Source organism: Molothrus aeneus, chromosome 3, assembly GCF_037042795.1.
Source record: "Molothrus aeneus isolate 106 chromosome 3, BPBGC_Maene_1.0, whole genome shotgun sequence".
NCBI lineage: Eukaryota > Metazoa > Chordata > Aves > Passeriformes > Icteridae > Molothrus > Molothrus aeneus.
In genome coordinates, this window is record NC_089648.1 from 10,328,470 (window position 1) to 10,396,598 (window position 68,129).

Here is a 68,129-nt window from a genome sequence, read left to right on the forward strand (position 1 = left end):
CCAAATCCCGCTCGTGCCCCCCGCGCTGTCCCTCACGGCTCCCCGAGCCCCCCAGCTCTGCCCTCAGGACCATCCCCGCACCCCACCCGGCACACCTTCGAGCAGGTAACCCCGCCCACCCGGCCGAGCGCGCGCGCCATTGGCCGGCTGGCACGTCAATCAGACGTGCTCTCCCTGTGATTGGTGTACTCCTCAGGGGCGGGGCCCTGCGTGGCGACGGGGTTGCCGCCCCCCGCCCCGCCCGCGCGTGCGCACGGGGCTGGGGCGTCGCCACGCGGGGCTCCCGCCATAGCAACCGCTTCCTCCTCCTCCGGGCACGGCGGCCGTGACGTCGACAGCGCTTCCGCCCGGCTCGCGCCCTCGCAGCTTCTCTTCCTGCCGCCGGAGCCCGCGCCGCGCCCAGACAGCCGAGGGAGCCGCCGCCGCCGCACCGCGCTCCGCCGCCCGCCCGCCGCGCCCCGCCGACGCCATGGTAGGCACCGCGCGCCGCCGGACGGGCCTTGGGCTTCTCCGTCTCCCGCCTCCGCCTTCATCCCTGGGGGAAAAAGGGGGAGGGGGGCGGCGGTACCGCCCGCCGCATCCCGGCCGGCGCTCTGGCTGGCGGCGCCGCTGTGCCTGGCCGTATCGTGCCCCCTTTTTCTTCTTCCCTTTCTCCCGGTCCTTCCCGTTCGCCTTTGAACTTGACGCGGCGGATCCGTTCTCCTCCCTTCCCCCCCGCCCCCATCCCGCCATGAGGCGACGGAAGGTTACTCCCACCCCTCCTTGAAGCGATGGAACTGTCCTCCCTCCCTTTCCTCCCCCCCACCGTAAGGTAATGGTACGCTCCGCGTCGCACACAGGCGCTGGGGGCGGGCGCGTCCATTCGGCCCTGGGAGGGGGGGGTTGGTGAGGAGCGAGGGCGCGGCGGGAAAAGGCCGGGTGGGAAGGGGGGGGGCTGTGCGCGGCACCTCCCCGCGCCGCAGGGCGCGGCCGGGAGGGGACCGGGAGGCGGCGACCCCGCCGCTCCCCACGGGGGGCTGGCTGGCTGCGAGGGGGTGGCAGCCCCGCAGGAAGGCACCGGGCGGTGTCGGTGGGAGGCCGGGGGCTGCCCTGCTCGGGAGGAAGCGCGGCCGCCGCCGCCTCGGTCCCGGCGGGAGCCATCTTCGCACGGCCCCGGGGTTCGGGCCGGGCCTGGCCTAGAAACCGGCGGCGGCTCCGCAGGGCCAGCACGGGCCCGGCCAGGGCCGCCCCCCGCCGCCCGGCCCGGCCGGAGCCCGCAGCGCTGGCGGCGGACAAAAGGGGGAAGCGGAACCCGCGGAGGGGAATCGCTGAGTGTAAAAAACAGGGTGTCGCAGCGGCCGCTCGAGGAAGCTGAAATTTTGAGGCAGTTGCTGCAAGGACTTGGTTTTGTTTTTTGTTTTTTTGTTTTGTTTTGCTTCTCCGCACAGTGTTGCAAACCTTTATCCAAGGTATAACGCTGGAAGCAAAGAAACAAAAAAGTATTAAGGATCCGCAGTGATTTGCTTGTACTTCCTGGCTTCCAAAAGAAAAAAAGTGTTAGGGTCTCCTTGCATAAATGGGGCAGAATAGACCAAACGTGTGTTCAGTCTCACGTTGGCTCATTCTGTTTGCTTTGCCCGTGCTTAGAGTTTGCATCCCCGTTTGACTCAGGAGATGGAATTGATGGCAAATTTGCCTCAATTATTAGCTCATGCAGTTTTAATTGCTGCCCTGTTTTTGCTTGAGTCATGCACAAACCCTTGTCCAGCAACACACACCTGCCTGAGTTATTTACCTGTATTAGAGGTGTTAAATATTGAGGCCTTCCCTTGGTATTTACCAGTAGTTCATTGACCGTGTGATATATCCGGGAAATAAATTTTTGGTCCGTAGGGTGGCAGACGGGATGTACCACTAATGTCCCTCCCTGCTTTCTCCAACACCCAAGCTCTGGAGCATCTGTGGCTGGTCTGCAGCGTGGAGCAGAGCTGATGGGAGCTGCAGATGAAGCTGCTAAAAAGTCTGATGAGACTCGCAGCTCTTGTTTAAAAGAGGCTTGTCTCAACAAGCCAGCTACCACCTCTGCAGTATGCAAACCTAGTTAAGTGTGACTACTCAGTGTGTCAGGCTTCATCTTGCTTTGCAACCCAGGGAATTCCCAAGTCAGTCAAAACTACTATTTCTCATAGTGATCTCCTTTTTGCAACAGGGTTTAGGTTGGCTTTTTTGAGAGGCTGCAAATGAACTTGGTTTTGGGCAGAGCGGAGGCCCTCTGGCAAAGTTTGGTAGTGCCAGCAGGAGGGCATCCTTTGCTATCAAAAGAGCTTGGATTTCCAGCTTTTGTGCCTTGCCACAATGTTCAGTTTCTTTGCTACTGGATTAAATGAGTCCAAGGTCTTTGGAGTACCGTGCAAATGATTTTTCTTGGTTGTTAGTCAGTGCTATTCCCAGATCTGTGTAATTACAAGGTACATATGCCTCATATACAAGATAACAGCCTCATGACAATTGGTGCTGTTGATGTCTGGCATGTTCCTACTCGCCTTGGCAGAATCACTGTCAAGAGGCTCCTGCTGGGTGCAAGGGCTGACCTAAGCAATCCCATGTGAGAGTGCCTGACTACAACCAGGACTTGTTGTGAAGCTGTTCTCAGCCTTTTCCTCACCTGGCTGTTCAGTATTCACAGCAGTCTCCTCGTGAGAGGAGGGTCCCTCAGTAACAGGTATCAAGGATGCCCAGAGCTGGCCTTCAAAGCCTCATTTTGAGGGTGCCATTTAAGCTTTAGGTTGCTGTAGGTGCCTGGAGGGCCACAAGAAAATTCTTATAGGCATTTAGGCTCATAGCAGCTGATCTGTGTGCTGAATGTGTTTCTGAGAAGCTTTGATTTTCTGCAAGAGTCCTGTTACACACCAGCTTCCACCTGCATTACCTTAAAAACTTACATTTCAACACAGGAATGGGTGCTGCTCAAAACTTCTGCCCTGCTGCTACTGGCCACTGCAGTTCCTGTTTTTCAGTACTGTTGCTGGGATTGCCTTTTGTGGGTATTGCTTGTTCTGTCTACCTTGATAATTAAATTGGGAGTGAACTTTGTGGTGGTTCAGAGAAGGAGATAATTTCCTCTTTGGCTAAAAGCTGAAGAAATGACCTTCAGGAATTTGAAGGATAGTATTTTCTTTTTTTTTTTTTTTAAATAATTGTTTTTATACTCATCTCATCTTGTCAATAACCTTTCTTCTTGGGGGTTGGGGCAGGAAATAAAAGCTGAATAGAGTTTCAGTTCTTTCCCTCACACCTTCCCCCTGCCAAAAGAGACCAAATAATTCAAAATAAAAACTTGAGTCTAGCTGGCAAGATCTTTCTACAAGTGATATGCAGATGACTCTGTACTTCTTGCTGGTTTATGGTGTGCAAATAATGGCTTCTTATACAACAGTAGTAAAAGGTTGCTAGTTCTGTTTCCTGTCAGGCTTCAGATCAGAGTTGAAACCTTGGCCTCTCAGATGTACAGGCTGTCCCCTGTAAATGGAGGTGTCTCTCTGACCAGCTGTAGGTAAGCAGGTGATGTGGGCTTTTCCAGACTCCTGAAGTCACTGGTGTTCCCACACTGTTGCTGGTCTCTGGGATGAAGTTAAAGTAGCTGCTCCTTTATTTCCTCCTTGCATTGCTGCCTTTCCTGCTCAGTAAAGGGGGGATGTTAACACCAGATGTGTTTTCTTGAGTGCTCAGATAACAGATTGGAAGCCAAGCAGTATTTAATATCTTTATGGTTTTGACTGCCTGCGTTTTCAGTTGGCTTGTTGGCCTTAGGTGGTGACACCTTTCCAGAGGCCTGATTTGGCAAAACTTCCTTTCAGCCAGGCTGTTACTCTCCCTTTCTGCTAAGTGCTCCCACAACTACCTTGGCTTAGTTTTCCCCTCAAGTTTCTGCTGATGGCCCAGGAGACTCCACTGTGGCAGTGCAGGGGACAGCTCTGTCCCTGAAGGGTGCTCTCCCAGACCAATTGGGTGGAAATAAGTTTAATTGAAAAAGTATTTATTGCAGAGATGTACTATGACACATGAGTGAGTCAGAGGGAAATGCCACATGGCTCCATAGGCAGCTCTGGCAGTGGCAGGGAATTTCAGAGGTAGATAGGAGGGAGGGTAAGCCAGGCATGAGGGAAACAGTTTGCTGAAGAAACTAAGAACCAAATACATGCCAATAATGTGACCAGCAAACATGGGAGCACAGTGTTCTCACATCTGCCCTTGCAATTAAACAAGGCGTGCTTTAATACATTCTTGGTGTCAGATTCTGGAAAAAATTGATGATACTTTTCCAAGAAGCAAAAGTTTCCACTTGAGTAGTTGTGGATAGTTCACCCTGATGTGTACAATGTTTGTGAGTGGTTCCCAGACAAAACAAGTCAAGAGCTGTATCTTGGAATGTCTCTGGAGATAATGCATGCCCAGGCACCACTGTGGAGAGTTCTTGGGCTCTAATCACAGGAGAGAAAACCAACAATCTGAAATTCTCAAGACTTAAACTCAAATTTAGTCCTTCAAACTTGTCTTGAGGCAAACTAAATCATAAGTTTAAGGTCTTAGCTGTCTTAGAGTTGGGGAAAACAAAGACTCTTCTTAGGTAAAGTATTTTAAGTATTCAGGAAAAATACTGGTGCCCACAGTATTCACTTCCTAACAAAAGAGATGTGGAATTTCATTGTGTCAAAGTTGTGTTTTAGTGCAGGCTTGCTGTGAATCCAGTTTATCAGATGTCTGGCGTGTCTCTCACTCCTGAAATGGCTTTTCTGTATGTGGGGATTTTCTTCAGAAAGCTTTGGGTTATTCTTCAGTCTTCCCCAGTTTAGATTAAATTTCAGTTTGGTACTCAGCAATGGAGGCAAAATGCTGGGAACTCTTAGCAGAGACAGCTGGGTCTGGTTCCTGCAGTGGAAGCTGGCTGGACACAAGGCTCCTTCTTTGGGCTGCCTGGTGCAGGGAGGGCATTGTGCTGTCTCTCCCAAGACTTGTGCAGAGCTTTGCACTTGAGGCAAGAGCGAGGCTCTGAACAAGAGCTGCTGTGTTCCTGCAGTGCCTGCTGACAAGGCAGCGAATGCAGTCCCTGCCTCAGGTGACATCCAGTGGGGACACTGCCACGAGTGCCACGGGGTAATGGGTGAGGGGCTCAGCCCCCAGCATGTGCTGTGTCTGCAGCAGCTGTGTGGAGGTGCTGGGGGCAACTCAGTTGTGCTGATTGCGTCAGAGAAACTTGTTCTGCCTCTTCTTTCCTGAATGTCTCTCTGAATGTGCTGTCCTGGCATGATTTTCCCATCTGGTAATTAGGTGGCTTGCCTGCTTGCTGCTGCCTTGTTGCAATTAAGGGTCTGTCCCCTACAGTGAAATGTCACCAGCTGGCTGATGGTCGTGGATCCCACAAGTGCCTGCAGTATGTGCTGCTCACTGAACCAACCCCCTTGTGCCAGTCCAGAGCTGGATAACTGCTGCCATCCTGGAAAAGGAGCAGGACCAGGCTGGCTGCTGGAGCTCTACAGCATTCAAGCCACAATGCACAAAATAATAACCAATGTGCTGCACTGAGTCCTCAGAGAAGAACCATATCTGGCCAAAGAGGGAAAATCCAGACTAACGAGTGTTTACTCTGTCATTACTGGGAGGGTGGAGGCTTCTCACCAGCTCTTCTGCTGGACAAGGCAGCAGACACGAGGTTAAAATGTCACTTGAGGACACGTTTTTAGAGTCTGGAGTTTCTCCCTGTTCCAGTGCTCTTAGCAGTTATCCTGTTGTTGTTCTACACAGAGTGCTTGCAGCTACCTTAAAACAAAAGCTGCCTGGGGTTTGAGTTTTTTCCTTTTTAAGTATGTTTGTGAAGCCATTTGTGGCTGGTGCAGGCCCAGGGTTGCAGAGGGAGCCCTGCAGTTAGGACAGCAGATCCTGTTTTCAGAGGGAATTGGTTTGTTGCACTGTCTCATCTCAGCCCACACTGTAACACAGCTATAGGGTGTTCTCAGATGGAACAAATCTGCATTGTCCCTGGCAGCACAATGGCTGCTAATGTCAGCTTGTGATGAATCCAGGGGTTGTACAGCAGCTGTGAAAAGGAGCAACACCAGCTGCTAACAGCCTTTTGCTTTGGAAAGCTACAAAATCCAGTTGTCACTGTTGGCCCTTCAGATTCTGGTCAGTCCTAGTTATCAGCTGAAGTTTTACAGTGAATTTTGAGTTTCCAGACTAAATACTTTCTACATTTTTGGAATCTGAACTGACTTGCCAGCAGTGTTCAGTTTCTTTTTAAAGAAACAACTTGTCTCCTGACTTGGAGACATGTTTCTGGCTGTGTAGTAGCACAAGCAAATGCACATGACTGCACAGTCTGCATCAATCTGCAGCTCTATTGCTGCTGCTTCTGGCTCTAAGCTGAGCACTAACCTGTGCTTTCAAAGTTAACATGACTTGATGCAAGGGAATTATTTGTTGTAGTGTTTGAGCAAAGCTCAAGAGTTGACAAAGGTAGAGGTAGGTGACATGCACTGCATTTTCATTATAAATAGCCTCATTTCCATGGCAGTGCAGACTTTCTGTGCATTTTCTAAGAACCTTGCCGGGCTTTGTGACTAAAACCTGAGTCTTGCCACCCATTGCCAGCTATTGAGGTACCATTAGTTAGAAAATAAACCTTGGGGAGGAGAAGGCTTCTCTTGAATTCACTGTGGATTTGTCCTTAATGAATGATGAAATAGCTGCAGTTGCTGCACTGTTTCCTTTATTAGGTTAACTTTGTGTTATTTAAAGTCTTCCCAAAGAGGCTCTTGCCCACACCAAACACAGGGACAGGAGAAGACCTTTATTCCTCATTAGCTCTCAGTCACACTCAGTGCAGCGTCTCTGTATGGAGGAGGTGACACTGGAATGAGTCACTTTGAGTCCATGTTTGCACTGTAGCTTGAATTTGTCCTGAAATAGGCTTTCTCCATGTATTTCCCTCACCTTATTGGTGATATGCAGAAGGATGGCTGCCTGCCACACAGCTGAGGCACAGTGACTGAGTTGCTGTTCTCCTGTCCCAAAGTGCAAGCAATTCTGCATAGGTTACCACTTACAGACTGACCATGCATTGTAAATCTAGAGGGAGATCCCATTGTATTTAGGTAAACCCTGAGAAAGCACTGCTCTCCGCCCTAAAGAAAAGCTGTCTCAGAATGCTGGTGTATGAGATTGTCCTGGTTTTCTGTGGCCAGCACTTGGATACCAAACTCCATGGCAGTAGATTCTGCCAGCTGTGCCACCTCTCCTCACTGGGTTAGCTGGCTGTGCCTGCCACCCAGAGTTATAGGAGGAGGGATGTTGGAAGAAAGAGGAGAATCTGGGCTTATCTGAGGTCCTCTGTGGTAGGCGCTGGTCAAGGCTTTAGAAAACCCCCACACATTAAAGTAGGTGTCCATTCCATAACCATCTCTCAAGGACAGCCTGAGCACTGCACCTCGGTCCCCCTGGTTTTGCAGCTGAACTCTGCTCTTCCTTCAAAATGCAAAAGAAATCCCTTGAGCTCACATTTTGAGGCTGAAGATAAATTTTAAAAAAATGAAGAGCAGCCTTTATCCTTTTTGAGTTGTGTGTCTCACCTGCTGCTGTACCCGACTGTTGGTTCTGCTGACTGTGCTCGCAGCAGTGATGTGTCGTGGTTTGCACAGAGGGAGGAAGGCAGCTTTCCTTCTGATAGATGGATATGAGTAATGTCATTTGAATGTGGAAGACACAAAAGCAGTGAGGGAGGAAGCAGGATTCTAAAGGAATCTCATTGTTTATACTGTGTGTAGCATTTTGAACAGATAGAGTTGTTCAGTACTGGGCAGGCTTCAGTTTGGCCTTTACTGCTCTGGCCATGATGTCCTTCCAGCAGTGCCTGCTGGCTTCCCACATTTGCAATATTCAGTCTTGCACAGCTGCCTTTAAACTCTCCAGCTTGGTGCTGTCTGAGAACAAAACTCAAATGTAAATGCTTCTACTTCCCACTTTTTTTTGTCTCATTCCAGAAGAGCATCAGACTGAAAATGCAGTTCAGCCTTTTGTCATTCTTGCTAGGTCTTGTCCTCTTTATTCTGTGCAGCTGCTTTTAACATCAGATTGATAATGCTGCATGTGCACCTCTTGTTCCAGCTTACACAGGGGAACACGATACCACTCACTACAATTTCCCAGTTGACTCCAAGGTAGGGAAGAAATGTTGAGAAGGGTTGAGCTTGCTTTAAAAACTGCTGGAGTAGGTGTGAGAAGAAGAGACTTTTAAGACTTGCAAATTCTCTGTTTGAAATACTGAATTCAGAGCAACTTCCCAAAGTTGGTTTGTTCAGCTAAAAGCTACCACTGCAATCCCAGTACCCCACTACATTTCCCTTGATCTCTAAACTAAGTCCATGTGACAAGTGTGGAATTTGGCCAGTTTTACCTCTGTTCCTAAAGCTCCTAGCTAGCATGCTGGAAATGGCTGGGAAACTTTGAACAGAAGATTCTTGTGGGCTTGTCCAGCCAGCCTGAAACGGGAAAGAAAATTAAGCTGCTCTAATGCCAAAGGATCTGCCACAACTGAATCTCAGAGAAGAAGGGGTTGGCATGCCTGTAAAACTCCCCCAAAACAATGTTCCAATGGTGGAAGTGGGATTGTGCCTTCTTTGGAATAGTTTTTGGGTTGGCAGCCAGCTGTGGGCAGCAGCCAGACTCCAGATTCTTTACTTGGCTTTGGAAAAGAGGGGCTGCAGTGACTATTGCAAGAATCTGTTGTCTCCTAGGCTTGTCTTTAAGGCAGTGCCATGTTGTAGCTGGAACAGGAGGGTGGAGGGCTGAAGGTGTTTGCTGTGGTCTCTGCAGGCCTCCGGAGTACAAGTGGCCGATGAGGTGTGCCGTATCTTCTACGACATGAAAGTGCGGAAGTGCTCCACGCCGGAGGAGATCAAGAAGAGGAAGAAGGCTGTCATCTTCTGCCTCAGTCCAGACAAAAAGTGCATTATTGTGGAGGAAGGCAAAGAGATTCTGGTGGGAGATGTCGGAGTGACAGTCACCGACCCTTTCAAGCACTTTGTGCAGATGCTTCCCGAGAAGGATTGCCGCTATGCCTTGTATGATGCAAGCTTTGAGACCAAGGAATCCAAAAAAGAAGAGCTGATGTTTTTCTTGTGGTAAGCCAGCTTCCCAATTCTCTCATTCCTAGCATGCAGTCCAGGCTCTGTGGGTGAGGTCTCTGAGTGTTTGTACTGCCCAGGCTGGGAAAATGGCAGGCTTAAATTGAGCTGGGCAGCCTGATGCCTGTATTCTGGAGCCATGAGATGTTCCACTTGTCCCTGGTGGGTAGGATACTGCTTCTGTCTGGGGTGGATAATCGGTGTCACTAATTTCACTCTCTGTGGTGTCTCCCACTAGGGCACCAGAACAAGCACCTCTCAAAAGTAAGATGATCTACGCAAGCTCCAAGGATGCAATCAAAAAGAAGTTTCAAGGTATGTAATACAACTAATGTTCCTAACTCTGCTGTGTCCCTGGAGTGCACAGCAAGGCTGAATTGGGGGTTTTTTGTTGATTTTTTGAGATACTAGTGAGAAGTGAAGTGTCATGTGACAGAGCTAAAATGAGCTCTAGCACAAATTTACATTATCTGACAAAATTTCAGAGGCACTAGGACAGTGCTCAGGACCAAGAGCAGGTTTTGCAATGTGTGATGGACCTTATGGAGCAGCACATTGTACCATACAGGCTAGAAACCATAAGATTCATAACACAACACTGGGTTTTGTGCAGAGCTGCCTCAGTGGCAGAGCACTTTCATCCCTGTGTCTGTTAAAATGCAGACTCATAAACTTACTATGCTGTAGTAAGCCAGTCTGGCTGATAGCCAGGTAGCACTCTTCAGCTCCTCAGGCTGCACCGGGCCAAAATCTTGCACTGTGCAAGACTGACAGGATCTTTGTGCAGCAGTGCCAGCCTTCAGAGGATAGCTTGCCCAGGGACTGCCATGGGAAACTCCTTTGTGCTGAGAAAAAGAAATCCCAAGGAAATTCTGCTTTTCACCATGTAAAGCAGACATGGTTTAGGCTCTCCAGCCCTAAAAAGGAAAGCAAGCACTGTTGGTTGGGTAGCCCAGCTCTCAGTCTCTGCCTCTCAGGTTTGCAGGGTGATGCTTTCAGCCACCTCTGCAGAGGCAGCGGGAGCTGAGCCAGCCCTCTCCATGGGCTTGCCTGGAGCTCCCTCCCCTGCTGTATCCAGGGCAGCACAAGAAATGAATGAGGGATTTGCTCTAGGAGCCTGCTATGAAAGGCCAACAGCCTGAGCACTGAGCTAGTGACAGATTTCTGCTTCGTGTCCCTTCAGTGACATTTGGTGTGCAGCCAGATGTCTCCTGGGACCAGGCAGGGAAAAACCATCAAATTCCCTAAGCTAAGGCTTAGTCTGCTTGAGTGACTGGATTGCTTCTTCTAATATTACTACCAGGTATGTTTCTTTGATTGCTTACCAGCATGTTGAAATACTGCATTATTGAGTGTTTTGCCTCTTTTTTTAGGCATAAAGCATGAATGCCAAGCAAATGGGCCAGAGGACCTGAACCGAGCTTGCATTGCTGAGAAGCTAGGAGGCTCCCTAGTCGTAGCTTTTGAAGGAAGTCCCGTGTAGATGTCATACAGTGCCACAACTCTACAAGCATTCCATGTTTTAATAGATCAGTTATATAAAGCAAACATTCTAGGCAAGGGTTTCACTAACAGTAGGGAAGCTGTCTTGTAGAATAAAGTAGACTTTGGAGATGTAGCTCATATGTACAAATGACCCTAAATAAATCAAATTAAGGATTTATCTTGGTGTATTAATATTTGCATTGGTTGTCCAGCCCAGTACTGTCCCCAATGGATTAACACTAAAGGTCTCTAAAAATTGGAGCAGTGTATCATGAAAGGTGGAGAGGTGAGAATGATCCGGTTCCTCTTCTTGCTTTTCCAAATAGTAACAAGCAAAATTCAAAAACTTTCCCCTGTAACCATTTAAGACAAAACTTAAAACCTGTAGTTTAACTTCAGCTGAAACAACCTGTGAGCACCAAAACTGGGTTAAATTCTTAGTGCTTGCAGTTGCAGAGCTGTACTAAAAAAGCCTAATTATGAAGCTAGACATAAAACAGACACACTTTTTCTGGAGAAGTAGTCCTAATCCACTCTCTTGTAAAATCACAGTGCAGTAATAATATTTAAAGGTTCACTTGTTCTGTAGGTTCAATTTTCTCGTTATGAAGTGTCTTGAGGTCTCTTTCCTCCTGAGTGATTCTATAGAAATTGCTTTTTCTGTTGACACAGTTTAATTTCGAACTGCCTTTCTCTAATATACACTTACTAGTGGATCAGATGCTTCTGAGGCTTTTATAAATGCAGATTCTTATATCAGAGCTCTCCAGTTATGGATAGTAAAATGAAAAGGAACCACAACTTTAAAAATGGTATTTTCAACCCCAGTCTTTGGTCACTTGGTCCATTTGTCCATAATTACTATTGATTTAACTTAGTAGAACCAATCAGCCTGACTAATATGGCTTGATCTGGGCTTTTTGTCTATTAGCTTCTTTAATTCTGTAGAAATGCATGGAAATATCACCTACTAGAAAGTTTGACCTGAAATGCCTTTTGTATGGGGGGTAGAGAACATTCCTGTGCCAGCTACAGAGAATCTTAAAAGCTTCCATGTTTCATCAGTGGTTGATTAAAGCTGTTTCCTTTGTGTAATGTGTACATGGGAGTTGCATAGAGTTTTCTTGTATGTCTGTAGAGAAAAAGAAAAAAAAAACCAAAACCCTTAGCCTCCAGTGCATTACTGTGATATGTTCTGTGCGTGCCAAATTTGAACAGCCTAAATAAATGGGCTTTCCCTCCCCTGGGTCAGTGACTGATTGCTCTCCAGCCTCGGGATCAGCCCTCCTGCAGGGGGCTGGCTCTGCTGGATCTGGGTAAGCACTTAGGGACCTGCTGTGCCTTCTGCAGCGCCTGCCCTGCTCTGCTCTGGGAGCTGGAGTGGGGGAAATAGGCTGGAAGGAAGAGCTGGTGAAGCTGGAGGGATCTGGGGGGAAAGCAGGTTTGTCCCTGCAGTGTGTTCCCCTCTTTGGCTCTGCTTGCTGCAGGCTCCCAAACCTCTCTCTGCCTTTAGGCTTTGGGTGCAAATTCCTGTCGGCTGGGGCTGTCCTGGGAGCAATTCCTGTTTGCAGTCTGAGCCCAGGAGCCCAGCCATGTGTTGGGTGTTGTGCACTGCCTGCCCCGTGAGGACTGAGGGAGCTTTCTCTGGCCAGGCCCATGGAGCCAGGGCAGAGAAAGGCCCTTCCCCCTGAGCTGTTGCCAGCTGTGCAGGGACAGAGCGCTGTGGTGTCCCCTCAGCTCCTGGCAGAGCAGTGCCAGAGCGCTGTGCTGGGGGCCAAGGCAATAATGGGCCATTACCTAACGCAGCATGTGCCCTCTCTGGCCAGGCTGAGTGGGTCAAACCCTTCATTAAAGACAGGCATTGACTGACTGCTCTGACTTGGCACCCACACGGGTCACAGGGCTGGGAGCACAAGCTTCTCTGGTGCAAAGGGACCCACTGGAGTGCAGCTTCCTGATTCTGACCAAAGCAAGCTGGCCTGGATTCTGCTGGGGCTTCCAGCCTGTCTTTCAGTCAACTGGGGCCTCACCCAAGTGTGTAATGATCCTCATAAACAGCTCCTCCTTGCCCAGGTGTCTGCAGTTCTGATCCCTGTCCAAAGTCCGCCTGGAGATAAGGAAACCACTGTGACACACTGGGAGTGGTGCTGCCTGACAAACAGGCAGCTCCTAGCCAAGATCCAGCTGATAGCTGGTGCCTCCAGGCTGCAGGCATCTTTATCTAGCCCAGGTGATGCTGTGGACACTTCTGCCTGGGCTTTCCTTCCTTGGTCAGAAAATGGAGCGGGAGACACTGCAAAAGAGGAAGGATGTCAGACCTGTAAGGTAGGAGAGCATTTCCCCCATTGTGAAAGCCCTTGGGTCAGGGACTTGGGTTCAAAGTACCTTAGTCCCAGGAGTGAGTGATAAGAAGTGACACACTGGGCCTTGGCTGGGTGTGGTGCTGTAGCTTCAGCCCACTGGAGAGCTTTTAGGGCCCTCACAAGAAGTCCCAAAGTGATCCTTGTGCTGCAGAACTAACAGTAACTTAATCCTCAGAGCTGCAGTGCTGTGGGCTTGTCCACATCGTGGGGTTTGTGGCCAGACTTCCCCTCTCAGGGTTGTTCTGCTTTTTGAGGGGATGAAACTCTTGTGACTGTTTTTAAGATTTCTCCCAAGTCACCCAGACCTTCTGAAAAGGCAAGACAAGAAGGGATAGACAGCATGAATGCTTCCTATAACTTGGCTGGTTGCTGGTGGGAGTAATCCCTTCCTGGCAGGGGCACATGAAGAAAAAGGGGAAGGAGTTGAGGTGAGGGAGGCAGCTCAGTCACACTTGCTCAGGTAGTGTGAACATTTTGAAGTACACATGCAGGCAAGGGTTTCCCAAAAGCCATTTTTGGTCATTTGGCCTGTGAGAAAATGAGAACAGGAAATAGAGACTGATAATTCAAGCCTAAGTGTAAACAGCAGGCAGTGTAAATGTAATTTACAAGGAGGGTTAAATTGAGTCTCTTCAACTGTACCTTGATAAGCCCAGGTACCCAGGCTGAAAGGTAATTCCAGGCATGGCTGAATCAGCAGAAGGATCCAGTGTTCTTATTCCAAGTCACTCCAGCTGAGCAACTTGTTGATCTTTATCAATAAAGGTACCTGCCTGCAGTGCTGGGGCTGCTCTGAGTCATGGGCTGACAAGCACCAAGCCTGGGTGGCTCTCCTGGAGGAAAGGAGGTGACTCTGGGTGGGCACATGGCAAAATCCCAAATCCCACCAGCTGGGGGGAAAGAGGGGCCAGCCAGGCCTCAGCTCCGTGTGCTCTTGGGCAAGGTGTGGCTTTCTCTGGCCCCTCAGGAGGTCCTTCCCCTTCCATCAAGGTGCCAAGGGAATTAAAACATGGCAACAGTGCCATTCCAGGTGTAAAAAACTGACGAATGTCTTTCCCCAAAAAGAGTTCTTTTATTTGAGCTTTGTTTCAGAGGAACAGTGCTCCTCTCTGTGTTCCTAAAACAGGCAGCTGGGTGTTGTGTGCCAGCAGGGCGTGGTGTGCCCTGGGGCTGGGGACACTGGGACAGCCCCCACTGGAGCCAGCCTGCTCCGTGGTGGCACTTGGAGCACGACTGCCCTTCCTGCCCTGGCTGTGCTGGCTCTGTCACTGCTTCTGTGCGAGGCCTGGGCCTCTGCTCTCTGTGCACAGCAGCTCACAAGAAAGGAAAGAATTGTTGCAAAAGCCAAAAACTGCAAAAACCAAAGGAACTGCGTCACTTCCCGGCACCTGCAGCTGGCAGGGCCCTTCCTGCCCGTGGCTCTTGGGGGTGAGAGCCACCCTGCTATGCTCCACAGCTCCCTCCTGCCTGTGGCTTGGGTGGGGGTTTTGTGCAATCCAGGCATTGCCTCGCTTTTGGGGAGCTTCCATCCAGCAGGTCAGGCATGCTGGGCTGGGGCAAGTGACAGCGCTGGCAGGCTGAGGTCACCAGTGGCCCTTGATTCGTGTGTTCCTCCACATGTGCCACAAAGTCCAGGACGATAAACCACAGGCTCACCCTGGCTCTGGGGCAAAGGTCTGCTTCCTTTGTGGCTTCAGGATGGGGAGAGCAGTCCCCTGTGCCACCTATGCTGGGACAGGGAGTGGGGGGACACACACAGGGGTGGCTCTCAGCTCCCCATTTCCTTGGCCCTTGTTCTTACCTGGTCCCAGCTGAGCCACACACAGCCCTCCCCCAGCTTTCATCACGGCCCCAAAAGCTGCAGTGCTGAGGGAGGGACAGGATGTCCCAGGCCTGTGGAGTCTCAGGGGTGCAGTACAGGGGTTGGTCACACACTGGCCATCCCCAGGAACAAAATGGAAGCAGCTCTGCCCCTCATCCTCCTTCCTGGCCCTGGCTCTCTGTAGGCACTGGAGGGACTGAGGGGCCTTTTTCCTCCCTCTCTCAAAGCCTGCTGATGTCAGCACTGGGCTCAGCAGCTTTATTGTGGGGAGACAGCACCAAGCTGTCACGTGGTCTCTGCCATTTCCTAAGAAACCAGCTTGAAAATGAAAAAGAAAGGAAAAAAAAAGAATAATAAAAGAACAATTAAAAAAAAAAGGAAAAAAATTAAAAAGGAAAGCAACAAGAAGGGAGAGCAGAGGACTAGAGAGCCTGACAGTAACCCAGGGCCACCACCACCACACAGCACACAGGGACAGATTACAGGGGAGCACTAAGGTTTAAAGCAAGTAGGAGGAATGGTCCTGTCCCCACCATGCCCCTAGTGCCATGGCAAAAGTGTCAATCCCACTGCCAATGCCACACAGGGAGGCCAGCCCTGGACCAGCAGCAGGAAACAGTGGGAATGAAGTTTCTCTCATTTGCTTGTAGTGAATAAAAACCAGGGGATGGCTTCTGTGACACAGCTCCTGGCCAAAGCAAAGTCCTTCTTCAGGGACCCCCAAAGCCCTACCTGGCTTGCAAACTTAAAAAAAACCCAACACAAACAAACCTCCAAGAAAAATAAAGCAAGGACAAGCTCTCTCCACTACGTCATTTTAATTGCATCGACACCCAGAAATAAACGTGCCAAGAGCCACCCAGCCAAGAGGCATCCTTCCATGGTGGGTCTTACTTTCACACTCCTTTCACTCAAAAAAAAAAAAAGAAAAAAAGAAAATAAAAGGAAAAAAAAAGGAAAAAATATATAATTATAATTGCACTGGTTGATGTACAAGCACAGTCTCTTCCCTTTTCACACACTGGTGGGTTCTGCTGGAACAGGAGGGTGAAGCCCCAGCGTGGCCACAGCAGCTCCCCAGGAAATGAAGAGTTGTACAAAACAGTATGAAGATTTTCTTACAAACTGCAGTGTTTACTGGTTGGTTTTTTGGATTTTTTTTTTGTATGTTTTCTTGTAAGTTTCAAAACTAGGTTTTGGGTCACTAATGGCCTGTATCTTTTATCTACAGTAAATTTAGCATAAATTTTTATTTTTAGGAATGTGTAAGGCATTTTGGTAAGTTAACTGTAAGGTCCAGGGTGAAGACTCATCAAACTGAAGTCCCTTCCTTTGAACTGTCCTCTTGCCCCTGGAGAACAAAAAAAGAAGTGGGTTACTCAGCTGGCCTCACCCTTATTCTCATGGCAGCTAAAGGCCCAAAGCATTTCACAGATGGGCCAGGTCCTTGACCAGCATCTCGTGTGGTCTCAGCCTTTCCCAAAAGCCACCCAAAAATGGTTTCTGGCAGCAAGGACCACCTTGCCTCCACTCTTAAACCCCTGCCTGCTGCACACTGCCCCAGGGCCTCCACCAGCACCAAGGGGAGGGACATGGCCACCACCAGTACCATTTCATGAAGCTGTTCTTTCAACTTCTTCACCATTTCTCTCTCTTTGGCCAGTTGGTCCTGGGAAACCTTCAGTAGCTCCTGTAGCTTGGTTGCTGCCTGGCCCAGGTCCTTTGTTAATTTTTTCTCTTTTTCAAGTCTTTCCTACATGGCAGTCAAAAGAAGGCACCTGCCTGAGCCTCCCTTTGCCACCTGGTGACCTTCCCCATTTCAAAACACCTCAGGTCTGCATCAAGCTGTCTCAGTGACCATAGGCCAGAGGAACACCCAGTTCCCACCTCAGCAGGGAGAACAGGCACCTCCAGAGCTCTCTCTGGCTCCCTGGAGATGCTGTGGGCCAGGACTGGATGGTTTCCCAGTGTGTGGAAAGCCCAGCCTGTGACTGTTTGCTCAGAGCAGCTCACTGATCTCAGCCTGCAGGGATGCAGTGGCCCTGCTGTCCTTCTGCCACACTGGAGCTCTCAGCCCTCTCCTGCAGGGTGACCATGGGATGGGCCTCACTCCCCAGTCCTCAGAAATGATCAATCATGCCCATAGTCCTGCTCACACGTGACTTTTGCTGTGGTGACACAGCCAGCTCACCTTGAGATGCTGGGCCTCCTCCTTGTCTGAAGCTGCTGCATGTTCAGCCAGTCTCAGCTTTTCCAGCTCTGCTTGCAAGCTGCGTGCCAAGCTCTGGGCCTGCAAAGGGACACACTCAGTGAGCACAGAAGCCAACAGTGCCAGCATCTCCCACACACCCAGCTCCAGCCACCCCGAGTGCCTGTGCATGTGTCCTGCTGAGGAGCTGGGTGCTGCAGACACACAGAGCATTGCTTCCAGCAGGGAGATGGCATTTCTCACTTGGAGCAGCAGGAAACCCAGCTCAAGCCCGTAACCCTCCAAGGAAAAAGCTGGCACAAGACATGGGGGGGTTGGGAGAGCTGAATTTGAGGGGCCAGTGATGCCACATGGCTTTAGCACAGCTGCTGTAAGAAGTCCTTCAGATGTGGGAGGGAACGTCTCACAGGGATGTCTGAGGTGTGGACAGTGATGGGGAAAAGCCTTCAGATTAATCCTTCAAATTAATTCTTGGGCTTCATTAGCAGCCAAGAAGGCTTTGCACACCCTGGTATCCTCTCACCCACACCCACCTCCTCCAGCTCCCGTGCCAGCTTTTGCCGCAGCATTTGCTCCTTCTCTGCCAGCGTTTCGTTCTGCTCCAGCTGGGTTTTCAACTGTGTTGAGAAGAGGGGAAAACACCCAGAAATAGCATTTAAAAAAGATTCAAGAAATGAGCTAGCAGGGACAAGAGAGCTGGGCTGGACACAAGAAATAAAACCAGAAGCTTTCCCCACAGCTCCAAAGGGCAATAGGTACAAGCATCCCCCCTCTCTGCAGGAAGATTGCTGATGGCAAGCCTGGGGCCTGGCTTAGCACTGCTCAGTTTTGCTTGCTCCTCAGGCAGCACCAGCTGGGATGTGGGATGAGAGGCATCCCATAGAGAAAATGTGCCTGGCAGACCCCCATGCCTGGGAGAAGGCTCCACAGCTAACAGGATTAAAGGAGAAAGAGCCCTGCCACTGGTGAGAGGTGTCAGCCATGAAGGGAACAGCTGCTGCTGATGCCCTCAGCCCAGCTGCAGCAGGATTTATGGAGCCTCTGTAACCCTAATCCTCCCTGGCAGGGAAGGGATCCTGGCACAGCACTGTCAGGGGTGTGTCCCCTTCCTCTGAGGAGACTCTGAGCCCCACAGGGCACTGTCACCATCCCCCAAAGCTTGCCAGAGGGCTCCCAAAGGGAACAGCCTGCTGAAAACCAACTGCTATGGGAAAGGACACATGGTCAATGCATTCCCAGCATCCAGGATTCCAACAGGGGGGTGCTGGGCTGGCTGCCCCCCAGCACAGGATGGGACACAACACAGCTGAGAGAGCCCTGAGCAGAGCTGTGTGCAGCTCTCCATGCGGTGAGAGACGGTGACACAGGACATGGGACATGGGTTAGGGTCAGACCCTGCCCAGGAGTGGCCTCAGCACCCTAACCTCGAGGGGTGCAGCCTCACTTGGCTCACATGGTGACCCCACCACTCCTCCCTCCTGTACTCAGCTGCTGCCTGACCTGAGGGATGAGCAGCAAGCCTGGCTCAGTGACACATCCCTGTGCCACAGCCTTCCCACGAGCCTACAGATAAAGCCTGCCAGATTTTTGGCTTGCACACCAGCTGGAATGCTTGAGAAACCACCTCAGTTTCTGCCAGAGCAGGACAGTGGTATCTGAGCTGGGCAGCTGCAGGCTCAACAGCTCCCAGGGGTGCAGAGCAAATGATTCTACCTGGATGGATGGATGGATGGATGGATGGATGGATGGATGGATGGATGGATGGATGGATGGATGGATGGATGGATGGATACCCAAACCCCTGCCCCAGGGTGGTGTTGTGGTGACCAGTGTCCAGCGGTGGGGCAGCTGGGTTTTTCTGCTACACACCAGCTTGAGCAAACCTTGCTGCTCTCCCTTCCCACCCCATCACAGGAGGAAAGACAAGCAAATAAAAATCTCCTCCTGGGTCCCAGCAAGCCCCTCTGAACATGTGGTCCCCAGCAGCACCAGGTGTGCCCATCAGAGGCTGTGATTTCCTGCCCTCCCTCAGCCCACAGGAAGGGCGCTGGCCCCAGAGCTGCTTTGCAGGCCAGCCCCAAGGACCCAGCAGGGCATTCCCAAAGTCCCTCCTTACCAGGGCCAGCTCCTTGCTCTGCTTCTGTGTTTCAGTCTTTGCTGCCTCCAGCTGCTCCTGGGACTCTGACAAGAGCAGCCTCAACTGCCAAAGAAAGGAAAAGAACCCAAACTCCTTTTATGCACTTGGTTTAGGAACTCTTTGGCCCAAGGAAGCTTTTTTATGATGCAACATCTTCCCAAAGAGGTCATGGTGTCATCACATGCTGACGTGCCTGCTCAAGCAAATACAGCCATGGGACAGGTCTGTCTCACCTGAGCCACAGAAACCACACAGGCCACCCAGGAGCAGCAGACAGCACCTCCACAGAGATCTGTGCTGTGTTCCTGACCCATCACCGTGCCCATGATTCTTGGCTTTAGGAGTCTACAACCCAGACTGGACCAACCACCTCCATCTGTTTTCCTCTTTCTTTGCAAAGCTGCAGATCCCTGGGGCACCTCCCAGATGCCCAGGGCACTCCTCAAATCCTCAAAACGTGCATGGATGGGGAGTCAGGGTCAGAAAAAGCCAAAGAAGGCAGCAGCCTCCACACTTACAGCTTCAACTTCTTTTGTGTAGTTCTGGCGCTCGGAGCTGGCTGTCTCCAAGTGATTTTCCAGTTGTGTTTCCAGAAGAGAGGTGTATTCCTTTAGCTGGAAAGAGAGGAAAGCAGGAGGGGGTTGATTGTGTGAGGTCCAACACATCCCAAACATCCTGTGGCTAAAGGCAAGTCAGGAGATGGGGCCTGAATCAACCCGTGCAGAAACCTCCCCTCCCCAAAAATCCTCACCTGATCTGTGCTCTGCAGATCTGCTTTCAACTTCTCCACCACACCTTCCAGGGATTTCAGCTGCAGGTGTGACTGAAGCAGAAAGGATCGGAGAAGGACACTGAGCACCTTTGGCTCAATCAAAAACTGGCTGCTATGTGATTCCCACCTTTCCCACTTCATCCTGTACCCATCCAAGGGGAGCTCCATGGAAGAGCTCTCCTTCCCAGGGAGGACAAGTCTAACACACACAGGCCATAAATGGTGGAGAAAGGCAACAGCTGTTGCCTGCAGCACTTCAGGTGGCTGCAGTCAGGTTTCAACACCCGAGAAACCATCATGAGACTCAGCACAAGCTTCCTGCTGAAAGCACTTTTTGGTCTGGAAGCAGCAATTTTCCAATGAGGTGGCATGGACTTGGTTATTAAGAGAGGCCAAGCTGCCAGAAAAAGCACTTAAACCCAGGCTGGTTTTTGAAGAGGACTCTGCAGAAATGTTTGGAAAGGAGGAATTCCTTTCCTCTCCACCGGGAGGCAGGATTGCTCTGGGAGCTGCCCTAGGCACCAGACATTCTTCCCATCAGGAACAGCACCAGCAGCCACGTCACTCTGTGCAATCCCACAGCAGCCCTCAGCAGTGCTGGCACTGCAGGAGCCAGCAGTGGGCTGAGAAATCAAACATCTCTTGTACAACAGCCTCCAGTGCTGGCACTGCAGGAGCCAGCAGTGGGCTGAGAAATCAAACATCTCTTGTACAACAGCCTCCCCCAGCTCCCTGCAGTCCCAGTTCACTCCAAAACCCCACGTGATGGATGGGGAGCAGCCAGACCATGGAAAACAGTTCAGTCTCAGTTCTGCATTCAGGAGGGAAGATTCTACATGAGGTGGGCTTTTTGTCAGCTGGCTTGGTGGCAGGAGGAGTAGATTTGGGGAGAAAAGGAAGCTCCTGTGTCTCAGTGTTCACAGCTGACAGAACACTGAGGGCTACCAACCAATTTACAGCCAACAGATCCCCTTCTCCTGGAAGTCCTGCTCCAGGAGCACCAAACCCAGCTGTGTCAGCAACACACACCTTTTGGAGCTCCTCTTCAGAGGCTGTGAGCTTTGCCTTCCACACCTGCTCCTCCTCCTCCACGCTCTTCTGCAGGTTTCGCAGCATCCCCTCCTGTGGGCAGAGCCTCAGCTGAGCCCAAAGCTCCTGCAGCCCCAGCAGGCTGAGCAGCCTAAGGGCTGGAAGCCTCAAAAGCCTCTCCAAGGATTTGGGCCAAACAACAGGGGACAGAATTAGAATCAGGTGGGGCTGGGGGCTCCTAATCCCCATTCTGGCTCAAGCAGCTCATCAGAGCCCTTGCTGTGTCTCATTCCATCACAACCAGCAAGGTTTCCAACACAATCAGGCTGAAGAAGAGCTCTAGAAATTCACCTTTATCCTGTTCCTCTGTCTCACTGACAAATACTCCACCACACAGCAGCTCCCCCAACACACCATGCCCACCCTGAGCTCATGGGCAGCCTGGGCTGACAGGAGACCTCTCCAGAGGGGTTTCCAGTGGGAAGCTAACACAGTGCAAAGGGCAGGAACTTACAGTCTCTGCGAGGATCGTTCTGTACTGCTCACACTCTGCCTGTAAAGTGCTTTGCGCTTCCTCTGCTTCTTTTAATTTAAGAGCTGAATCCTAAATGGAGAGGGAAAGGAAGAAGAGAGAGATGAAAAGAAGAAACATGTGACCCTCCAGCACACCCTCACCCCTCCACTTTCCAGCCATCACTTACTGGTGGCTCTGTTGTGATCATCTGCTGCTTTAGCACACCCACGGTCTTCTCCTTAAACTCCTGTAGCCACGTGTCATAGTCCTGAGTTTGGGAAAAAAGAGAACAAGAGAGAAGGAGGATGCTTAGACCTCTCTCCTTGCCATGAGGAGAGGCTCTGGGGAGGGCTGGGGACGCTGTCCCACCTGCTGTGAGGACACAGTGACTCCTGGCAGGGCAGAGAGCAGCGTCTGCTTGGTCCGCGTCTGGAGCGCGTCCAGCTGTTGGGCCAGCTCTTCCTGAAACAGGGACAAACTGCAATGGATGGAGCTCCTGGGCACTGCTGGCCGGGCTGACAACACTGGCCCTGCTTTTCTGTGCCTACAGGGCTGGGGAAACCAGCCAACACAGAAAACTGCTGGTGCTGGGAACCACTAGAGCATCACTTCCAGTTCAACCATGTCCCTGGTTCCCCAACCATGACCAGTACCAGGGATGCACAAGAAAAATCTTGGAGAAGCTTGCTGAAGAGTTGGACCAGCACTCTTCCTAAGCAGACAGGAAACCCAGGGCAGGCCTCCCTGGTGGCTTGGGAAGCTGAATGCCTCCCTTCCAACACCAGGGCAATGCCAGGCTCACCTTTGCTTTGGTAGCAGCAAGCAGCTTTTCCTCACACGCCTTCTCCACCGTGGTCAGCGCTTCCACTGCCTTCCAGTTCTTTTCCCGAAGGTCCTGTGGAGACACCACCCACAGAGGGCAATGAGCCACACAAAGCTGCTTGCTGGCACTGCAGGGGATTTATTTCCAAGCCACTGCTTAGGGAACTGGGCTTTGGTCAGGAGTCTGTCCATAAGCATTCCTTTCTCCCCAGTCTTTCCAGTGGCTCCACACACCCCATTGCTCTGGCAGTGCCCTGGATGGGACAGGAGCTGCAGAAGCAAGCTCAGGATGCCTGCAGGGGACACAGGCCAAGTGCAGGGATGCAAGGTGGTCTCCACAAAAGTGACACCACCTTGCAGTAGAGGGATAAGGAGCAGAGGAGCAGGAAAGTGTGAAGGAGCCTCCTCAGAGATTGCCTTGGCCCTACCAGGGTAGGAGCTCTCTGGCTTAGCAGGTCCTAAACCTTGCAGGAGAGCAAGGGACTGACATGTCACCTCAGACTGCCCACCAGGGGTATTCCTGCTCTCTGGCAGATGAGGCAAGGCCTCCAGGGCTCCAAGGGGCTGGAAGAGCCTCTGGCCACACCCTGGAGCCATCAGTAGGTGACCACGATGAGCTGTCTGTCATTCACTCACGTTGTTTTTCACCTTCTGTTGCTCCACTGCCTCCCGCAGCTGTGTGGCTTCCCTTTCCAAGGCTGAGAGCTGGTCTGTCTTCTCCTGGAGTCTGGAAGGGCAGGATGCAGGAGTGAGCCTGAGCAGTCACCCCCCTCACGGGCAGCAAGCTCCCGAGATGGAGACACAGCCCTTCCTATCCTGGTCTGCTCTGGCATCTACACACAGCAGGAGGAAGAGGGAGCAGGACTAAAAACCACAGCCATGGCAATACTGGAGTGGGATCTGGTTTTCTACCCCCTTACCAGCAAGAAAATGCAATCACTTAACATGCTGGCTGTACACACACAAAAAGAGGAAGAAGCAACCTGATGCAAAGGCCAGGAATCCTGGCTTGCACCACTGGGGCTGCTCCTATCTGTGGCTCATTAGGCTGAGAGAGCCCACAGCTCTGCATTTTGAAAGTATCATCCCACTGTCTTGAGTAACCCTAAATCAGGGCTGCCAACCAGAGAGCAGACAGCTGCAGGTTCCCTCCACACCCTCAGATCCCCCATGTGCCCTGAAGGGACCCTCAGCTTGAGCAAACCAAGGTCCTTGAGAAGAACTACACACATCTCCTGGGGTCTCAGGACAACTCAACAGCTGCCTTCTTTAGAGGGATGCTGGATGCTTGCTGGCAATGGGGGCATCTGAGAAATCCTCCCCCCATGCAGAGCCTTCTTGGAGGTGCCCAGCACATGGACAAGGAATAACAGGCAGGACTCATGACATGGGAAACTCCAGTTAAACGCCAGGAAACGTTTCTGTGCTAGGGGGTGGGGGAAGAGGTTATCAAACACTGGAACGGGAACCCAGAGTGGTGATGAATCTCCATCCCTGGAGATACCTGGGAACATCTTTAAAAATCTTCCTCTGGTTGGCCCAGCCTTCAGCAGGGACTTGCACCAGAGACATCCCACACCCAGCACCAACACCAGCAGAACCTCCTGTTCTGTAGGAGTGGTCAGACTCCATGTGCCTGCCAGCAATTCAGTCCTGCTTCAGAATGGACTGGCTGTTACATGGGGCCAGCACCAGAGCTAATTAATATTTTAATTGAAAATAAAGCCCCAAGCTTCCCTGGAAGGCAGGAAGCCCTCAGCCACAGGCTCAGTGCCCAAGGAAGCCTGGGACACATGGACAGCAAGCTGGAAGTGCCACTACTAGATGTGCACCTGGACCCACCTGGACTGCAGCTGCTTCATTTCTGCTTCATTGGCTGCCTGGAAGAGAGAAAGCACTTTGATGACCTGCCCCAGGGATGTGACACAGGTCAGCCCTTTCTGTGGCATCCCAGAGAGGATGCCAGAGCAAAGACAACTCAGGGATTGTGTAAGCAGTGTCACCCACTCCCCTCCTCCCACCCCAATTAAACGAGCACACAACCTGCAGGTCTCTGTCTTTTTCTGCCTCCCGCATCTGGCCTGCCTCCAGCAGAGCTTCAATGGACTTGATCCTCTCCAGAAGCTTTGCATTCTCTGAGCTGGCATCCTGCAGCTTCCCTTTCACACTGTCCAACTCCAGCAGCTTACTTTTAACCTCTGCCTCGGAGCTCAGCAGCTTGGCCTGCAGCTCTGTTGGAGGGAAGCGTGACAAACACAGTAGGGCAGGTGCAAACAAACCTGGACACTCCCCACCCTGCTCTGCCCACGCAGGATCTTAGCCAAAGAAGCCTTTCTTGGCCAAGGATGCTTTGGGGAGGCACAGAAAGGGCAGGCAGGGATGCAGGCCAGCACAGGAGAGGGACAGAACCACGGACCAGCCCATGTCTCGCTCACACCAACACCAGGCAGCCTAACTCATCCCTGGATCTATCTCCTGCCCCAAGTGGTTCCTCCAAGCTCTCAAAGTCTCCAGTCTGCCCTACAGCCCTGCCCATGCTGATCCCAGTTCCTCACCAGCAATGCTCTGCTGCTGCCCTTTGGTCTTTTCTGCATCTGCCAAGAGGCTCTTGTAGCTGCTCTGGGTTTTGCGGAGCTCGTCGCTGACCTCATCCAGCCTCTTCTGCAGCATCACCTCTGCCTCCCGTTGGTAAGCCTGCAGGGCAGGAAGAGAAGGTTTCCTGGAGTGTGACAGACACCCCAGCCAGTTTGAAGTAAAGCTTCATGTGTCACATAATCTTATTTTTAAGCTGTGTTTTGGGGGATTTAAGTCATCTTCCCACCACGCTCCCCCTGCGCATGGAGCACCCTGCGTTGTGCTCACATTTCATCCCATGCCAGCCCTCACATTGGGAAGCAGACAATACCCAAATGTCTCAGTCCTGAGCCAATTCCATGGCCAACCTCTCCTCTGGAGAGCTCTGAAAAACCTCCCAGAGCCCCGGTTCAAACCGCCCCAGCCCAGCAGGGAGAGGTGCTGGCACAGGGCTTTGCAGAGCACAGACACCCAACCACACTTCCACAGGAGGAGGAACTGTCTGTGCCATTTGGGCCAGGGAATACTTTTTATTTTCCATCATGGAAAGCAGCAAGGAAGAGGCTGGCAAGGGCAGGAGTTTTGAGAGGGAAGGCAAAGGGAGAAGGATGAGTTGCAGCTTTACAGGTACAAGTGGCACTCTTGCAGAGGAAGAAAAATCACTTTGCATGGAGGGGACAGGAAAAGGTAAACCAGCAGGCCTGTCTCTGTCCAAGGGATGCTTTCAGCACCACCAGGAAAGCAGAGCTGCTCTGGTTTTTGAGGATTTGACTCAGCTCAGAGCTCCATGTGTTACTGTGGAACACATTCTCCCTAGCACCTTAAGCACATCCCTGACTTAAGAGTGAGCTAGTGTGATTTATTTAATCAGCATTAACGTGTGCAGTGAGCTGACATCCCTGGAGTTCTCCCAAAAGTATGCCTAGGAGCTCCTGCTTTGAGCAGAGAAGCAGCTCCTGCCTTCATACCAGCTGTGACCTCACATCACCCTCCTCAGCTGCAAAAGCAGCAGGAGCCAAATGCAGCCCACCAAAATGAGAGCCACATCTTCAGGCACACAAAAAATTAAGAGCAAGGATATGGAAGTTCCCCTTCCTCTAGGAACTCCTCTACAAAACTATTTTGGCACGTGCAGATAAAGGTCTCTTCCACCACAGCCCCTTCTTGAAGAGGCCAGAGCAATTCAGAGACATCCCTCACCCTGTCTGCTACACAGGGATTAATGCTCCCAGCAGACAGCTTAGCAACATCCCAGCAGGATCCCAGCAGGAGCACTGTCAACATCCCAAGGAGATGCTCTTCCCTGTGGGAGCACAGCCTGCCAGCAACACACCTCTGTATGCTCACAGGCTCTGCTGGGGAGGTGTCCTTTCAACACCCCTAAAAACCCCCAAACCCAGCCACTCCCTGCTGGCAACTAAAAAAGCCACAAGCTCCATCTCCTCCACCAGGGAGAGGGAGATGGTTTTAAGCCACAAGCTCAAAACATCTGAGTTTGAGAGAGAGAGCACCTGCAGAAGAATGGCCTCAACCAGGGCATGCTGCTCCCTGGGCTCTGACAGTGATGTTACACAAGGGCCACAGGGAATGTGACAAGCTAATGGGGGGCAGAGCAACTGGGAAGCCTGCCAGGCAGCTTCCTTCCCAACCATGGACATTTCTGTCCTTCCCAGCCCTTCCCATGGCCAAGTGCATGGATCCATTCAGCCACCCAGCCCTGCAAGGGGAGAGGGTTTGCCAGGGCCTGCCTGACCTGCAGCTGCTCGATTTGCTTCTCCGAGGCCGTCGCTTTGATCTCCCAGCTCTTCCTCTGCTGCTCCTCTTGCTGCAGCACCTCTGACTTCTCAGACAGCTCTTTCATCAGCTTGCTGCACTCCTGCCTCAACTTGGCCAGCTCAGCATTTTGCCTGCAGCAACAGAAGCAGGGTTATTTCAGCCCACAGGCCAGCCAAGCCTCCCTGGTGTTGGTCGGGGGAAACACATCCTCCCGTGGGCCTGATACAGGACTTGAAATGGTGAACTTTGTTTGCCTGTTTCTAGGACACTCCTGGTCCTTCAGGGAGGGGGTGGAAAGAGCCAACAAATCACTTTTAAAAAGCCCTGTTTCAGTCACAGGAGACATTCCTTTCTTATGAAGTAGAGGACACATGGATCTGTGTTCCCAGACACAAGAGGAAGCACTACAGCTGGAGTCCACTCTGTAATTATCTGCCTGCTGTTAATCACCAGTCATTTCAGACTGTCTATAAAAAGGAGTGTGAAATTCTTCTACCTAGCTCCTATTTGTCCTGTTCTCTGTAGCATCACTCCCATCAATGAGCTGGCAGCATTTCTTCTCAAGTTTGAGAGTATCAGCTCCCCTATGGGGGAAAAACACCACAGTGCCTTCTGATGCCTTCTCCCCCCTCCACTGCCTGTTGGATCTGGCATCAGCACAGGTGACCCCAAAGGAGAGAGGGATTCCCTGCCCTTTCACTTGGGAAGAACACCCTTGTTTCTCCTAGTGCACCCTCAAGAGCCATGTGGCAAAGCTCTTCCTCCCTCATTCCCTCCTCCACCTCCAGCTAGTTGGGGTGTCTGCAGGAGTACCTTTGGGAAAGGGGGTGGCCAAGCCAAGGTCTGCCAGAGGGCAGCCCCAGGCTCTGCCCCTCCTCCCAGCCTTACTTGCTTTCCATCTGGCTGGTGGCCTGGTTGAGGGCATCCCTGAGGATGGAGTTCTCCTGCTGCAGGCGAGCCAGCTGCGTGTTGGGGCCATTCTCCAGCTGTTCCTGCAGGGTCCGGATCTAGAGGAGCCCAACAGGGGTTAATGCCACCACCAGCCCTTCTGCTGCCCCTGTCAAAGCCCAGGAGATGAGCAGGAGGGACTGGCAATGCAGGGAAGTGTGTGCTGATGCTGACAGCCCTCAGGGGTGCGACATCCCATGAAGATGCTCCAACGTGCCTCTTCTCCAAAGAGGTTTGGAGTGGCTTTAAGGGATTGGGGGGGTATTTAGGGAGTGTGGGGGGTACCAAGTGGCTCTTAGAGGGGTGTGGGGGGACCTGAAGGGGTTTGGGAAGGGATCTGAGGGAGTTTAAGGGGCGTTTAGGGGGGGCCTTAAAGGGGTTTTGGGGGAAATTCGGCACCATGGCCCAGAAGCACCGCGGGCTCCTGCCCCTTCCTGAGGCTCTCGCCCCCTCGCACAGCTCAGCCTTCTCCAGAATGTCACACAGGTGCCACCAGCAGCCACCTGGCAGAGGAAGGAGGCAAGTGCAGGGCTCACTCTAGAGCTCACCTTGCCCTGGAGCTGCTGGGTCTCGCTGACATGGTCCTGGTAGCTGGCCTGCATCCGTGCCTGCACGGCCACGATCTCCCGCTCGCGGGCCAGCAGCTGCTCCTTCAGCCTGCCCTCCACGGCCCCCGCCTTGGCCCGCTCGGCTGCCAGCTCCTTCCAGGAAAGGAGGCTCCCAGTTAGTCCTCAGAGCACAGGTCTCCCCATTTGAAGAGGATGTGGCCTCCTAGCTCAGCAGACTACAAAGTTTAGCCCTTTTGTTGCTGCCCCCATGCCCAGGTACATTTAGCACTTACATTTCCTCCTGCATTTTGTTTTGGGCTCTGTGGCCACTGGATGCCACTGTTGTTCCATGTTGGGCCAGCTAAGAGAAAGGAGTAAGACAGCCTGGAATTTTATTTTCCTCCCCCAGGATAAATAACATCACACAACGTTCGGGGCAAAGAAGAAAAATTAAGCAGATGGACTTGACAGCCACAAGTTCAGTGTGGCAGGGATCTGTTCTGCCTTCAACATCCAAAAAGAGGTGGGGGCAGGGGGCTGAGTCAGGGAAGGGCACTGTAAATAGGATTACAAAGGCACCATCTCAGCTCAGGGGAGCTGAAATGAGGGAGGATTTGCTTTTCTCCCTGAAGGAGAAGAAAGCTGCAATCTCCCACAGAAAGGGTTTTCCACTGCTTCTCCCATGGCTGCCAATGGGCACTACCCTGAGGTTCTTTGGGCTGGCACCTCCCCAGACTGGAGCAGCCCCAACAGAGGAGGGCAGGGGGGGAGATCTCCTCTGCTTTTTGGGAAGAAAACAGCCAACAGGTGAAGGGTCCAAAGAGCCCCATCAGGGGGCTGAGATGTGGGGAGCAGGAGGCACGTGGAGAGCCACCATGAGCAGAGGCCACAGCAGGGATGGCAGGAGGGGCACCCAGGGCTTACCTTGCTCAGCTCCCGCAGTTTGTTCCTGGCAGCAGCTGCATCCTCCTGCTCAGCTGAGAGCTGCTTCTCCTTCTCCTCCAGCTGCCGCTTCAGGACAGCTACAGGGTCACCCTTCTGCGTGGCCTGCCAGCATGGGGTGGCACATCAGTGGGGACCAACACCTTCAGAGCCATCCCCCCACCCCACACACACAGGGGACATCCTGCCCTCTGCTCCAGCGGAAAATTCAGCTCCCTTCTCCCAGACACCCTCAGGGCCTCAGCCTCAGCCTGCCTGAAAATAGGGTGCTTCCCGTGCCCCTGCACTTCCTGAGGCTCAGCAGAGCCCTACCGTGTGCCAGGTGTCCTGGATGATTCCTGCTTTCTCCGTCAGGATCTCGATGAGCTGCTGGGCCTCCCCCTCACTGAACACCATGCTGCTGACTGTGGACACCAGTGTCTTGTAGGGCAGGTACAGGGCCCCATCTGAATCTGCAGGAGCTGGGGAGGAGAGAGGAGAGATTGGGACTTCTGGGGACAACAGCAAAAATATTGTATCATCTCAGCAGGCTTCAAGCCCACAGCTGCCATCTCAAACAGTCATCCAACCCAGATTTCCAGTCACATTTGGTATCTGTGAGTGAGAACAGTAAGAAAAGCACTGGAGATGGCACCACACACATGCTCCTTGAGTCACCTGTCACCTCTTCCTGGCTCAACAACTGGTCCCAGCACCTGCCATCATCCTTTACCAAACTGAGAGACTCTCACCAGAAGCTGGGAGTGCTTTGCCAGTGCCAGGGGGCTCAGACATGTCAGGCATCAGAAGCTGGACCACACCAAAATACAACCTTGCTGAAGGATGTCACTCCATGCATCCTTCACAGTGGTGCCAGTGACAGCAAGGTCATCTCCCACCTTTCACCTGCCAAGCCTGTTCCAGCTCTTTGCTAAGGGAGCAACATGACTCCAACCCTTCCCCTGCTAACCTGGGAAAGCCAAGGAGCACCAGGGACCATGATGCTGTTGTAGGACCTTAGTGCACATGGTCACAATACACAGAGGCAGTGGTTTAGGGGTTCCTGCATGTATATGTGGCCCTGTGGGCTCCTCTTCCTAGAAAACCACAGAAGGAAAAGCAGTCTGGAGTCCAGTAGCTCCAGAGTCCCTGAAGTCATTAACACCAGAGTCTCTTGAATACAAAGCTTTGGACGCCCCAGACAGCAAGGTTCAAAGAAGAAGGAGGAGGAGGAGGAGGAGGAGGTGCTGCAGGTATTGGAGCAGAGATTCTCCTCTAGAGAATGGACCCCATGCTGGACAAGGTTCCTCCGAAAGGACCATGGAAGGCCCCACACTGGAGCAGGGGAAAGGTGTGAGGAGGAAAGAGCTGGCAGAGGGTGGCTGTAACAAACTGACCATGCTCCCCATCCTCCTGCACCACTCAGGGATGGGAGGTAGAGGAGTCAGGAGGGAAGGAGTGAAGTTGAGCCTGGCAATAAGCACAGGAGGTGGTGGGGAAGGCATTGTTTTCACTTTAAAAAAATCTCTGTTTCTCATCTATTTTACTGAGGAATGAATTAGTTTTCCCCAGGTTGAGTCTGTCTGGCCAGTGACAGTAACTGAGTGATCCCTGGTAGATCCATCTGGAACAGCAGTGCCAAGCCCTGGCAGCAGCCGTGTCTGTGTCCCCAGCCACAGCCACTTCCCAGCAGTGCAGCCAGAGCAGCTCCACCCCCGTGTGCCACCAGGGCCCGAGGCTTGGCTCACACTTTACTCATGCTAGCAAGTGCAGGGCTGCAGGACAGCACATGGCATCCCCTGGCTCAGCCCTGCTGCTGCAGGGACACACCACGTGGAGTTCCGCCCCTCTCCTGGTGGAGTCGCAGGAGAAAAACACCCCAAGCCACTCCTGTCAGGTTTGCCATCTGTTTCAGTGCTTAGGATGTGTCCTTGAGCACTCTGAACACCCATTTTTATCTGCCACAGAATAATTTGTTCCTTTGCATTTGATGAGGAGAGATCGCAGCTGCTGAAAACACGTTGGTCAAACTGCAGTTGGCTTCATGGCACAAATCTACCCAGAACTTTCCTTTGCAAAATCCCACATCACTCTTCACTTTCAGGACATGCAGGACTGGCACTTCATACCCAAGGGAATCTAAGTTTGGAGCACCCAAAAACCTCCCAACTTAACAAATGCTAAAAAGTCATCTCCCAGCCACATTCCCTCAGCCGTTACAGCTTGGATTTAGGAATTTAGGGCTTGGATTTGTGTGTTTTTCACATGGGTGCACACAACAAACCAGTCACCTCCAGTTTCCCCAAGCCCACCACCCCTGCAATACCCTCCAGGAGCAGCTTCTCCAGTCATTCCAAACCCCATCACCGTGTGGAGATTTAGTAAAATCCTTCCCTCAGAAGAGCAGATTCAAGGGGTTTAACCCCTCTTTGAAACCCAGCAGCTGCAAATGCCCTGCTGAGTAGCAGGCCCTCTTCCAAAATGTGGGTGTGGAAACTGCCAGGCTGCACAGCAGGTTTGGATGTGCTGCAGAAGGGCAGCAAGAAGGGATGTCTTTTAGTTTGGTGGGTTGTTTGGTTTTTTTGGTAAAGAAAGAAAGAAATCTATGCACATCACATGAATTCTTTGAGAACATCTGAGAGGCTTCTGCCATGTGTCCACATGGGAACCCTTCCACAGGTCTGAAAGCACTCACATTTTTAGTGTCTGTAATTATCACTTAACCAAAAATAAATCCCAAACTGTTCCCAGTGGTAAAATGAGAGGCCAGAATCCACCAAGAGATCTGATTTTCCCCTCCCTACACCTTTTTTATACTCTGCAGAGTTCAGGACCACCTGATCTTTTCCATCTCTAAGTCAATCAAGTAAGGCACGACTTATGATGGTTAAGTTTTCCCTTCCCTGTGAGACACCCAAAGTCACTTCCCTCTAATTTCTCTACAATCAATCCCCTGCAGTCTGAAACTCCATCAATCCTCTCTGCTTGAAGAATCCTTCTTCACCTCCACCAAAGGAGGAGGAAACGCTAGCAGTGACCAAGTGTGGGAGAGCTCCTCTGTGCTTTTTAACAGTCAGGGTTCTATGGGGAAAACACCTCATCCTGCCCTTCCAACCAGATGTGCAGCACCTTGGCAGCTGTCCCTCTCCCAGGACAGGGACATGCAGCTCTCATTCACTCCCATCTGCAGAGCCCACAACACAGAGCCCAGAGGAACCTGTCACTCTCCAACACCCGTGTGCTGGAGCAGAGGGATACAGGCAGAGGAATTTGGCCTCACCTGGCTCGCTCTTCTTCTTGGATGCAGCCTTCTTCTTGGCAGGTCCATCATGCTTCTGGTCCTCCTGGGCTGGGGGAGCCTCGCTTTTCTTGACAGCGACAGAGCTGATGACAGGAGCACTTTGCTGGGTGCCAACTGGGGGCACTGCCACAACAGGCACCTCCTTGGGGGCCACCTCCCGCATGGGAGAACTTTTGGGGATGCTGACAGGGGGCGGAGCCAGCACCGGGCTAGGAGCAGGCTCCACCTTTGCCACCTTCTTCTCCTTCTTCCTCTTCTCCTTAGGTGATGGGACGGGTTTCTCCTTTTCCTGGGGGACAACAGCCACTGCTGCAATTGGAGTCTCGACTGCTACAGGCTCGGGCACCCCAGCAGGCTCGGGGAGCACCTCCTTGGGAGGGTCCGTCACTTCCTGAGTAAGCTGCTGCTCTGGGATCTTTCCATTCGGTTTCTCTTCCTTTTTCTTCGCTTTTCCCTTTTTCTCAACCGGTTTCTCTTTCTTCTTTTTCTCTAATTTCTGCTGCTGGCTCTTCTCAAGCTCCTTGCGTTGCTTGGCCAAGGCTTCCTCGTAAGATGTCTCCTTCATGGAGAAGGTGGACACCAGGAAGATCCCGATGGCTGAGATCACCATGAAGCCTCCAAAGACCATAACACCCAGCGTCTGAGGGTCGTACACATCCATCCTGCCTCGCTCCTCTGTGCCTGCAAGACACCAGGACAACAGTTAGGGGCAGCAGGGGAGGAAAGAAATGCAATGGTTTTCCTGAGAAGGATCCTCACACGGGCATCTGTGCCTTCCACTGGGAAGAGGAGCACTCCAGGTTCACATGGCTCAGCCTGACCTGCCTGCACACCCCTGAATTTGTGCTCCTCTGCTACACTGCCCACGCACAGCGGTCCAGTTGTACATCAGTGACTAAATTTCATCTCCAGAAGAACCAAAGAGAAGGAAATAAAACCAGGGATGGAGTCAGAGACAGCCACGAGCCTCATTCTATGTCCAGTGGCTTTGTACAACCCTAAGCCATACCTGCAGCACTAAGAGAGCCCACTTTCAGACTGCTGGGAGCAGGTTGGCCAAAATCTGGGCTTTCCCTGGAGCACCTGGCTTTTTCACTGCCCCCAGATACATATCCAGGTGTTATCTTTGGGATAAAATATCCCCCTGGGAGGAGAAAGCTTTGCAGCAGCCCTTCCCTCTTCCCTTTCCCTGCTGAGCAGCAGCAGAGACCACACTGCCTGCTCTGAGCTCTGGCCAGCAGGGCTGAGCCACACGTGGGGAAAGATGCTGCTATCTCCACTCCTCCTAATGGCTACTTGAACCTATCCTGGTTTCAAATCCAATTTTTGCTGGCCCATCCACGTGTTTCATCCACCAGGGCATCACTTCCATGTGGCTCTGAGGTGGCTCCCCGCCCCCAGATGCTGCTGTCAGGCAGGTAATGTGGGAAGGGACATTTTCCAGCAGTTGCCATGGCTGTGGTTCCTCATCACTGTTACTCAAAACAGAACAAGCAAAATGCAGGAAGTCCTCAGCTACCAGGAGCTCTCATCCCCACAATTAACTGCTGACATTATCAAATTTCCTCTTTAAGGGGGTGTAGGTCAAGGAGGGAGGGAGGGAGGGACGGGCTGGAAGGGGAGGAGGCAAAAATAAGACTAAAACTAAGGAGATCAGCATCTTTTCAAACCTCAGTGCTTGCAGGGAGACATCTCAGAGGCCCTTCCTTTCTAAGAGCTGGAGCAGCAAACTTGAACCTGCGGCTCAAAGATGCTCGAGGTGGGGACAGTGCAGTGCAAACTCATCTCCAGCACCCAAGCAGGGGGTGCAGAGTTGGCAGGAGCTGCAACCTCCCACTGGAGATACCCAATCTGCCTGGGAAAGGATGTTCTAACCAGCTCTCCCTGCCCACCTCTCCAAGGTAAAGCAGCAGAGAGAGAAGCTGGCAGGCAGGAGGGCTCTCCATGCCAGCTGGAACCAGCCAGCCCTGTCAGGGCCAATTTTCTACCCCAGGGCACTGCTGGAGATCCCAGCTGATACTGCAGGCATCCCTCATTACTATTTCACATCTACCCTGGCCATTTGGCACTTGAACAGCCTCAGCCCGCTCTGTCCCAGCACATCTGGTGCCAAGCCATTACCTCCTGACTAAGGAGCATTGCTTTGGGATGTCCCAACTAGGACAGACAGGTAATTCCTAACCACAGTGTGAAAAGGACTGGAATTCCTCTCCCTGACAGTAAATAAAAAGCAGGGCTGGAGAACACATACCCTCAGTCTTGGGCTGGGTATAGGGCTATACCAAAGCACCCAGGAACTGTTTTAGGGCCAGAACAACGTGACCTACATTCCTCACCCAGCAACCCCCAACCTATTTGTAAAAATAAGCCCTTCCTGATCTCACAGCATCACAGTTTCAAATCTAGATAAAAATCCACTGCTCCACCTTGGGGCAAGGGCTTCCCCAAGTGCTGATAAACACACTCCAACCCCACCAGCTGGTACTGCCACCCTCCAAAGCAGCTTGATGGAGCCCACAGGGGATGGGAATGGGGCAAGAAATCCTAAGCTCCACTAGGGAGGATGGATGAGAGGACAGGGGTGGTGAGGTGGGTGAGATGGCAGCGCTGGATGTGGCATCATGGCACCAGAGCCCTGTGCCTGCCCATCCTTACCCCACAGGACTGTCCCCAAAGTCCTTCCAGAGCCCCATACCCTCTGTCCCTTGCAGAGAGCCTCACCCAGCTCCATGGGCTGCAGTAAAAGCTGCCTGTACCTTGCCTCCTGCTCTAAAGCCAGGCTGAGATAAGGATGTAAATGAGCACTAAAGTCCTTCCTATCACACAAAAGCACCCCAGCAACCCCCTCCAGACCAAAAACAACACAGGAACAATGCAGCTGACAGCACCGAGGAGCTGTGGACCTGCAAAAGAGCCCTGGCAGCTGCCAGAGCTCCTGAGAGCAGCCGAGATGCTCAGAGGGGCCATCCAAGCTCCCACTGCTCGAGCAGGGGAACCCCCCCATGCTGTTCCTGAGGACAGATGTGCCAGCAGAAGATCCACAGGAAGGAGAGAGAGGTGCCAGCCAGGAAATGATCCCTGCCAGCAGCAAACCTTGCTGCTGTCCCAGCGCTCCTGCCCCGCAGCCCCGAGGGAGGAGCGAGTTCTACCTGTAGGGCTCCTCCTGTGGTTGGGACTTGGCATGGCCAGCCGAGCAACTTGTTCAGGGAAGAGCCCATCTCTTCCAACGGGGCACAGACAGGCTTAAACCAAGCCAGGCTGGCCTTGGCATTTGGGGGATAAGGAAAAATCTTCCTGCTGGAACTTCCTGGTGCAGAGATGCCAGAAGCATTTATGCCATGGTGTTAGCAGCCAGGAGAGAAGCTCTGCTTTGACATTCCCTGGCCTTGCCACCTTTGCCCTTCCAAGGGCTGGAAGTTTGCTCCTGGATTTGCAGAGCAAGACACCATGCCCCTCACAAGCACGTGTTCCCCTCTGTGCTTCCCACCTGGACAAAGTCTTAGCCAGGACACGGCAAAATGGGGCACCAAAGGTAGTCTCACATGTTCAGCCTGACAGCCACGCTTTGGAGAGGCTCAAAGACTTCAGGATCCTCCCTCCTGTAGCTCCTGGTCCTTCACAGGGCATCACTCCTGTGATGGCATTGTTCCACCTGGCTGGGAGAGAGCTGTGTGCCCAAAAAGTGAGTGGACACCAGCAGTCATGGACTCCATGCTCAAAATATCAAGTTCACATCCAACACTGAGCATATTTACTTCCACGACTTTTCTGAAGTATCCTCCCCTCCTCTCCCAGCCAGAACAGCAGAAATCATCTAATATCTCTATACACAAACTCCTTCCCCAAAACAGCTGCTCCAGGTAAAGCCTTTCCCCACATCAGAACAGGAATACAGTGAACAACTTCACTTGGTGTTCACTTGGCCTTCTCATGTAGAGGAGCTGGCTGAAATGCTGTGCTCTGACTCTTCCACTCCTGTGGCTTTTTCCTGTTATCCATCAAGCTTCCCAAAATCCCAGATAACAGCCCAAGAGACCTGACCTCCCTCACCCCCCTGCACATGCAGCCACCTCTGTTTGACCTGAGCCAAAGTCCAACTCTGCCCTAAGGAAGCAGAACCAGAAAAGCACTCAGCCCTGCTGGTTTTTCAGCACTAAACAATTTCCAGGATGAACCAGCCCACAGACATGTGACACAACAGCACCAGGGCCGTGCTCAGTGTCTTGTGGTCACATTTGTCACTGACAGCTGTGTCAAAAACCAGGCTGGAACCGTGCCACCTGCTCAGCCTGTCCTTCCCTCTGTGACCATACATGAAATCCATGGGAATTCAGCATCTTTATGACCCAACCCTCCACCCACCCTCATTTAAATCACCCAGGCCACACAACAGGTGGGCAGGAGCAATGGAAGAGTCAGGTTGTGCAGTAACTACAGAGATCTTATTTCTTCCCACAGCCAAAGGAAAACACACATTATCTCCTCCTGGTGTCGACAGGTGCTGCAGACAGGAAAAGATGCTCCTGGCCAGCAGGACACTGACCCCCTGCACCCTAAGGCTTCCACTTTGCCATGGTGTGAAGGTGGCATCTCAGTTTAGAGCAAGGCAGCAGGGGTGATGAGGGGCCAGAGAGAGAACTGGGTTCACACAGACAGGCTCTGCATAACCCACAGCAATGCCTGCCAGCGAAGCTCCTGCAGCATCCCTTCCTCTACATATCCTAGCAGCTAAAAAAAAAAAGGAGGGAAAGGGCAAGGACGAGGGAACTGGGAGGCCAGTTCAGCAACAGCACTGCCAGCAGATAAAAAAACAATCACCAGATACCTCTCCTGGAGTTTTTTCTCTCAACCCTGTTGCAATAGAGACAAAAATTAAAAACAAACGAGAAAAGCCTGCACGCCGTGAGCAGATCCTGCCCACGTTGCCAGCAGCCTCTGTTTAAGTACATTTTCTGTGTAAGTGACTGTGCACTTCCAGCCTCCCAGCAGCATGTGCTACTCCACACAGCAACTCCAGATCAGCCCATCATCAACAGTTACAGCTCGGCTTAATTGAACGTGTCTTAGTGCTCCATTAGCTCTGGCAGCAGCAGCCAGCTGGCTTGTACTTGCCAGCAGTGCTGCCAGCTCCCTTCCTCAGCCCAGGAGTGAGAAAATAGGCAGAAAATACATGTGTATATAGGAGAAGAGTGTAACAGCACCACAACACAGCTGCAGCTTGACTAAACTCTGCAGCGGCTATTAGAAATTCTCTCTCCCCTCCCTGGCCCGAAGAGGCATTTCACCGCCGGTCCTCATCCAGCTCCTCTCTGGGGCTCACATCCCAGGCAACCTCGACTCCTTGCAGCCCTTTCCCGCCGGTGCAGGGCTTCGACGAAGGTGAGAGCTGGCACTCCGGGCGCGGACGCTTCTCCATGCCCTCAGCCACGTGTGCAGCACACGCTCTTCCGCTGGAGCGCGTCCCCGGCGGGGCGAGGAGAGGAGCGGGGCAGCCGCGCGGGAAGGCTGCTCCTGTGCCGGCTGCAGGGAGCCCACGGCGGCCGAGGGTCTCCGCCTGGGGGGTCGATGCCTCTGTCTAATAAAAGCTCCGCGCTGCCGGGGGTCTCCGGGCGCCAGCAGAGTTTCGTCGGGGGGGCTTAGTTAAGGAAAGAAAAGGGACAAGGGACAGCGGCCCGAGCGCCGGGACCTTCCTTCAGCGAGTTAATCAGATTAGCAATTGTCATCCGGCCGGCGCTGGAGCCGGGGGCAGCGCGGGGCCCGGACCTCGCCCTGCCCGCACACGCCGCCATTCCGCGCTCAGGGCCATTCATCCGCCCGGCCCCGCCGCACGGACCGGACCCCGCGCCGGGACCGCCGCCGCCGCTGCCCGCCCCACACGGCTCCGCGCCGGGGCTGCCGCCGCTGCCCGCGCCACACGGCTCCGCGCCGGGGCTGCCGCGCCTCGGAGCTCCCGCCCCGCTCCGAGCGCCGGGGCCGGGTGGTCCCGCAGGCAGCGCGGGGGGATCGCGGAAGCGCTGGCCGGGGAAGGGGCCGGGGGAAGGAAGGGCTGCCCTGCCGCTGCCCCTACCCACCCGTGCCGGGTCGCGGTCCCTGGTCTCCGCCGCGGCCGTGTGGAGTCGTGGCACTTTCCGCCGCTGTCTCGCCGGGCTCGGCCGCCGCGTCCCGCCCCGCCCCGTGGCGTCCCGCCCGCCGCTCCGCTCCGCGCCGCGGGGCCCACTCAGCGCCGGGCCGGGCCGGGCGGGGCGGGGCGGGGCGGCCGCGGGGCCCTCCCCTGGGGGAGAGACGCTGCCCCGCTGGCCCTCACGGTGCCTCCGCCGTCCCTCACGGTGCCTCCGCCGTCCCGCCGCTCCGCCTGGGCTGCGTTGGGGCCGGGGGAGCCCCGGGGAGCTTTGCCCCCGGGCTGAGCCGCCGGGGATCGGTGTGCGCCGGACGTGGCTGCCCGCCGGCCTTGTCCCGGGTGTCGGCCTCATCCCTGGGGCACAGCGAGGAGAGCGTGGTGCGGGATCTGGGCAGCTCCCGGCCGGCGGTAGGGGTGCTGCTCCGTGCTCCTCAAGGGCTAGGTGTGAGCACCAAGGGAGCAGATGGGACCCGAAAGGTGCCCGGCCCCTGCGGGAGCCTTTTTTCTGGGTTTGCAAATGTTGTGCGGTTAAACAGCGCTGGGACTGGTCCATCACCCAGCAGCTTGCAGGTCCAAGGACAGGGAGAAAGCCGTGGCCACGATGGCCAGTGCCATGCAGGATAGTGGCTGTCCTCTTGGCACATGCCTTCTGTGTGTCTCCCGGCCTCCCATGGCAAGATTTATCAATCAAGTGCCTATTCACACCAGAGGGAGTTTTCTATCTGGAAGTGGGTCAGAAGGGACTCCATTCACGTCAGAAGCAACTGCCAGGCTGAACCACTGGAGACGAGCCAGAGCATCTTCAGGAGATGCTGCACCCTGCCAGCCTGTAATAAAAATATGAGAGCCATCTCCCCAGGAACAACACCCTGACACCCAACCAAGCGGGAGGGTGAGGGTTGGCAAGAAGGGTTGGTCTGAAAGGGCAGAGGTTTGCTGCCTACTCTAACACACGTGGCATTGCCTACACTTTTTATCCCAAAACAGACAAAATATCTGGTCTTGAGTGCGAGTATGTCTCCTATGCTTCCATACCATCAGCCAAGCTCAGAGTTGTCTCTTTCCCTACCCTGCATTCTCCTTGGCCATGTTTGAACCAAGCTTCTGCACTGGCTGTGGAGTAGGAAAGGAATATATTAAAAAGTGTCTGTGAGGGAGTGATAAATCACCATCACAGCACGGGCTGTGGGGACCTTCCAGCCTCCTGGCTTGGCACATCAACATTATTGTGTTTCAGTGGCCAGACCTGCTCAGGGGGTGCCACTGGGGCTGCTCTCAGTGGTGTTCCTGGGATTTACATCAGCTGCCGCTGGATTGTCACCCCCTGCACGGAGAACAAGCCGTGCTATTGAGGCCAGGCTGGGGAGGGCAGCAGCTCCTGCCCACAGCCTGGTACATCTCGACACAAGGGCAAGGGGAGAATAAGTGACTGTTTCATGAGGGCTGATGTGGTGGCAGAAGAGGAAAAATATGCTAGTGGAGAAATGTTTCAACTAATTATGATAACACAGCTTCTGCAAGGAGACCTGAAATGGACACAAACACTTCCTGGCACTCATGAGGACTTGGAGGCTCTTTTGGGTTTTCTTTTGGGGCAGGGCAGGGCTCCCCACTTCGAGCAGGACCTACACTGGGAAAACCTACGATGGCCATGATGCCTCCAGGCAAAGCCATAGAAGTTTGGGATCCATCCCTGCCTCAGTCCACCTGGGACCATCAGCTCATTAGACTCCCCAGGGACCTTCTCCAAACCAAAGCACTTGGATGCAGGAACACAGGGGCTGAACAGCACCCATGTCGCCAGCCCTGAGTCCCCATTTCCCTGGCTACTTGAGTGGTGGAGCATGCAGCCAGGCACCCCTTCCAGCCCCCTGCCATGCCATCAGCATCCTGGGAGGCCATGGGTGCTCTCTCATGCCTGCTGGGTGTAAGAGACCCGAGGCTGGGCTCTCTCAAGCTCTCTTAGCAAGGCACTGAGCACTTCACTGGGGCAGGGACGGGCAGGCACAGCCCCAGCCAAGGGGGCCATGGGGAGCTGGGCCCGTTCTCACCCCCTCCAGCCAAAGGAACAAGTGAGTGTCTGCTTCAGCATGGAACAGTAATGAGGGCAGGGCAGTGGGGAAATGCACAGTGAGGGGTAAAACCCCAGGCAGACAGAGCTGAGATGTGAGCCTGGGTGTCCTCTGCCACCATGGCACAGATGTGCTCAGGGGAGCACTCCCTCTGCTCCTTCCCCAGCTGTGTTTGGGGTCTGTAGACAGATGTCTGAAACCCTTGATTGCCCTCAGTTCCCCAGCCCCTGTGTGGCTGGGAGCTGTCTCATTCCAGAGTGTTCTCAGCACCCACAGGCCCTGTTGGTCTATTCTTGGGTCTTTCCCCTCACTTTATAAGACATCAAGTGGATACCTCCCATCATGGTGCTTCCCTCTGCACGTATGCTGTTCATCCAGACCACTGGGATAACATATTATCAGTGTAATTTGATTTCACCTTCATAATGAAGGCATTCTCCTTAAATACTAAATTTTCCTTAAATTCTCCCAGCTCCTGCCCAGAGGCAGAATCCAGCCTAAATCCAGAGGTCTGTGTACCCTGTTGTTAAAAAAACCAAAGTGCTGACAATTTTCCACGGTCGTCTTCACTACTAGAAAAGTTTTTTTTTGGTTCAGTTTGAAAATCGCTTGCTCCAGCTCAAGTTTTTCAGTTTCTAGTTATTTTTGCATCCACAAGTCTTTGGCTGTTGGTGAAGAAGCTGTTGTTTAGCCCTGGAATGGCTCCAAATCTTTCCACTGGGTGTATTAGTTATCCTGAACTCCTAACCATAGCTGGGGTATTTTTAGCTCTGCACAGCAGTCATCAAACAAACGCTACCACAAGGTCTGCAGGACTCCCTGAGGTCCCCTGCAGCCCAGCTCCTTCTGAAGCCCCAGGCTCAGTTGTGCAGAGATGACCATGAAATCCCACCTGGGGAGCCACCCAGGACTGTGACCAAGGGCTTTGTGCCACCCCCATGAGATCCACATCCAGGCTGTGGCCGAGCACACGGACAGGCACAGCTCGTGCTTTCTTCCAGGAGAGCAGGGAGCTCTGCCTGGCCTTGGTGGTGCCTTTGTGGAGGTGTGGAGGTGTAGAGGTGTTTGCCTCCCCTCACTCCCACCATGGAATTCTTCCTGCTGCAGAAATGCACCAAAAATCCAGTAGGAACAAGAGCAGGGCAGCCCCTTGCTCCAGACTCGGCTGCTGCCTGCTCTGTGGATGTGATGCTGCGTTGTCTCCTGGTCAGGCTGATCCTCCAAGCAGTACCACATCCACACTTGATCTTTTTGCAGACTCTGGAAGCAGCCTCCCCTTTTTCATGAAAGAAGGAATCAGTCTGTCTGGCCTCCCCCTGGCTCCCTGGCAGTTCCTCCCAGCCTGCGTGCCTTGCCAAGCCCTTGCTGGTCTGGGTTTAATAAGCAGCAGCTCTGCTCCAGGGATGGAAATTAGAGGTGGATGCTGCAGCAGAGCAAAGTGCAGGGATGTGGTGGCAAGAGTTTCTGGATCCCTCCTCACCCCTGTTTTTGCCATGGCACAGCTGAGGCCTGGCTTAGAAAATGCACTGTGCCACAGCTGGATTTGCTTCTGTACCTCCTGCATGGCCTCCTTGTTTTTCCACCTAAGTCCACATGGGATTGGAAAATACCACTGAAATATGAAATATGAACCAGGACCTGCAGGATGACCCCACGTCAGTGGGCTGGCAGCCAGAGCCCAGTGGGACAGCCCAGTTCCCAGCAGACACTAAATCCCTGTGTCTCTGCAGCTGGGCTTTGCCCTGGGTGTTTGTAAAATAACACTTTTCCAGGAGAACTCCTGGTGTTCGTGCCTTAGATCTCTGTTCTGCTGTTCCCCTACCCTGACAGCTCTGCTCTGTGAGGTGCCCCAAATGCTGGCAGGAGGAGTGCAAATCAGGCAGTCACCAGAAGCCAAAAGTTCAATGAGTTCATCTTTGGGTCCACCGACAGTGGAAGTGTTGTTAGAGAAGTAGATTGGTAAGGAGCTTGGAGTTCAATCAGCTGATGAAGGGTTTAAGAAGGGAACCTCTTTTTTTCCTCCCCACCTACTTCCCATGTTGCCCACTGGCCTCATTGTGGCATCCTTGCTTCTGCCCTCCTGGCATAACTGAGCTCCCATTCAGGTGGAAAACCCATCTGAAATTGGTGGAATATTGCACTGGGCCATCTCAAGGCATGAAAAACAAATGTGGTTTGTAATGGGGCAAAGTTAAATATCCATATGCTTCATCTGTTCCTCCATCCCTCATTGGAGATGTTTTAAGCAGAATTTAAACCTGTTCTCTGGGAGGATTCACTTAAACAGCTTCATCTCCACAGAGGGAGGGTTGTGAAGCTACACCACCCCTGTAGCTCAGCCAGCAATGAAGGAGTGTTAAAACCATCTGATTTCAGACCCCCAGATGTATCTGCTGTGGATAAGGCTTGACACCAAAGAGACCTCCCAACCAGTAGCTTCATGCAAGCAGCTCCTGCCCTCTGTGGCACTCAAGAGCCATTAAATCAGGGCCCTGATTATTTTGATTATTTTCTCTGTGTGTGTGTATCTGTCTTGTTGGCACATGGAAAATATTTTGCATTCTCCTGTTAATCCTTTCCCAGAACTTTGCATTGTTTCAGCTGAGAACAATTCCTGGCAGGAGGAAAGCAGGACCAGGTGAGTGACTGGTCAAGGATGTGCTGGACAGGCTCAGACCCCATTTAGGATGGCTTGAGGTACCAGGGATGTGCACCCCAGCCTGTGCCAGAAGTTAACGTTCCCTCTGCCACGATGACAGGCATGGGGATGCACCCGTGTCCTGTCTGCTGCTGGTCTCCATCCAGCACATACCATGGTCCCCCCAACCTCACAAAAAATTTTTGGGCTGTTTGGGGTTTTCTATGCACTGGCGGCCTGCAGGGCTGTAGGACCAGCTCTCTGTAGCCTCAGCATCAGCCCAAGGTTACTCAGAAAGGGCAGGTGGTGGACTGAGTGTGGCTGGATCTGTCCAGATGTGAGCTGTGATGCTGCAGTGGAAAACTGTATCCCTGTGCCAGGGCAGGCTTGTAACAGGAAAAGCCAGCCTGAGGGCAAAGCAGGAACACGAGCTAATTTGGGAACACAATGGTTATGCTAATCAAAACACCTTCCAGAGGAGAAGGGAAGGAAATTACCTAATCCTTCACTGTGCAGAGTGGTGTCCCTGTGCCCAGGCTGAAGAACCAGGGCTATGCACAGCTTGGACCAAGGGCATTTCCATCTGGGCAAGGAAAAAACCCTGGGACCTATTCCCTCCAGACCCTCTCCATCCACACTGGATGGAGGAGAGTCCTCCCCTTCCCATCCCCAAACTGGCTTTAGGTCCTGAAAAATTCAGGCTTCTCTTGAAAGTTTGACTGGACACAAACTTACTGACTCAGGAGCTTAGCAAGAAACTTCATCAGAATTTGGCAAATCAGCTGAGAAGGGGTGAAGCAGTTCAGGGAAGTGCAGCCTGCCTTGCTCCACTGCCAGCAGACTGGGATGGGGCAATCACTGGCTCTGTCAAGGGAACCCTTCCCACTTCCTATGGATGATCTTAGCAGGGGTCATGCTCATTGCCTGACTCAACATCTGGAAATTGTAATCCAACTGAAAGCCGCCCAGGAAGGCTCTCCTAACAAGCCAGGAACAAGCACAGCTCCCAGCTTTGAGAAATCCTGGGCCATGGCCCCAGATAGAGAATTTAAGGTATTTTGGGGATGCCAGTGCTACAGAGCCTGAGTAGAGGACAACAGAGCACTTTTAGCTTTCAGTAACAAGCCACAAAGTGCCTCTGGCTTAGAAGAAACACACCTCAGCTGAGGACAGGCTTTCCTGGCTGAGGCTCTCCCACATTCCCAAAGCTCCTCTGCCTACTGCCCCCACACCTCCAGGTAAAACCTGTGCAATGCCTTTTCTCACCTGGCTGAACCCAGGAGCCAACAGGGAAAAAGTGTGAGCCACGTCCAGAGTCAGAGGTTTGGATGCACTTGGAGAGACTGCAAAATACAGGCACAGGAGCCATGAAGGGAAAGCCAAGAGCTGAAGGGGTTTTTCTTCTGCTCCATGAAAAAATACACTCTGTAAGTGGAATATTTTTCCATGAGAAAAGGCCCTTCATAGAATATGGATTTTTCTTCTCCCTTCATCACTCCAAATTTTATGTGGGGCAAAAAAGAATTAACTTGCTTTTTTTTTTTTTTTCCCCTTTGTCCTGTTTGAGTCTCTCTCCAGCCCACAGACACCAAAGGGACACCCATGGAAGGTGGCACTGATCTGTGAGAGAGCAGTGGAGGGGAGATGGGAAGCCATCCCTCTGGTCTGATGGTGGGGGGGACAGGAACCTTCACTGTGTGAGCTCAACACCACCCGGGCTAACACAGCTCCCACCCCACTGCTCATTCCTCTGCTCCTGTGCAGCAGCAGAAAGCAGCCAAGCCCTCCACCTGCATTTTGTTAAATCCCTTTTTTATTTCCATGTCACTTTAAGCCCTCTCTGCTCCACATGAATCTTAGAGTGAATTTCTCTTGCTGGGTACAGGCATCCAACACACACCCACTGTTGCAAAGAGGACTTTGCAAAGGGCCAACAGCCCCTTTCTGTGTCTGCAGAAAAAAAAAAAAAACTTATTTTGAATCTCCTGGGATTTGCCACATCAGCATTGAAATGTGTCAGAAGGTCTCTAAAACAAACATACCTAGGAACAGTTATTTACCCAGAGAAGTAAGAGAAAAAGAAGAAAAAAAGAAGATAAGAAAGAAAAGGATAAAAAATTTTTAATTGTAATTTTTTAAGTAGTTTCTCTTCCAAAAAATGTAGCTGGAAACCTCAGGCTTGGGGTTAAATCTGTGTGTGAGGTGGCACTGAATAATGCCAAGGTAAATCCTAGCTCTGAATTAGTCTCCTTAGAGCAGAGTCGTGTACCTGCACATTGCTGTCCAAGAACATGCTGTGCTCTCTGGCTGCACACAACACTTTGTACTCAGAATCCTGTCTCTGAGCAGAAAAGGGATTTTTATATTAGCAAATAAAATATATATATATATATAAATAAAACAACTCCTGTCCAAGTACATCTACAATTACACCCAGGTGCCAGGCTGGCATTTTGGCCAGGTGAGGGGCTTGAACCTATTTCTGAATGTGGGTCAAAGCAAGCCCCAAATCTTGCTGCAGCAGCACAATGTGAACACAATGTCAAAATGCAGTGTTTGGGACTTGGGGAAGGTCTCAGTGTGTGCAGGGGGAAGCTGCAAGTTGTGTTGTGAATTCAAAGTCCAGGTTCAGGTTTGCCAGAGGTGTCTCTGTTGTCTCCCCACCGTGGCACAGGAGACTGGTGTGGAATTGACACTCCAGGGTGGCTGCTTGTGCCACCCCTGTGCTTGGCTCACTTGTTGCTCCCATTTTAAGCTCCCTGGATACTCCTGCACCACCTCACACACCAGCCTGGCCTGACACCTTGCTGCCATCTCCTTGTTTTTCAGGTTTGCTGGAACCAAACCTGCCCTGGAGGGGAAGGCACATCCCCAGCCACTCACACTCGGGCTCTGCTCTCCCACCTGGCCCTGAGCACTGGAAAACCTTCAGCTCACATTCAAAGAGGACTTTTGGCCAGCACTCGCCTTGGCAAGGGGCAGTGTTATTTGGTGTTTGACAAGGGCCTTAAAAGTAAAACTGGAGCAAAGGAGGTTGAATGGGAAGGCTGGGAACCAGGTCACCATGACTCTGGTCAGTTGGAAGTGCTCTGACACAGCAGAGCAGTGCTGTGGACAATGGCCTTTGGCATGCTCATTCCTCCTGGGAGCTGAGCATGGATCCCTCCCAGGCAGCAGGAGTGCTTCCCTTTTCCACTGCCAGGGGCAGAGGCTCCTGTAAATCTCTTCATGCAGCCTAATTAACCCCTGGGAATGGCTTATAAAGAACAACATGTTGTAAAATCCAAACATTTAGATGTGCCACAAGTGCCAAGATTATCTTTAAAAGCCCCTGCAGTGAATCCTTTCAAATAACACATTTTAGGGTCTCTCTGACATTGCAGCACATGCTTAAAAGTTAACAAAGGGCAGGGAGTTACACTTCTCAGACTTTTTCTCTGCTGTCCTGGTTAGACACACACATGTATATTTATACTGCAAGCTGTACTTTGGCTCTGTGTACTCAAGAGAAATACAATGTAAAGCTTGTCTGCATTGCTGCCTCCACTCCTATTTGTATTTTAAAGACCTGTTTTGACTCCTGGATGAGATGCATTCTCCTAAAAGTGTAATGTTTCCATCAATGCCTAAAAAATCAAGAGTGGTACTTGCCAGCCTGCCCTAGGTCGAGTGGAAAAGCAAGTCACAGATTTTTTCCAATACTCAAGTGTGTAGGTATTACTGAGGGCACTCTCCTGACCATCAAAGCCTTGCTCAGCCATCAGCACCTGTGCTGCTGGGTGGAAGGTTGGTGTTTCCAGTGATGGCTCTCCACCCAAGGAGGAGGATCCACAGGCTCCACAGTGGCTCAGACCTATCCCTGCACCAGCCTCTGCTCTCCAAACTGCCCCTCACTTTAGGTTCCTCTGTTTTTAAATGTTAGGCCACATTCTTCTGTTCTTCAGAAGGTGCTGAACAGCCACAACCAGGGCTTTCACTAGAAAATTTTCCACGTTTAATAACAGCCAACCAGAACATTTGATTTACCCATGCTTATTTATTCATTGAGAGTATTGATGAGGCTACATTCAGCCAGCTGAATTTTCTGCTCTCCTCATGTGACCAAACAAATAAAGAGGGAATAAACTCAGAGCAAACATCTCTTCCAGGGAGCCCATGTCTTTGTGAGAGGCTGTCTGAGACTCAAAAAGAAAGGAAAAATATTAATAACGCTGCCGGATGCTGCTGAACCTCCCCCAGCTGCACCAAATAATTTGCAAGGGGCAAGTCCACAGTGAATCTTGTGAAGTTTTAAGACTGAACTGGGGCCAGCTGGAGAAGGGGACACCCAGGGACGTGCACAGCCCACTTTGAGGGAGCGCCGCCGCTCCCGTACCGGCGGCTGCCGGGAACAAAACGTTTTTGCAATCGGAGTTAAAGAAGAAAGCAGCCTGGCAGTAAATATACTTAGCAAATTCAAACAGTGAAAGAGTTCCAGGAAACTGAGATAACCCTGCAGGCACAAAGATCCTGATCCAAAGCCCACGGAAGTTGGTGGTAAAGAAAATCCTGTTCGTTTTTAGATGAAGCCCAAAGAAAGTGAAATAAGAGGTCTGGTCCCAATGAGTCTGTAATTCTCCCCAATGAAACAGCCACCCAAATCTCACACACCTTCCCTGGCAGCTCCTCTCTCACAGCTTGGCCCCTACAATGGGAATTTGTACTCATGTATGTACCCATACATACATTTTTTACTCACAAACTGCTCCTGGATCCTGCTCCCCTGGCAGCTCTCTGGTGTCTGCGACCTTGTCACAAGACTGAGAAGCTGGTGCTTCTCCTTGAGCTTCCTGTAGTTCCAAGGGTATTTAAAGATTTCCAAAGGCAGGAAAAAAGCCCCTGAGCAGCCCCAAGAGCAGCACATTTCCATGTAACCCCACAGTGCTCAAAACCAGGGTATGGGATCCATGGGTCACTCAGTGGGGACCAGCATCCCACAGCACAGGGGACACAGGACAGGAGCAGCCAGGGAGTTGCCAGGCTGAAGAAGTCACACTTTGCACCAGGGTGCAAACCCCTGGCTTAAGTAGGATCATATTTTGGCTGCTCTGCAGCCAGCGGACCTGGCTGAGCACTTTACTTTTAAAATAAAATGTGGGGGTTTTACTTCGCTCCTTTTAACTGCAATTGCCTGGAATAAAAATTAGCAGTTACACAGTGCCTGCTCCAGAGACCACTGACATCAACAGCAAATTGTTCCTGCCTTCAGTGGGCTTTGAATCAGATCCTAAAAATGCAGCCCAGCCCATGCACATCTGCAATACCACAGTCAGAAACGAGTTCAAGCATCCTAGTAATCCAGGGAGGTGGGGGAAAAGAAACCCCCAAGGTGACATCTAGGAAAAGAAATGTGCCACGAGCCAGCAGCTGCCCTGGAGCTCTGAAGGGGGATCAGGAGAATGGGAGGGGATTGTTTGGCATGGCCGAGTTAGAAAGACAATTGCCCTCTTAATACCAACATTATCCAGCTCCAGCTTGGCCACTCAGTTTCTCCATGCTGACAAGTATTGCTGTCCCTGGGCTGTCAGGGCAAAGCTAAGCAATGGTTCTCCAACAGAAAGACCCCTGTCAAAGAAGAAAGTGTCTTCCTGAGAAGAATATGTTTATATGAGAAAATACAGACATTTGCTTTTTAAGCGTCCCCTTCCTCCTCTGGATTTATAGCATTGAAATTAATCATAGAAAAGATAAGACTGCTGGGGTTTTAATTACAGTCTTTATCAAAAACCAGCTTTTATGACACTGGAAAGGAAAACAAGCTGAGACTTTGGACAACTTTTCCTGGAAACAACTCCTTTTTTTTTTTTTAGTGTGATTTCTTAAGGCCATTAAAACTAAAGGTAGAGCTGCATCTGCTCAGCATTTCCCCTCTTTTAACATTTTATCCCCCTGAGCCCTTTCAAACAGATTTTTCAAAGAGTGATGGAGTTTTCTGGGGAAAGGCCTCTGAAGAAGAGCTCCTACAAAGCCTTCCCTTCCAACCAGAGAGGCAGCTGGGCTGGGAGGGCATCCAGCTTGGCTTCCACGAGACCCAGTGCAAGGCCAGTGTGGGACCAAGGACAAAAGTGAAGCCTGCTTCAAGGTAGAGGTGCCTCAGGTTTTCCATGGCTACCAGAGGCTCTCTGGAGCTCAGGTCCCCAGGGAATGAGGCAGGCAGTGGTTTGCAAGCCACCTGCTTCCCACCCATCACCTCCTAGCAGAGCCAGTCTCACCCTGCTTGCTCATATTTGCCCATCATGGAAAGCATTCCCTGCTGGCAGCAGGAAAGCCCCGGCAGATGCTCTGCCCTGGCTGGGGGCAGCCACTCCTGGCTGCTGAAATGAAGAGGATGCGAGCTACAGCTCATCTGAGGAGACAAGCCCTGCTGCAGACTCACCTGCCTCCTTCCCACTGTTTTTCCCCCACCACAGTTCACCCCTCACCAAACCAGAGGCAGCAGATCAGATCTTACCTGCTCTGGCCATGTGTCAGTGCTCCCTGGTCTCTCTGCACTCAAAGCTCTCCATCAGCACACATGGATATCAGCAAGGCTGCTCTTTGTCACCCACCTCAGCACTGGCTCAGACCCTGTGCCTGCCAGAGCTTCTCTGAAAGCCAAGAGCAAAGGGTCCCATCCCTGAAGGAGATTATTACAATTCCTTGCCAGCAGAGCTGACCATGGCATCTCCTCCAGCTTTCCAGGCTCATATTTTCTATTTTAACCACCCCCAGAGGCAGCTCACATTTAACAGATGTTCAGCTTTGATGCTGCCTTGGGGGGTCCTGGGCTCACTCTTGATTTTTGAGCACTTTCCTGCCTGAACACAAAGGTTTCCAGCTGCTTGCAGCCTCTCAGGGAGCCACACCAGAAAGTGCTAAAATCCTGGGCCAGACCACCTGCAGCTGCATCTCTGCCTCTCTGTAAGCTGATGTGCTTCTGCTCATCCACCAGATCACTGAGGAGGGCCTGCTCTGCTTTTTTTTTTCTTACAATTATTTCCTCTTTCCCACAGGATTTTGAAGCATCAGGAGTTTGTTTTTTTTTCCTGTTGCTTTTCCCCCATCTTTGGGCAGCTCAACACCTAAGAGTAATCCCTTTTCAGAAGTCTTGTGGGTTAAATTATGTGGTGTCTGTTCTGATTTTTTAAGGCCATTAAAACCAAAACTAGAGCTGCATCTGCTCAGCATTTCCCATCTTTTAACATTTTATCCCCCTGAGCCCTTTCAAACTGATTTTTTAAAGAGTGATAGAGTTTTCCAATATTATTAATAATACTGGATTATTATTGTCCTTAATATGTCCCTATGGAGATTCCCATTCCCTGGGGCTCTCTGCTGAACTCATGTGCTCACAATTTCCTACTGGAAAAATCAGGATAGGGATGTAAAAAAGGTCTGAGAGAAACATCCTTTCCTCCTTGCCAGCTAACCAAGAGGAGTTGGCAATAAAGAGCAGTTATGGCTGCTCCCCAGTGTCCCATTTCATTTGTGTTTCCAGCATGTGGAAGGAGACTTTTGGGGGGCACAGATGTATCTTGAAAGGCTGAGCTTACAGCCCATCAAGCAGGCACTGCTCAGAGTTTAAACAGAAATATCAGGGGCCACCCAGAGTGTACAAAAGGGAGGGACTGACTGAGGTCAGGCTGCAGCACAGAGCTTAAGATGGGGAAGAAGAAGGAGAAGAAGGAGAAGAGAAGGAGAAGAAGGAGAAGGAGAATTGGTCATCTGTGGGCTTCACCTTGCTGTGTTAAATTACATTATTTAAGCTGTTGTCTGAGACCAATCACATCCAAAGGGCCTGTTGCAGGTTTTCCTCACTCATGTCCAGCTGTTCATGCAGATACACCAGGAAACACTGCAGAGCATTTCTGCCCCTTTCTCTGACAAGTTCCCCTATTAAAAATAAATCCTGGGGAAAGGATGCACCTTCTGGGCTTGGGAAGGGTGTTTGTATGAAAGCAGCACCTCAACAGCAGAGCATAAAACCAGCTGAATTCTCCTCAGCACTGCCAAAAGCCTTGACCACCAGAAATGTGTTAGCACTGTTGCTGCTAATTCCCAAGTGGCACATAAAAAATCAAGAGCCTTCACATAATCACACAGCCAGCCCAAATCCTGGCCTCTGTCCATATCACTGACAGCTCAGTGACAGCAATTTGCCTTTCTGGAAAGAAGAAACAGGAGCTGACACAAGAACTGCATCACTACTGGTACCTGCAGCCATCAGCAGCTGCAGAGCCCATTCCCTTTCTCTGCCTCAAAGGAAAATGCACACCCAGAGTGGCCAAGAAAGCCAGACCAAGTTCAGATAAGCCTGTGAGCAAGCAGGTTACCAAATCAGCAAGGCCACCCTGCAGAGGAGCTGTGGCACCCTGCCCAGGAGCAAGAGCACGTCAGGCTGGGGAAGGGAGCCCTGAGCTAGGAAGAAGAGAGCTCTGGGATAAGGGAAAGCTTCCTCAGAAAGACAGAAAAAGATATTATCAGGAAATAGTCCAGTCAGCAGTGCAGCATTTAGGCAGTGAAAAGCACAGAAATGGTGCTGCTCAAATAGCCATAAGCTGGGAGTGTTGCCATAATTAATAGGAACTGCAGGTTACACTTGATGAACTCCAAAGGAAACAAACACACTCCCACTGAGAAGCCACTGCTGAGAAAAGCCTGTCCTGTACCTCAGCACAGCCTGTGCAGAGTGGGGCCACATCCCTGAGGTGTGGAAGCCTCAAACTCCCCTTCTAAAAGCACAGAAATCTGTCTGCAGGGCAGCCACCTCTCAGAAAAAGGGACCCTTACTGTGACAGTTCCACCCCAAATCCCCCCTGAGGGGCAAGCAAGATGTCTGAAGGGAACTGAGGTGTTCACACAAAGACATTTGTGCTTTTCTTTCATTGGCATGGCAAAGATGACTTTGGCTTCAGTAAGGAGAGCCCAGCCTCTGCTTGCTTGCAGAAAGGGGGTGTCCCCAGCAGGGATCGACCACTGCACCCCACAGGTGCCCAGAGTGACAGCCACTTCTGCAGCTGGCAGCAGGGATGGCCAGGCCTGGAGCATCCAGAGGTTTCCCTGGCACCTCCTTTCCTCCAAACAAATCTTCTGGAAGGAAGGAGTGCTGGTGAAAGCCTTGTCCCCAGGAGAGGGGTGGGCAAGGAGCTCTTCCATCCTGCCCTGCTCTTGGCCCATACTGGAAGTCCAAGTGGCTGCCAGCAAAGCTGCAGCCAAAATCATGCCCATGATGGGAAATTCTGAAGGTCACAGATGCAAACAAATATTTGATGTGTTGATAAAATGCAGCCTTGACCAGTGCATGCCCAGCATCAGGAGGACCCCCCTGAGCCATGGCTGAGTGTGAATGCCCTGCAGCAAACCACCCACGCTGTGTTTGAGCTGCCCTGCTGTGTGCACACCTCTTGCTTTGTTAATGTTTAGACTTCCCCCAGAAGGCCTGTCTGGGCTCAATGAGCAGCAATCAGCAACACGAATTACCAGGAGACAAAGTGTCCCCAAATGCTGCTGTTGTCTCTCTGCCCTCGGTGCAGGAGCCACGTCCCTCCTGGCCTTGTCTAGGTGACCTTTCCCTTCTCAGCTCACCTTCCCCTGGGATCATCTGACCCACATTTCACCCACTCTGGCCACCTTCTTTCCAGCCCTTCCTCCAAGCCTGGGCAGCCACAGCCCAGCTCCTGCAAGAATCTGAAGGGCAATGAGGAGAAAAGGGGATCAGCCCCACTGTGATGAATCTGCAGTGCTGCTGCACGTGTGACTTTGTCCTCAGCATGCAAGGGACTGCTCACAGATGCACGAGGGTCCAGAGCAGTGTCAGGGTTGTACTTGAACCACTGCTGCTGAAAAACATGGATTTTGTCCCTGTAAAGTCATGCAAGATGCCAGGAAACCTGATTTTGGCTCAGTAACCTGTAACCTCAGTCTCTCCTCATACCCAGCTCTCTGCCTCTCTCCATCTTTGCTTTTCCTCTTCCCTCCCTTATCTCCTTCCCATTCCAGTGGCATTTCTTTCAGCCCAACTCCAAGGACAAGCAGCAGTCTTGGATGCTGATGCAGGAATATCATCACTTTGGGCATGCCTTTTACCTGCAAAAGGGGGAAGTTTCCTCCCCCCTAAATTTTGTTGTGGGAAGCCTATAAATTATATGTCACAATGTTCTCACATGAGGGAAACCTCCTTTGTGACATGAAGAAGAAGAAGAAAGCATTTTCCTGAAAGAAGAGGCTTGGTGGGATGGAGTTTATATCTTGTTTCCTGACTCTGAAAACTTGGGTGAACCCAAGTGTGGATGTGCCTCAAGCAACTGCTTGCTCTGCTGGGAGTTTTGTGGAAAGTTAGGAGAGGGAAGTTTTATGGTTGCTTTTCTTCCTGTTCCTTGTAAATTTTCATATAGAAAAATAAGCCTGGCCATCCCACAGGCCCTCCAGCCAAATTTCCTGCCCCTTCACAGTGTGGAGATAATGAGACCCACCAGCTTCCTCCAGCACAGCTCATCCAACCACAGCACAGACTCAGGGTTCTGCTATCCTGAGGAAAGCCCAGTTTAAAGGAATTTAGAGGATGCTATAGCATTTTTAGTGGATTAGTTTAACTGATATCTGTACCTCAGACAGCAACAAGCCCCAGTGCTTGTTGAAGCACTGAAATACCCCTTGCTGCAGCACCTAGACATTTATTCTCACCATATCCCCCCAAACCCTCCTCAGCACGGAGATGCAAAAGCAACAAAATGCCCTTGGACCATTTTTTCCCCTGGCCCTGCCTCATCTTCCCAGCAAACCAGGTTTGCAACAGATTGTGTTTGAATTCTCCAGCTACGTGGCTTTTTCTTTTTTAATGCCTGGCTGCCCAAGCACAGCTGTGGGGCTCAGTAAAGCAGGCTTGACTTTCAGCCTTTGAGGTGGTTTTAGACATAAACCACCAAAAATTCTGGTGCTAAAAATACACCTTGGCACTTTCAAGAAATGAAAAAAGTGGCTAGTAGTTGTGTTAATTCACCTGCTGCCTGGCTTTAGCATCCCCATATATCTCAGGGAGCTATTTCCCATTCTGAAGGGGGTGTACTCTTGTATCTTTTTTCACTTTTGGTATTAGTTTGCAATCTGTGATGGAGGGGCCTCTAAAAAATCATCTCGCTCTTCTGCAGCAGTTTCAGGTGATCCAGCTTCTCCAAGCCATGCAGCTGCATGGGTTTCTGGGCAGAGGCCTGTGTATCAGAAATATTTTTATTTAAAGCTTCTCAAAAATGGCAATGGGCAGCTCAGCATCAGGATTTCCAGGCTGGTAAATGGGTGTGATCCCAACCTGGCAGCTCAAGCACTCTGGGGCTGGTGCCTCCCATCTGGGTTTAGGGCAAGCCTTTCACTTATGGACCCTGTCCAGCCCAAAACCATCTGACTGAGCTGAGAATTAATTCCCAGGTTTCCCTCTATATATCAACCTGCCAATGCTGCCTGCTCCAGCCAAGGCTTGGTGCACCCAGCTGCAGGGCACAAGGAGGATGTGAAACCTGGATTTGTGAGCAGGAGAATCCCAGCCTGCAGGTCACCAGCACCTCCCACACCCACCTGGGCACCAGCTCAGCACCAGCAGCCTCTGCACGGCTGCTGTTGTCACACAAGTCTTGTCACAGCACTTGGCAGCCCTGTCTCCAGGGTCACTGACATGCCTGGAAGCCAAATTATTCAGTCTCAGTTGTTTCTACACATTTAGGCCAAGCTGATCACTCCAGGATTTGTGCCATGGGAATGCCCTGCAGTTACTGAGCTGATGGAGCACCAAAATTGGAGTTGTGCATCAAGGGCACTGGCCTGGCTGCAAACAGTGCTTTAACATTCTTGTAGAGGGATTCAAGCAAAATTAGACAACAGCTGCAGAAGGGACATTTCTCAGCCCTACTCTGCAATAAACCCCACCACCATGTGGGAATCACCCCAGCATGGTGCAGCAGGAATGTGGGGTAGTTCCTCTCCTGGAGACCCCCTGGCAAGGTGGGTCTCAGCCTGTGCCTCTGTGGCCCCACTCTGGTGCTGGGCTTAGGTCTCAGGTGGCCTCCAGAGGCAGGTGAGCTGCAGAAGCTGTCTCTGTGTTTGATCACCCTGGAAAAACAGCAGCAGATGTCTGTCTGCTGAGCTGAGGCAGAGATTAACGTGCTCAGGGCCAGGGGAAGGCAGCAAGGGGGACTCTGGCCACTGGGTTTCCCAGCAACATGCCTTGCATGAACATGTGCACCCTGTGACAGCAGCAGAGAGCTGAGAACGTCCCCTGCTCTCGTTAGCCACTGATGTGAGAAAAGGGTGAGAAGCCATTTAGCTCAAGCAAAGTGAAAACTGATATTTTGAGAGACAAATGGTAAAAGCAAGGGTTGTCCTGCAGTTGTCCCTGTGAGTGAGAGAGGAGGAGGCAGCTGCAGAGGGTTTGGTGGGGTTTTTTTAACGCGAAACCAAGCGGAGGAAGTGTGAATGAAAACCTTGCAGAGCCCAGATTTTGCATATTTACACAGAATTGCAGTACACACAAGGTGTGCCTCTCCAAGTATTCCCCCACTTTTCCTGGGACCTCTGACACCAGCTTGCAAGAGCCTTCAGCAGCCAACAATGCCTGTGGTGACTCTAAGTGACATCCAGGGACCACCATCAACTCAGGGCTCAGTCAGATCCCTGGCACACCCTCAGGGCACCTCCCTCCCCTCTGGATTGATGAGAATCAGCCACCCTGGGGGCTTGCTTCCCTGTCCTGGCTCTTAGCAGTCCCAATCCTTTCGAGGGACCCTGCCAGCAGGGCTGCTCCCCACCTCCTGCCCGGCTTCTCCTCCGCCTCACCAGCCACAAAGGCGGGCCTGTGCAGGAGCTGGGGCTCATGCTGTGCTGAGAGGAGTCATAAAGCTCCTTTTAAGATGTCCAGCACAAAGCTGAGCCTGTTCAGCTGCAGGTTGGGGGCTGCTGCCTCCCCTCCCTGCCTCTGCCAGGCACTGAGTCACTGCCCTGCCATGGGGCTGCCAGCCCAGCGCTGCAGAGAGGGACAGGGCTGGTGGCAAAGCTGCCACAGCCAGAACCTGGGCCTCAAAACACTGCTTCTTCCCAGAGCTGCAAATGGGAAATAGGATGGAAGAGACCTGGGGAAAGGGGCAGTGACATGGAAGGGGGGGTTTGTGTTTCCTGGGGTTTGTGTTTTCCACCACAAATGGCTCTCGATGCTCTTTGTGACACAAGGAAGGACACTTAGGTTTCTACCTGTGTCCTTTCACAAGGCAAGAGAGGGAAATTTGGAGATATTTTCCAGCTTGCAAGACTCATGGCTCTTGTGGTGTGGGCTTCTTCCTCAAAGACCAGAGCCAGGATTGCAAAACATCCCTGATGTTGTCTGAGGCAGCACAAGAGACACACAATCTTCTGCCCACAGAGAAAAATAAAATGGTTAAAAGGTGGATCTCAGCACTCTTCCAAGTTTTTAAAGCACTTTCTTGGCTCTGTCATTTTTATGACACTCTGAGCTGGCAGGAAATCTCACAGGTCAGGGATTTTACTGGTGCCCAAGGAACTGAAATGCTGGTTCTTCAGCTCTCTCAAAAAGTAAAGTCTGGTTCCTTAAGGGTAGATGGAGACCTCTGTAGAGATGTGATGCCTATCATGAGCAGACAGGAAGCAGAGCTAGAAATACACATTGTCACTTCAATCTGCTGTTAAATCACAGAAATCCAAAAAATAAATAAAAGGCAGGATAAGGCTGGGGAAAGGGTCCTGCTCAGGGCCAGCAATTCGAGATGTGTTGGAGAAATGCACTCCTGACTCCTTTACCCTCCCATGCCTGCAATCCTGGTACTCACTCCCTTAAAGGCAGTTAGAAACAGCAGGAAAGTGCAGCAGCCAATTTAAATTAGAGGGAAATAAGAGACTTGGAGAGAAAAAAAACCCCAAAAAACAACTCCTTGAGCACCTCACCTGTGCCCAGCTGTGCTGCTGCAGCAGCTGGGAGCCTTGGGCACTCACTGTGGCAAGGGCTGAGTCACACTCCTGAGAAAGGCCCAACTGCCTGGTTCCACTGAGTAATTGCCCTTTCAGATCAAAGAATTGAAAGCAGGAGGTGAGGGGGGAGACAAGCCAAGCAGCTCAGATCTGCAAGCTGAGAGAAACGAACTTCAGCACAGCAAAAAGGGAGATCCATGCCAGGCAGGAGATTCATCCTCTCCATTCATGTTTGTCTTCCTGGTTCTGCTTTTCCTCTCTCTTTCTCTTCCAAGTTATTGAAGACAGGAGAGCCTCTGCCAGCATCACCTCAATGTCCTTCTGAGAATCACAAGGCAAGGCAAGCCCCAAGGACCAATTTATAAATTGGCATTAGTGCTGCATGAGCTGATGAAGGCTTCCCACACTCTGCCCTGCCTTGCATCCAAACCCACACCACTTCTGGGTTCACAGGTATCATGGGTGCTCTCTGACAAGGAAATGGGGGTTTGTCTGATGCCATGATCCTGACAGGACCCAAACACAGGTCCTGCTCTTCTTACAGGGATCTTCTCACAGATTTTAGTGTTGACCTCCCTGGTCACAAGAGGTAGATTGTCGTAGACATCTTTTCTGAAAAGTCCTTTCCTTAGGATTTTTCCTCCTGAGAAGCTGAAAGGCCTCAGGAACAAGATGTAAACATTGATTATCTGCTGCTGTGGAATGCAACAGGTGGGTCTGTGATTGGCTCATGTGGATGTTTCTGATTAATGGCCAATCACAGCCCAGCTGGCTCGGGCCCTCTGTCTGAGCCACAAGCCTTTGTTATCATTCTTTTTTTTTTTTCTATTCTTAGCCAGCCTTCTGATGAAATCCTTTCTTCTACTCTTTTAGTATAGTTTTAATATAATATATACCATAAAATAATAAATCAAGCCTTCTGAAACATGGAGTCAGATCCTGGTCTCTTCCCTCATCCTAAGAGCCCTGTGAACATGGTCACAGTAGATAAGCCTTCACACACCCCCCTTCTTGTATTCTTAACCGAATTAACTGATTCTTAAGCGATTTTGCAGGGACACAGGCTGGAATAGGACTCACCACCAAAGCTATTTTAAACCAGGCTTTCCTCTGCTTCCCAGTGGTCAGCAATTCCCTCCTCCCAGGAGGATGCTCTGCCCACGCAGCCCACAATGCACTGGAGCACTGAGGCACGGTGGGGAGGGAGGGCTGGGAAGCCACTGGAGCATCCAGGACTTCCAGCAGCTCTTGGCTCAGCCCCCAGCTCCACTCTCTGCTCAGAGCCCTGGGGGTGCTGGCCCTGCCTGGGAATCTCAAGCCTGCCTGAAGATCCCTCAGCCCTTCCATCACAGCCAGCCAGGATTGGTCTCCCCTGAAACACATCTGGTGAATCCAAGCCGGATCCTTTCAGGTGGACCAAAGCTTGGATTTGCCATTGATTGAGCTCCTTTGACAGCACTGCACGGTGCTGCAGACAGTCAAGAGCAGAGCAACCAGCTGAGTCACTCCCTGCCACCCTCAGTGTGCCACAGGTCCAAATCAACCTCACTGCAGTCCTTCCCCCCTCTGCAGCTTCTGGAAGTCACTGCATCCTGCTCCCTGAGCCCTGGCATCCACCTCTGCCAGGCCTCCTCTCAAAGGGCATTTCCTTTCAAGGAAAAGCCCAGGCAAGCCACATCCTCTCCCTTCCCTTAAACACACTCCTCTTTAACTTCATCACCTTGTTGGGGCTCCACAGAAAATCCATGTGGGTATTCCCACGTGGGCTTCCTGATATCCCTCTGGGCAATGCTTCACCCAGCAGGAGATGTGTGAGGTTTTCTGGGGTGGTCTGTGCTACTTAGAGCCAGACACTTGGGAGGGAAGAGAGAAAGAGAGAGACAGGGGCAGAGGGTGGTTTCTCAGTTGGTTCCAGCTTGCTGCAAGTCAGCACCTGGCCATCAAGTTGACATTAAAAGCTACTTGATTTTGGTGGCAATCCTTTCCTTTCCCCAGCCATTAAAAGGGAAGCCAGCCCTGCTGCTCGTGGCAGTAACTTTGAACACCTTTCCTCAGAAAAGAGCTTGAGAATGTATTCCATCCCAGGCACACAATAAACACACAAATCAGACAGGAACCTGCTCAGGGAACCTCCAGGCACTGGTGTGCACAAAGTCCTGGCCTGGCTGAGCCCCCTTGTGAGGGCCTGACCTGCAGCCTCCATCCAGGGAGCCCTGCCAAGCATCAGGAGCTGCTCCTCAGGGTGTCAGGACCAATTAGTGAGAGTGCAGCAGCCAGGGCACAGAGCACTGGGAGTATCTCTGCTCCCAAGGCTCCTGCAAAGGGACCAAGGCTCTGTGACCCTTGGGAGGGGCTCCAGCAGGGCCCTTCTGCAAGAAGACCCTGTCCTGTCACACCCCCTAAAAGCTGAACTTTGCCAGCAGGCAGTGAGCAAGGACTTGCAGCTTTGGCTCCCCAAATGTGAGTGAGTTTTGCAGGGTAAGAGCCACCAACAGGCACAGGTCTGATTTGGAGGAACTGCAAAATTCCTGTTGAGGCACTGCAAGACAATGAGGCCTCTGCAGAAGGTACAAGAGAATTGGCATTTGCAGAAGGTGCTGAGGTGGAGAGCTTAATTCCTACCCTAGAAAGGCAGCTAAGGAGTGACACTGCTCCACCCCCCTGCCTCCCCAGTTTCTCTTCAAGAGACTTTCCTGAAGCCCTTTCCCTAATATAAAGGTCCAAACAAAAGCAGCTCTGACTTCATGGATGAAGAAATTTGGTCTTCTGCATCTCACTCACTCAGAGAGTCACAGAAATTCTGTGGCCAGAAATTCTGCCCAAGGGAGATAAGAAACTGCCACCCAAAGTGACAGAAACATTCTTCCAGATCCCCCTCCTCCACCCCCATATCAATTGTTTTCCTTCTTCCCACACTTTATCCCCTAACCTTCACTTTTCACACAGTCTCAACCATGCTCACTAGGGATGCTCTGGCTAACCACTCCCATGGGAGGGGGAAACTCCACCTCAAACAGGAGCAGGATCTGAAAAGAAGCCACAAGCCCCCCACAGGGGTGCAAGAGCTCAGTGTTTTTCAGAGTAGCTGGTATGTGCTGCCTGATGAGGTTCCTTGGCCTACAGACACCTTCCTGCTCATCCCCTTGGACAAGGAAACCCTCCTGGAAATCCAGCTTTTGGGCAATGAGCAGAGCAGGGTGGACCTCTGTCCAGCTCTGACCCACTTGGGAGGGTGAGGCAGTGCTCCACCCACATGAAGGTGTGCCCCATGCTGCTCTCATTGCTGCCTGGGGATGGAAAGGCAGGACCACAGTGTCTGTCTGCCAGGGATCCTTCCCTTCCCATCACACTGACACTGGCAATCATCCTCAGCCCCTTTCCTCCTCCCTTCATTACTCTAATTTTCCCTACCTCCTTACCTTCATTTTCCCCACCTCCTTACCTTCATTTTCCCCACCTCCTTACCTTCATTTTCCTTTCGCTTTTAAAGATTTTTCTCACCCCCCTCCCTGCCCTTCCTTCAAGCCCCAGATTGCCTCTGTGACTCACTGCTGGGTGCCAGAGGTGGCTTTTTTCTTTGTGGAGGTAATTTTGCCAACCAGCCCTCCCATGTGTTTTTGCAAGTGGCCAACAGGCACCAGCAAAGAGTGCAGTGGGTGCCTGCAGTCCTGGCCCAGAGAGGACAGCACAGAAGGATGGTAGAATATACTGAAAGAGCTCATTAAACTCACTTTGGTCATGCTCCAAAGCGTGTTGGAAGTCAGGAGAGAGTCCCCCGTTGACATGAACAGGGTTTGGATCAGGGTTAATTCCATTAACCAGGCTGTTTGGTAGCTGCTGAGCCCAGCTGAGTCCTGGGGTTATTACTGTGCATGTAAGCTGTCCCTAATAAAATAAAGAAGACAAACTGGCCACCTGTGTTTCATAATCTGAGCTGACTTATGAATCATCTGTGTTTGTTAAGACCCTTCTCATACACAGACTCATCTTTCTCCTTCCAGCACCCAGCTTTCCTGCAGGAGGTGAATTCCTGTCAGAAATACATTTAATCTGCTGCAAGCTACCCCTTTAAATCCAGGCTTTTACATCCAGTTACTCCAGAGAATATGAGGAATGCCTCTGCTGGTTTTTCACTGAGCCTATTTAGCCTTTTTTGGACAGAAGGAAGCCTCTGAGAGGGAGGGTGCATTTTTCCCTCTTTAAATCACAGAAGGAACACCACAGCTCATTCCTTGTGTCCAGACTGCTTAACTCTTCCCACATCCTAGCAGTCCTCAGCTGCTGCTCTGGACTGGAGAGGCTCTGGAGCCCCTGGCTGTCCCTTTCTTTGCCTCCTGCTCTGAAAGCCTGGCACACAGCTCAGCCACCCTGGCACACAAAGGTGTGGGGGCTCTCCATCCTTTCAGGTCTGGAGCCAAGACACTTGTCCCCATCTTGATCCTGCCACTCCAGCCACAGCCTGACACGCAGCCCCGCAGTTCCTTGCACAGCAGGGCCCCAGGCAAGAGAGATTCTTCTCTCTCTGGAACAAGGGAAGAGTGTTTTTCCCTTCCCACTCGTTCATGCTCTGCCACAACAGCTGCTCTCCACGGGCTTACTGTAGAGCCCTCAGGCTTAGCTCGGTTTTCAAGAGCACTAAATTTGCATCCACACCACATGACCCAGGCTTTAAGCCTGCCCACATGGCTGGCACAGCTCCTGAGTTTAAGTTTGGCTGCAGGGACCGACTTTGTGATGACCATAGCATTACTAAGAGATTCCCTCACCCTCCTCTCCTCCTCACACTCCCATGGGATGGAGTGCCATGCCAGAATTCTGGGCTGGACAGCACAGGGAAGGGCAGAGCACGAGCTGTGGGGCTCCCATTTTATGTATATAATATATAATTGTAATATATTTTTTATTATATTATAATTGTAATATATTTTTTATTATATATAATATATAAATATATATAATTTTTTTCCTAGTGTTCAAGTAGATGTTAAATTATCCATACAAGCAAAATTAAGGGTGAAATGAAGCAGATCACATCTCTCTGCTGAGGCCTGAAGAGTGACAAAAGCTGGGCACATTCTATAATAATAGATTATGGGGGGGTTGTACACCATCCTTATGTTAAAGCATTCCCCAAGATGGCTTCAGGTCAGCTTGCTTTTGTAACTGAGATGGTGACTGAGATGCTTGTTTGGTAAAAAACCCTGCTCTTAATAAATAGAAAATCCCACATGACAAAGCACTGACAACATGAAAATCTGACAGATGCGCCTGTTTGAAAGGCTTGCAAAGGAAAATTGTGGAGCAACAGTTTTACAGTGAAAGAAACAATTGATGTCACATGCTGCAAGCTGTAGGGACTTAAAGAATTCTCCCATCTCAGCTGTGCCACATCAGCATCTGCACCTGCACTCCCAGCAGTGGGGAAGACCCAGGGATGGAGCAGCAGTGAGACACGGTCACAACCAGGGTCCCATCCCAGCAGGCAGTGCCAGGACTCAGGGACAGCACCCAAGTGCCAGGGCTGACTGTCCTCCATCAGGAGCACAGCACCTGTGCACCAGTCCACCCAACAGCATACATTCCATCTCAGTTTTGCACAAGCAGAACACCCAATTTCTACCCAATTAGCTGTGGTTCATGGAGTTTATGGTGCCTCTGTGCAGGAAAGCAGGCAAGCCATGGTGCAGTCAGTGGGACACGGAGACAGGCAGCTCCTGATGTGGCACAGAGCCTTCCAGGCAGCCAAAAATCTTCAACAAATCTGAACCAGAAAAAAGTGAGTTTGCATGGGTCATTAGTGCCTTGCATCACAGAGCTGGGGTATTTTCTGATGTGGTTCTCAGGAGCCTTGGGGAAGGAGCGTGGCAAAGGGCAGGAGGTGACACAGGATTCACCGTGTGACAAAACACCACAGCTGTCCTCACTTCATTCTGGAGGGCAGAGCCTTGGAATACAGTCAGGGGAGGACCACACAGATGAACAACCAAATTTCAGCTCCTCCAATGTGCTTCCAGAAGAGCCTGAGAAACTTAAAACAGTAAAAACACCAGCAGGAAAAAACACCCACAAGCTTAGAGATCCCCAAGATAGCAGGACAGTAAAACATTTCTAAGCTGACCAGATCTCTGCAGCTGTGATGGTTTCTGCAGGTGGCCAAAGGACAAGAACAGTCTGTGTCCCTTACCAGCTTCACCAGGCCAAGGCCAGGACTGCTCCTCTGAAGGGACACTCAGGTGTGGTGTGCTGAGGGAAGGGGCTTTCCCAGCACTTGCCCTTTCAGGAGTAAAACAGGTGTCCTATAAACACTGAGCCAGTGATGGGAGATGCAAGGACCCAACAGGTTTGTACCTCCCCAGTAGCCACCATTTGTCAAGGATGGGCACCCAGAGGAAATGTGACCTCCAGCATACTCTGGAATCTCCTCTGGAAGAGGGAAACCTGCTAGAGAACAGCAACAGCACTTCCAGCTCTCCTCAGGAGTTTCCACACTTCCTTAGGCTCTAAATAAAGAGAGGCTGGAGACCAGTCTCTGGCAAAGACGTGGCTGCAGCTGTGCCATGTTCCAGCAAGCAGGAATTGCCCTGAGCCCCCCACTGTGCTGCTGTGGCCCTGGTTACCCACTCCTCAAACCATGTGAGGGCTGCAGCCCTCCTTGCAAGCAGGTTTGCTTGCCCTGGTGTGGGGTGGCTGTCACCCTGTGGCTGTCACACACGTGTGCCACTCCCCGGCTGGGTGCCACCACCTCCAGCCTCACCCCAGCTGTGACTGGCAGAGCTCTGCTGGGCTTCACTGGGCTACAAACCCAAAGCCAGATGGGCAGCCAGGCTGGAGAAGGGCTGGCCTTGCCTTCTTTAGCTGGACATGCAGACCTGACCTTTCTCCCACAGGCCAGGCTGCCCCTGCTCACACTCAGGCAAAGAGAGCCAGTTCCTCACCTGGGCCATCCCAAGGTGAACCCGCCAGGAAGGTGACAAAAAGGGAGAACTAAAGGAAAAAATACCCTAAAAACTCTTCCTCCCAGTGCCCTGAGACAGGCAAAACTTATGGGCAGAGTGTGGCTGGACTTGCCAAGGCAGGGCCATCAGCTGTTCTGCACTGAGCAGAAAAATATGACCAGCCATTTCTGCAAGGGCAGCATCCCTCCTTCCAAGCCAGAAAAGCCATTAATAAAACCTCTTCTACACTAAATGAATGAGCACTTCCTGAGGAAGTGGGAATACAGTGTGTGAAAACATGCAAGTGGAGGAGGCAGAGACTTCCCAGCAAAAACACTGACTGCTCCTTGCCTCCTCACACAGACCTGCCCCTTCTGCTGCTGCCTTTCCCTTCTCTAGGTCAAAATAGAGTTTTTGACTCTGTGACAGTGTTATATCCCCCTAACCAGAACAAACAGCTTCCCAACAGGACAATCAGAAAATGGAACAGTGTCAGACTCCACCTGGTGCATCATTCACACTCATCTTGGCCAATTGTGGGTGTGAGAACCTGGCCAATTCTCCAGTTTAGGGATTGGAGCTTTTTTGCCCTGAGATATGCTGTCACTACTTTCAAAAGCTGACATACAAATAGAGGCAGCTGCATATTTCTCCAAACCCTTTTCTGAAACCATGTTTGTGGCTTTTTAGGCAAAATATGCCTGTACCCAAAAGCCTAGAGCAGTTCTTATGAAGTCCACCTTATGTCTCTGGCCATGGCCACAATCTCTCAATGGACTGACATCCATTTCACCAGGTTAATTTTAGCCTGGATCATTCCCCTGTTTCACTCCTGGCCTCACAATCTAATGTTGTGAATAAAAAGTGGAGCAAGAAGGAGTTAAGATTGTGTTGCTGCAAAGGGAAACATTTGGCAAATCTTTCCCAAAAAGCTTCTTTTGTTTGAGCAGGGAGAGGGTGGGCATTCCTGAACAGCACCAGGAAAAAGGCTGGAAATTAAACCTTGATCCCAGCAGAGGTGAGCAGTGCATGAACACCCAGGGATGCTTCCCTTTGCTTCCTGATGGGAGCTGCCATCCTGCTTGGGGTGCCTGACAATGCTCCAGGCTGCTGCAAGGGGGGCATTAGCAGTCCCCACACCAAAGGCTGCAATGGAGATGTGCCCTGAAGGTGCATGTTACACCTCCTGCAGTGCTGGCAGCAGTTTAGAGATGAAGAAATTAGGGTAATGATTTTCATTGTGCCTGGCTTGTCCCCTCATCCCTCTCCCTTCTTCCATCTCTGAGTGGGATGAAGACACCGTGACAGTTTGGAAACTATCAGACACTTTTTTGGTGCGATGGAACAAAGCAAGTCTGGGTTTTGTGAGGATGGTGAAGGATCCATCAGGAGGGAAGAGGGTTTTAAACTGGAGCAGATCCCTGATCCGACCCACCATACAGCCACTGATGGGGCAAGGCTGGGCAGAAAATCACATGGGTGAGAACCCTCATGCTGTGGATCCAAAGTAGTGCTGATTTATCCACACACAAGGAAGGCAGGGCGGTATCCAGGCAGGAACTGCCAAGCAAGGTCCCCACAAAGTTAAGGCTGCTGAGCCTCAAATCAGAGCCCCACCATCTTCCTCTGCTCCACATGGCAGCAGAAGGCTGCCTGCAGCACCAGGGATGTTGCTGATCCCAGAGGGGCCATGGCTCTGCAGGAATGCTGGCAAGGGCTGCCTGCCCACCTCATCCTGCCCCTGGGCAGCTGGGCTACCACAGCCCCACGGTGAGGCTCAGAGAAAGCAGCTGTAAATCTGTAACCAGCGGGGCTGGCTGCCTCGGGAAAGCACCAGGAGATGGGAGATTAGACACGTCATTAGCAGGAGCCCTGTTCCTTGCAGCTGCCTACAACCCCTGGCACTTGGAGCCTAAAGCAGCTCCTGCTTTGCAGGCAGGTGATAAGCTCAGTGCTCCATAAATCCCCAAAGGAGCATTGCTGAGACTGTGCCCCTTGGCATCATGACACAGCAGAAGGAAGCATTGCTGCTCCCCTCTGCTTTGTTATCCCTCAGTCCCACCAAGGACCCTTCCTGCACAGCTCCTGCTAACAGGCTGCACAGAAAATGAATTTTTCAGATGTCTGTTGCCTTCTCCCTGTGCAAATACCAGGCTGCTGATTGCCCAGGGAAGGATCCAAATATTTGCAGACAAGGTGAGGGTGGGAGCTCTGCCATGCATTGTGCTTGTGGCTGCAGCTGGGCAGAGCTGCCAGGTACCTGTGGCCTGGGCCTGCTGCACAGCCAGACCTGGCACACCCCAAATTCAGCAACAAATATTCTTTTCTTGGGCTGATTTCAGAGCATTTGGTTTAAAGCTGATCTGAATACAGCTGAAGTGGGAAAACAATCCCACTAACGTGCCCAACAATGGCAGGTCCCAGTGATACACGAGGTTCTCCAGCACAGGAACCTCACCACAGCACCCCACATCAGGCACTGGGGCCTCAGGGAGCCTGCTGCCCAGCAGGAAAGGCTGGCACCATTGCAAGAAAGATGAGCAGCCACAGGAATGCCACCACCACCTCCCAACAAATGCCCCAAAAGATCCAACTTTAGTTCAGTCTCTTTCTTGTCCAGGTAGTCCTGGAGTTTGACTGTTCCCCTGTCCTCACACAGATCAGCTGGGACAAACTGGATCCAGGTGAGGAGGAGGCAGATTCTGGATTGGCTGGCAGCTGGAACCATGACTGTTAGGATGGTACCTGGTGTGATTTCAGCCCATGCCAAGGAGCTTCATTCTGCAGGTATCCAAGATTTGGGAGACAGCATGGATCAGACAACACTTCCAGCAGCAGCAGCAGGAGATAATTTAATGGCACACAGACTTGGACAGACCTGACCACAAAACACCTTTAACTTCTTCACAGCAGTGCACCCCCCTGCACATTCCTTTCCCCATTAGGAGACCTAAGTACAAGCACCCTGGGGTGGGTGGAATCTCTCTCATTGCAGTTTTTGCAGGAACATTTATGGATTCCTCTTTGACCTGACCTTTGCAGCCATCCAAGGCTGTTTTCCTGGGGTTTCTCCTTTTCCTGGGGCTGGAAGCAAGTTGCACTTGCCAGGGAAGCACAGCCTGCCTTTGATGCTTAGCAGGGAGAATTTCACTCAGCATTGCCTCAGTGGAAGAGCATATTGCTCCCAAATTTTCAGCAGGACCCTGCTGTAGCATGGAAACACACACATTAAGAAACCTGCTGTGGTGTCCTTGTCACAGCTCATCACCCTCCACTTTCTGCTGCTCATTCCCCAGCCTAGTGCTGCACTACAAGAAGCACCTGACTGAAACATGCCAGGTTATTTTTCCAGTCCCTGTCCTTACTGGCTCCAGGAAATCAGCTGTGATATTGCTTTCATGGATCAGATCTCTGGGCTCCATCCTTCACCACAACAACACCCAAATGGCAGGAACACATCCAGGAGGCACAGGGGGCCCAATGGAGTGGCCAGGCAGGGATACAAGGAAAGGTGGAGCCCAAAGGGAGGTTCAGGGCAGAGCAAAGGTCTTCTTTACCCCCTCCTTCCACAGGCAAACAGCTTGTGCTCCATCTGGGAAGCGGCTGGCTGGCACAGGGACACTCCTCGTCAGCAAACACGGCAGGCACGGATGTGGAGGGATCCACCTCTCTGGGCACGCATGAGAACACTGAGGACACATTATTCCTGCAGCCAGGGCATCCTTGATTTATCCCAGCATTGTGGGTGACACTGTCTCTCCCCTCCATTTTCCCCCTTTCGTCTGTATTTGTTCACTGCAGCATTACAACTCTTCCCTTTAAGCATTCCTACAATTCCCGGCCAAGAAGATGGAGCCTTGGGTTTTTCTTGGGTGCAACTCTGCAGAGCAAAGAGCCCCAAAGGTTCAGAGGACTCAGGGAGCACCTGCTGCTGGGCTGATCACTGGGACTCCTGTACACAAACACTACCAAAGGTCCTGCCTCGAGCAGCTTTGCAGCTCTGC

General features: G+C 51.8%; 2 protein-coding genes across 4 annotated transcripts; one reads left to right on the top strand and one right to left on the bottom strand.

Moving 5' to 3' along the window:
- The first annotated feature begins 348 nt into the window (after positions 1-348).
- On the top strand, positions 349-11,885 carry DSTN (destrin, actin depolymerizing factor). Its single transcript, XM_066546249.1, has 4 exons — positions 349-472; positions 8,848-9,155; positions 9,397-9,473; positions 10,532-11,885. The coding sequence occupies exons 1-4, from the start codon at positions 470-472 to the stop codon at positions 10,639-10,641; spliced, it is 498 nt and encodes a 165-aa protein (XP_066402346.1). The 5' UTR covers positions 349-469; the 3' UTR covers positions 10,642-11,885.
- A 4,050-nt stretch (positions 11,886-15,935) lies between these two features.
- On the bottom strand, positions 15,936-38,543 carry RRBP1 (ribosome binding protein 1). 3 transcript variants are annotated; one of them, XM_066546246.1, is made up of 22 exons: positions 38,451-38,543; positions 32,359-33,060; positions 29,412-29,560; positions 29,082-29,204; positions 28,158-28,310; positions 27,550-27,668; positions 26,639-26,792; positions 24,867-25,005; positions 24,355-24,542; positions 24,154-24,191; positions 22,948-23,038; positions 22,292-22,384; positions 21,859-21,951; positions 21,677-21,757; positions 21,490-21,579; positions 20,976-21,068; positions 19,926-19,997; positions 19,693-19,788; positions 19,154-19,237; positions 17,571-17,654; positions 17,020-17,118; positions 15,936-16,179 (listed from the first exon to the last, which is right to left on the bottom strand). In XM_066546246.1, the coding sequence occupies exons 2-22, from the start codon at positions 33,038-33,040 to the stop codon at positions 16,141-16,143; spliced, it is 2,760 nt and encodes a 919-aa protein (XP_066402343.1). In that variant the 5' UTR covers positions 33,041-33,060; positions 38,451-38,543; the 3' UTR covers positions 15,936-16,140. The 3 variants fall into 3 exon arrangements, with proteins under 3 accessions (XP_066402343.1, XP_066402344.1, XP_066402345.1); XM_066546247.1 differs by lacking the exon at positions 19,926-19,997; XM_066546248.1 differs by lacking the exon at positions 17,571-17,654.
- Between the last annotated feature and the right edge of the window lie 29,586 nt (positions 38,544-68,129).

Coding starts and splice junctions, on each gene's coding strand:
- RRBP1 (XM_066546246.1), bottom strand. CDS start 33,040: ATGGATGTGTACGACCCTCAGACGCTGGGTGTTATGGTCTTTGGAGGC. Junction 23,039..24,153: donor ATGAAGCAGCTGCAGTCCAG/GTGGGTCCAGGT, acceptor CTGCCCTTCCAG/ACTCCAGGAGAAGACAGACC. Junction 21,758..21,858: donor TCACTGTGTCCTCACAGCAG/GTGGGACAGCGT, acceptor TCCCAAACTCAG/GACTATGACACGTGGCTACA.
- DSTN (XM_066546249.1), top strand. Junction 9,156..9,396: donor GAGCTGATGTTTTTCTTGTG/GTAAGCCAGCTT, acceptor GTCTCCCACTAG/GGCACCAGAACAAGCACCTC. Junction 9,474..10,531: donor AATCAAAAAGAAGTTTCAAG/GTATGTAATACA, acceptor CTCTTTTTTTAG/GCATAAAGCATGAATGCCAA.